The sequence below is a fragment of the Emydura macquarii genome, unplaced genomic scaffold (genome assembly GCF_026122565.2).
Source record: "Emydura macquarii macquarii isolate MOO-44397 ecotype Brisbane River unplaced genomic scaffold, CSIRO-AGI_Emac_v2 contig_3076, whole genome shotgun sequence".
In the NCBI taxonomy this organism is placed as follows: Eukaryota; Metazoa; Chordata; order Testudines; family Chelidae; genus Emydura; species Emydura macquarii.
The window spans coordinates 1,865-70,713 of record NW_027133213.1 but is presented as its reverse complement, the minus strand read 5'-3'; the positions used below and the strand labels follow the sequence as shown (position 1 = coordinate 70,713).

The 68,849-nt window shown below is 44.1% G+C and overlaps 3 pseudogenes; all 3 read left to right on the top strand.

Annotated features, from left to right (window-relative positions):
- Positions 1–9,030: 9,030 nt before the first annotated feature.
- LOC137141498 (vitelline membrane outer layer protein 1-like) lies at positions 9,031–12,554 on the top strand (annotated as a pseudogene).
- Positions 12,555–32,500: 19,946 nt separating this feature from the next.
- Positions 32,501–36,901, top strand: LOC137141496 (vitelline membrane outer layer protein 1-like; annotated as a pseudogene).
- Positions 36,902–66,625: 29,724 nt separating this feature from the next.
- LOC137141497 (vitelline membrane outer layer protein 1-like) overlaps positions 66,626–68,849 on the top strand; it is a 4,082-nt pseudogene continuing 1,858 nt past the window's right edge.

Below are 68,849 nucleotides of genomic sequence, written 5' to 3'. Positions count from 1 at the left end.
TGCAGCACCTCGCCCCACCATAGTGCGGGAGCTGCGCAAGCTCATGGTCCTATTAAATTTCTGTAGGCAATATATCCCATCATTTTCTTCCTTAGCGTAACCTCTTAATGACTTCCTTAAGGGTGCCCTTGCCTCCTCTGACTCCATTCCGTGGATCCCGGAGCATGATGACTGTTTGGCTGAGCTTAAAACAGCCCTTCTCTCTGCTCCGGGGCTTGGTTTCCCCCACCCTTCTTTACCATTTGAACTCTGGACGCACGTACAGAGGGTCATGTTTCTACTGTGCACACACAGGCCCATGGCGATAGGCGTCGTCCTGTAGCCTGTTACTCTACACACTTGGATCCTATGGCCTCTGCACTTAATCTCTGCCTACAAGCCGATGAAGCTGCCTCTTGGACAGTAACAGTTTCATCTCCCTTAGTTTCTGGGGCTCCTCTTACTATTTATGTCCCTCACGTTGTTCATAACTCTGGACGGTGGCCACTTTTCTAAAGTCACCTCGGCACAATGGTCTAAATGGGAATGCACATTTCTTAGTCCCCACATCACCATCACGCACTCTAATCTCCTTAATCCTGCTACTTTGATGCCAACCTCGGGGGACCCCCATTCGTGTTCCCTATCAGAGGATGTCCTTTCCCCCGAACACTCGGTTCTTGAGCAACCTTTACCCTCCTCTGACCTTACCCTTTCTGTTGATGGGTCTCGATATTATGCTATGGGACAGACCTACACTGGCTGGACCGGTGTGACCTCTCGGTATCATGTCTCCTTTCAGGCTCTTTACCCTCCTCCTGCTCCACCCAGGTTGCTGAATTGGTAGCCCTCACTCACGCCTGTCTATTAGCTGAGGGCTATACTGTTACTCTCTATACTGACTGTCGCTATGGCTTTGGTGTTGTGCACGATTACCTGGCTTCATGGACAACTCGGGGATACCTCGCCTCATTCGGTACCCTGCTAAAAAATGGGGAGTATACCAAAAAATTTATTAGAAGCAATCCAAAAACCATCTAAACTGGCTGTAGTAAAAATCAAGGCAAACACCAAAAAGAATCACCCTTTCTCCTGAGCAAATGCAGATACAGATAAGGCCGCTAAAGAGGCTGCAGTAAAACGTCAAAGGGCCTATACAGTGGCAACCACCCAAACCTGTGACCTAAAACAAATGAAATACAGGACCAATGCTCTGGGAAAGAAAAAAGGACGTGGATTGAGAATGCATGCAAAATTGACAGCACCAATCCCTGGGTTACTAAAGGCCGACAATTTTTCGCTCCCAGGGCAATTGCAGCTCACCTCTGTGACCTTTATCATCTGCCAACTCACCCAGGATCAAAAGCTATGCTACATAAATGAAGAGAAAATGGTAGTAGCCTCAAATGTCAACTGGTGTGCATGACTACTGCAGACGGTGCCTTGTATGTGCTAGGTGTAATGAAGGGAAAAAGCTTAAGGTTGCAATGAGACACCAGCCTATGACTAATACAGGCCCAATACAGAATATTCAAATTGATTTCATAGGACCACTTCCACCAACTAAAGGAAAAAAATACTGCCTGGTCATTATTGACCATTTCACCAGGTGGGTTGAAGCCTACCTTACTGCAAATATGGTGCCTTCACCCTAGCTTGAATTATGGCTAATAAATTATGCCCCCGCTGGGGCTTGCCTTGATCAATTGACTCAGACCAAAGTACTCACTTCACAGGACGAGTAATGAAGGATGTTTGCTCTGTCCTAGGTATCAGGCAGAAATTCCACGGCCCATATCACCCCAAAAGCTCAGGGATAGTAGAACGTGCAAATCAGACCTTAAAAAAGAAATTTACTAAGGCTTTAGTAACTCAAGGGACTAACTGGGTGGCACAGTAGACGTCCATGCTCCCCTCAATGAGAGCCACTCCCAGTTCAACAACTGGAGTCTCACCTTTTGAACTCCTTCATGGAATGCTCAAGATCCTCGTGATCCTCCCTCCTGGCCTGATTTACAAAAAGGAGACCAAATTATGGTAAACACCTATAATCCCAGCCTGTTTCAGCCGAAATATTCAGGCCCACATATTGCACTAGCACACACAAATATCTCTGTCAAAGTGCAAGGGATTCCAACTTGGATCCATAAAACCAGAATTAAGTTGTCTAAGTAAGTCTTTTTAATGTGTGTCCTGTACACTAACTTTGTCTTTTCAGGTAAAAGAAGTTGTTCCTTTTAATGATCCTTCTCCTGGGCCTCCATGCCACACACTCCTGGGTCCCACCTGTAGTCCGAATCACGCAAGATACCTGTCTCAAGGTCGGTGAATACATGCAGCTCCCCACCACTGCACCACTGCAACGCATTACAACTACAGCCCACTACAGCATCCTGCCAATTCCTCCATGTGCCTGCAAACCACTGACTCCTTCACCCTTGGTGACGTTCATCTGCCCTGCCTTGTCTTCACTGGAATGACAACACTTCCTTGGTGGTATGGCAATCTATATCCGGACAATACCGCCGTCCAACTAGCAAAGGAGCTGCTGGCTAAAGCAGTCCTTGCTGCTGCCTCTGTGTCTGCCACAGTTCATAAGGACATTGTTAAAAGCCGCATGAAGGTTCAGCTCTCCAACCACATTATAACCTGCTTGGCAAATTCAACTACTGGTCCGTCCTACAACCTCATAACCTAGTGGACCATCTCGCAGATAGCTGCCGCTGCTGTTTCCCTCTTTGTCTTGCTTCTATCTGTGTGTATGTGTTGTTATTTTAAGCATATGCTTCCTAATGCCGCTTCCCTTGCTGTCCTTGTTTCCTCCCCTCACTTTACCCATACCCCTCCCCTGCCTATGACCCTTCCCCGCACCTTCACTCACAAGATTAATCACAAATATAATTACATTTAAAGTATTGACAGTATCTCACTCAAAAGTCTGATATGTCGAACAGGAGGGAATCTGTTGAGGTAAGGCCTCTATGCAGAACACGCCAAGGACTGCAAGCATAGAGAGTACCTAGAAAAGCAGCGAACAAGATATCTTTTGTTTTGATCCTGCATGTTATTACATACTCCTCACTGTGTCCCTGCCCTTCATCACATATATGTGTTCATGCCCCTCACAACGTATCTTCCTTCTTTGTTGAGACCACTTCCCCCTCACCCTCCCTCCCCACCATATCTAGAGTTGTTTTCCTCAGGATCCAAAGAACTGTTTTTGGTGATTAGTTTAAACCGATGTAGTCTATCTTGACGAGTGACATGTATTTAAGAAACTGCTGTAATAGTTGTACTTTGAAACTGCTTGTTGAGCTCTTCACAACGCGTTGCTCAATAAATTTCTTGGTATTATCAGTGTGGCTGGATTCTCTGGAGAAGAATTCCTTTTGCTTAACACAGCACTGTCCATTCTGTGCAGTGAATGATGCATGTCTCCTGTGGAAAACATAGTATGTGATTGTGTAATTAAAGACTGTATCTTAATGAACATGCAGAAGGATGCTGAATAAAGGTTGTACAGACAATCTTAATTTTGGCATCACCTAACTTTCAACGCTTGATTTTGCAATCTTAATAGTGTACTTTTAACATCGTTTGTGTGTGTTTAATTTCCTAGGTCATTAAAAAAGCCAACTGAAAAATAAATTCCATCTTGAGACATGATATTGACACTCCCATGACTCAGAGGTGGGTTGGAATCTTTAGGTCCACCACCCAGACCACTGAAGCTTGAGCTAATGAATAACTGAAAGCAGTAGTAGGCTGTGAACTGGCCTTTTAATTTTTCCCCTGGCCTCTGCATTAGGACTTCAGTGATCATGGGACCCCTGTTTTCAGCCCTGATTCAGGTCTCTCATCTACAGGGTATTGTTATTTAATTCTGTAAAGCATCTAGAGCTACACTTTGCATAAAGGTGTTATATAAAACAAACAAAAAATCTCTGTGGTCTCTCTAGACAGGTAATAATAAACAAAATGTCTATTGTTGCTTTGCAGGCCTTGCTACAAAACATCGCCAAATACGTAATCCCACAAGGTTTTTGTTAATCTTATTTATTATTTCTGACAGCCTGTTGGATGTGGGAAAGTGTTTCTGACTGACAAACGCTTGTCCGTGCTAAAGTTTAACCACCAGCAAAGAACTGCCTACACTAGACAAGATTGCAGACAGTTAGCAATATCCCCCTGAAATGAAGGATGGTTCTCTCTCATCCCCTATGCCCAGTTCTCTAGGTCTGTGGCTTTTGTCTTTTTTAATTTTTTAATTGTAAAAAAAGTAGAACACCTTTTTTTATAAGGGGTCCTCTGCGAAGCACACATTGTTACTGTTGTCTTTCATGTTAAACTTGTATACTTTATTTGCTATCATTACACACCTCTTGCTTTTTCATGTTAGCAAAAGGGTGGTTCAGGAAGACTGCATTCTATAAACAGAGGGGTTGTTATCAGTTTCTTAAGATAAGGATGGGCCCGTGTTCATCTTTCTTTAAATGAGAAAAAAATAACCTCTTTCTTTCTATACGCTGCTTTCTGAGTGTAAAATTGTAAAGCCCTTCTGGATTAAGTCCGTTCAACTAATTAAAATAGTTTGTGTCATGCGGGCTGGCTTGAGTGGGGGGAATTTAGTATATTGGGTGACATCAGTATGGCAGAATCATAATAATCCATGTGGAATATGCCATGTCAGGTACTGTTAGGAAGGTTATAATGTGCTAAGTCAGAAGATAATACGTATGTTCATGTGTGATATTTGAAATGGAAGTTATAGATGTATTTGAGATATCTGTATTTCAAATTGTTCTGCCTGGGCAACACCCCAGATAGGATGGCTGCAGAACAATGGCCTGCTTAATGGCCCATTAAGGCATTTCCAGGTGCAAGGGGCCCTGATGGAGAAGCCAGCATCATCACTGAGTCACCAGAACCTGCTTACCTGACCCTGGACTCTATTGCAGGCAGCCTACCTGATGAAGCATCAGGACTGGACCATGTGACTATGGACTCCATTTTGGGTCTTGTGACTGCCCACAGGCCGCATGGCCGAAGGAGGGGATTTATAAGATCAAGCCAGAGAAACCATTTTGTCTTTGTTCCTGTCCAGTCTGCAGACACACACCTATCTCTGGACCAATTCACCCTGCAACTGAACCAAAGGACTCAGACCCATGCAGATACTGGATGTGAACTAGAGAGAACTACACAAGCCTGCAACTCCACAATTTTTCCAGAAACCTGATGTAAATGGACTTTTAATCGTTTGTATATCTATGTTTCATTTTAACCCTTTAACATTTCTCTCATGGTTTATTTCTTTCTTTTTACAATAAACCTTTAGTTTAGACACTAAAGGAGTGGCTGTTAGTGTGGTATTTTAGGTAAGATCCAAACTTATATTGATCTGGTGCTGTGGCTAACCCCTTGGGGTCAGAGGGAACCTTTTTAGTAAAGAGCAGAGAGTTCTAGTAACTGGTCTCTTTACTGGACCTAGTGCTGATTTGGGAGTCTGGAGCTGAAATGCAGTGAAGGGGGCTGTGGGCATTTGTGGACTGGCTTCTTGATATCCAGTGTGGGGTAATCAGAAGCAGTTTGTGGCTGGTTGGGAAGCCGGGCTTCAGTGTCACCCACCAGCGTGGGGAGAATCTGCTCTCCTTTTGCAGCCTCCCCTGACCTTGGCATTATCAGTTGGCAACCCTGGGCACGGATTGTATCACAGTTTGTAAGTAACATTTACACTTTACAAAGCTAAAGAAACACTTCTTTTTTAGACATGTGGCTTTAATCCTGTCTGGGGTGTTTTTTACTCCTTTAAAAATGATGCTGGTATGGGCTTTTAATAGGATGAAATTTTCATATTATACGATATCTTTACCATTTACATTCCTGTAAACGGGAAATTTCTTACTATGTACGTCCTTTAGACTGGAGCACTTGTTAAAATGTTAAAGTTAGGTATTTCACTACAATTGTCGCAGGGCTGTTCTTTCATGTTCTGCTGTAAATAAAATGCCCCCTTAGCAGTTATGTTATTTCACACATAACCAAAAAAAGGAAAACATCTACAAAGCACCTCTGGTCACTGTTGTTTTTCATGTTAGCAAGAGAATTGAGTAAAGGAGTTGTGTTAATCTTACATTTTCAAACAGTTAAAAGGATGGTACTTGTGGGAAAATACAAAGCTGTTTGGGATAATTTCTATAGGCAAACTTTAAAAGCTAGTATGTATATTATGCTCTGCTCATTTTTACTGTAAATCACCTTTAGTTGGCAAAAAAGTTTATTGTTAGGTGACATTGGTGGAGAATGCATTCAGTATTGTAGTTATAGAACAACTCCTGATTTTTCCAGTGTGGTTTGCTCCCAAGACTCACACCCCAGCTCCAGAACAGCTATCATTTCATATCTTTCTCTCTCTTCTCTAGCATTCTTTAATTACAATATTATTTTTCCTCTATTATTTCATTTTTCTTTAATTTCATTTTTTTTCTGATTCAAAAACTTTCATTACAACACTGTATTCTTTCTTTCAAACTAATCTATTCTTTCTCTCTCTCTCTCAGCTACACCTGTCGAAACACATGAACACAGTACAAATATTTTTTCAAAATGGATGACAGTGAATTTTTCAATTTTTCAATTTTTTCAATTTTTTCTTCTATTTCTTTTTCTCTCACAGTTATAAGGAATTGAAAACAGAATCTAAGAAGGAGAATTGTTGAGGCACTTAAATAAGAGTCGGTGACAGCAGTCCTGTCTATAATAAGAAATGGGCCCTTTCTGACAGGTTTTGTCAGTGGCAACAAGGTTTGGGTTCAGATGTTTAAGAAGTTCCTCTTTAAATTAAAAAACACCAGCAGATTTTGTCCCCACCCAGAAACCAGGAAAAAATGAAAAAACCTCTCCTGCATGCCATTAACAGGCAATACTCCTTCCCTTGCAAGCACTGAGTTTGCCTATAACACAAAGAAAAAATCATAACCGTGCAAGAAGACACAGGATAAACTTGGGAAAACACACCAACTATACTTATAAATGAAGAAATTAGCCACTCTATGGTATCTTTGGCAGAAGCCCTTTAACTCAGTTCCCAACCCCCCAGTGTGAATATCGGATAAGCAACTGCCCCGTTCACACCTCACTTCTCTTCTCTCCACTAAGCCCTATTCATGGTTGGTGTCAATATGTAGTGTAGTGCCAAAGTCTAGGATAGCACTTAGCCAGCCTGCATCCCACCCCTAGAGGAAGTGCTGCCTGGAGTGGTCTTGAGGCTCCACCATCCATTCCGCCTATTTTATTTTAACTTTTTCGGTGCTGGGTAGGAGGCTCCTCAGCAGTGTTCACTCAACTCTGCTGCTGTCCACTGCAGGTTCAGCAAAGAGCTACCTCGCTACTGCCTCTTGTTGCAGAGCAACCTCTGTTTATCTCTTCCCAACATTTTCGGCAAGGCGGGACCAGTAGCACATGGAAACCTGCAGCAGTCTCCTTGCCACAAGGTCGGAACCCCTCCTCCCACCTGCACCTCAGTCCCACTCGCACACCAATCTGGAGTTTGTGCATTGTTCTGGTGACTCCCCAGAGTGTCACTTGGAGGATTTCTGGGTAGAAAACTTACATAAATGAACTGTCGGTAGCTGTACTTTCCCTGTTCACCAGTCAATGGTGGCAGAGACCTCCTTACCCTGTACAGCTTCTGTGTCTCTGGAGCTCTGGGTAAACAGCTTTGAAGCAGCTCTTGGCCACTCTTTCCCCTGTTCATCAACAGATGGGAGTAGCAAGCTCCCTGCCTTGTAGGCGCTTCAACCCACTGGGCTTACACATGCAACTGTTAACAATGACCCGAGCTCTTGCAGCCTTTCCCTGTTTGCCCTTCTCTCCCCAGAAACTGACTTGTTTATTCTTTAAGAACATTTTCTGCAGAAATTGGATTTAACCTAACCAGGTGGGCTTGTCACACAGATTTAAATGGAAAGAGCTAAGAACTGAATAGGCACTTCAGAAGAAACAGGCTTTCTAACTGGCCTTGTTTTCACTTAGGAGACAGAGACTGCAGATGGCCTCTGCTTCCTCTTAAAGGCAAGTGGCAAAATGTGAGTGCCTTAGCTTTAGCCTCTGGGTGTCCCATGTCCTAACTGAGTGGGGAACACCTCCCCCACCAACCCCAGGTGCAGGGTCTGGGTTAGGCAGGACAGCAACAGGCAAGTGTGTTTTCTCTGCCAGAATCACATGTTCAGGGCCCAAGCATAATTTTTTCAAGCCCAGTACAAACTTGTAACATGGGCCCCCTCCCACACACATACCACTATCCGTTATTCCATAAATACAAACTCGTGAGCCATGAACATTCTTTATTTTTTAATGGTAATGGGGGCTGGAGCTTGGGCCAGGCCCACCGGGGCCTCTGGGCCCTGGTAAAGAGTACCCTTCCTCCCCCTCCCTCCCCCCCATGTTGGGGCCCTGCACATGTTTCCAGCCTGGAATGGATAAAATTACCAATTGGCTGGAGCCCAGACTTATGAACGGGAGATGGGGTAGGGAAGAGTGACAGCAGAGAGTGGGGGAGAATCTCACCATTCGGTATGAGGGAGCTGCATGGAACTGAAATGAGACCCTGAGATAAAGCTAAGAAAGAAAAAAAAATCTCTCTCTTTCCCCCTGCCAATGCCAGGACCCTCTGTCCAACACAGTCCCAAGGTCCTCTCCCCTGCTCCTCTTTACCTCTGAACCTTCAGCAGCTGCTCTAAAATCCACAGCCTGCCCTCAGGACACACAGTCCCTCTTTTGCCCACTTAGCCCTTGCCCTGGGCAGCAGTTTCCTTCAACCCCTGAAAGTCTCAGTGGGGAATGATGAGCCCTTTGTGTGCGAGGGGAGGTCAGGTCAGTGTCTAGGTGCAGGGACGTGGCAATGTGTGATTGCTCCCAGATGGATTGGCAGCAGGCCAGGCCAGGAAGGAAACCCAGCCCAACTTTCCTGGGTATAAATATCCCTCGTGTCTGAGGCTGTTAGTCACTCACCAGTTTCTTTGTGAGTAGATCCAGAGCTGATACTGCACCATGCAGCCCCTCACCCATGTAGTGCTCTGCCTGCTCCTCTCCTGCTGCTTCCAGGGTGCAGAGGCATGAAGTTACATCTCCACCCTCACTGTTCCCAATGGAGGCCAGTGGGGTGAATGGGGGGAGAAGGAGTTTTGCCCCAGTGGCTACGCCAATGGATTTTCAGTGAAGGTAAAATTCTTCCCATTCCCTTGCCACTTCCTCCCCCTCTGACCCACACTCACCACTCAGTATCCCAGCAAGAATTTCTCTTGGCTCTAGACTGTTCCTAGTTGTTTTTGTAAAAATCCTCTCTTCCTCACACTCTGGCCAGCCTTCGGCATACAGGGCCAGTCAGTTTACTAAAGGGTGGGGGCAGGGAATATCTGTGACCACAGATCTGGGGCTGAGAATAAAATTAGTGAAGGAAGTTGGCTTGAAACTTACTCTGAGGCCATATCTTCATTTGAAAGCTTTGCTGGCATTGCTGTGCCTGCTAATGCTGTGATTTATTTTCATTTTTTGAAAATATTTCTCTGCTGGCAAAAGTCCTAGTAGGTGTGCCAAAAGTGCTGTTGTCTCACCAAATTGGAATGAGCTATACCGGCATAAGTACTTTTTGGCCATTATGATTGTGGCTGCTGAAGGAGGACATGACAAGTAAGCCTGGAACCGCAAAACTATTCTAGTGTAGAGTAGGCCTTGGGTTTCCCTGCCAGAGAACAACCTGTTAATCTGTAGAGTGAGGGAATAAGTCCCATCACCACTTCATTTAAAACCATCCTGGATATCTCCCCTCTTTAGCAGCTTTCAATGTGTGTTGCTGCAAGAGTGAAAATCTACTGTGGGGGTTGTGGGGAGAGGCAGCTTCCTCATTCTTCCCAGCCTGGATCCAGGGAACATATGGGGCAGGTTGTTTAGCTGTCTCCCAGCTTCCCAGGAGAGTGGCGGTTATAAGGTCTTGGGGTAGCACGTGATGACACGACTTTGAATGGCTTTCGCCTGTACTGCACTGACAGCTCCATCATCGAGTCCACTGTGGGGCCGTGAGTAGCTCTTTTCTTTCTCTCCTTCTTACTCTGCAACCACAGAGAGAATACGTCTTTCATGTTCTTTGAGTAAAATCCTGGCCCTGCTGGAGTGAATGCAGATTTTGCTATTGACATTATCAGTTGTTGGCTGCATGTGTGTTCTCTCTGTGTGCTGCACCTGCTGTGGGCAGGTAGCCGGGACAGCAGACCTTGATTGAACTGCCCAAGAAAACCACTGACTCAGTTCAGAGACAAAGGTGCTCAGCCAAGTGTACAGGTGATAAAGTAAAGTACTAGCACCCCATAGTCTCCACAGGAACACTAATACATGTATGCCTGAGACAATGGATTGGCTCAGTAAGTGGCAGGACTTTCCGCTTCCCTCTAGGCCAGAGACACCTCCTCTGTAACCCCTCTTTTATACACCGATACAAACACGTTACTTATTACACTTCTGACATGGTTAGTTACCAATTCTATCCCTTGGACCTGATGGTTCAAACATAACATTTTTATCAATCATTCTATCCTGTCCTCTTGTCTTTCTTTTACTTGGTTCGGTGTGTTCCTGTTGCATATCCCAGTATTGTGTTTATGCCAGGCTTTTATGTTAGGGCTTACCAGCGTCTTCTGGAATCTGCATAAATGAACACACTGTGCCTTGTACTTCTTGGAAGTGCCTGTGGTTTTTTGCCGAGTTCATGTACCACACAGTGAACTTGTAAGCAAGTGTCTGCTTTGTAACAGTGCCTGACTTTTGCTCATAGCCTGACTCTCGCTAATTTTGCTTTATATCAGCAGGGTACTTTAGTTCAGGCCTCAGGCTTTGTACCAGACTCCGTGTTTCAGGCTCTCTCTTTCTACTACAGACGTGAAGGGAGATAGTATTTCACCCTGTAGGTCCTCTCTACTGTCTAATGAGCACTTGGGAGAAGGATGTCTCGGTACAAGATTCAGCAAAAGTGTCAGAGATCTAGCCAGGTGCCCCCTTTCAGCCACCCTCTGGACTGCTGTGATGGGAAGCCAAGACTCTGTGTGCCTTAATCTCCCTGTGCTTTAAACCTTTCTGGGTCTCAGCAGGCTGCAGCACTGGTTCCTCCTGTGGTTTCTTTGGCATATTTCCTGGACACTGACTCAGTCTGCTACTCCTTCATGGAAGTGGGGATGCTCCCCACACCTACCCTAGGCTCCCAGGAGTGGGGCTGCCCCCCAAGATACATCAATTGTTTAAATATGCCCTCTTCCATATCTCCACCCAATTGAATTTGCTCCAGAGGCACGCAGTAGTTGTGGAGCACAGAACACACACTCAACCACTTTGCCTAGAGCCTAACAGAATTGTTCTTTTATTTAGGCATATGAAGCCCAAAAGAGTACAGATCATACAAAACAATAAACATCCTGACTACAATGTCTCACCCTTCCTTTGGGATGCATCTGTGTCCAAGAGGGCTGGAAGACAGGGTTCCCCTGTCTCATGCAGGGTGTTGCATGCTGGATGGCTTCTCCTTCATGCAGTTCCCTTCCCCAGCTCCTCTGATCTTATTCTCTCCTGCCTTGTGCTTCCTCTTCCTGTCTGGCTCTTTCCCCATCTTCAAATCCAACCTGGTCATCTTGTTGTTTTCTTTCTTCTGTCGTTGGTAACTTTCCACTGCTCCAAAAAACTCCTCCCTTCGGACAGAGGAGGAAGTATCTTTTGCCTTGGGATGCAGTTACTCTTCTGCATAACTCTTGCCTGGTCAAAGCCCTGTCATTAACATTTTGTGGCTCCTCTTGGTCTTCAGTCTGGAGAATACCCGGTGCATGTCCTGTCAGCAGTGGTGGATCTGCCTACAGAGAAGCATTTATGACAGAGCAGTTTTTCTGAGTAACATTTCATAGTAACTCCATAATATCAACCAGAAGTGGTAAGTTTTACACAGACATTCCCAAATTCTCACCCAAGGGCATCTCCTGAGACCCGCAGAGAGTTCTCCAGCAAAACTAGGGCAGACCAGGCTTGACACTTCTGATGTGTCTAAGGCTAAATACAAGCAAGAAAAAACACTACTCAAGAAAAAGAAAACAAAATATCTCAGGCTCCACCAGACCGTTTTTCAGGTCACTGTTGTGTGTCCTATGAATGCTGGGCTTGGTGCACAGTAGCTAGGATGACTGGTGCCCCCTGATGGGTAGCAGACGCTGAATAAGTCTCAGGCAGTTATTTTCTTCTCTGGCAGGTGGGGCCACTAGACTTGGAACCAAAGGTGCCACAAGAGCAACCTGACGTCCTTCTATCTGAGGGTGGAATCGCCCCAGGGAGATGCCGATGACACGGCAGCCAACAACCTCCAGTTCACATGCTCAGATGGGATATGGATGGCAGGCACTTCTATACACTGGTGCAAATTTGGCCCATGGAGCAATCACTGCAGCTCTGGGGCCATTTGTGGGATCCAGACAAAGGTGCAGACAGACCAGGGCAGAGGGGATAACACGGCGCTCAATGATGTGAAGTTCTTCTGTTGCCCCTAAACAAGCACCTGTCCCTGCCCATCCCCTAACACCAGCAACTGCCCATGAAACACCATTAAAGCTTAGCACTGCTCTTAAACAGGAAGGTGTCTGTGTCTTATTGTCCCAAAACAGGCATGTGAGCATGTACCATCCCCACATCTGCAGGGGAATGGGGGAGGCAGGATTGTGGGGAAAACCAAGACAAGATAAGACTGAGAGCAGAGTGGAAGGAGAGTAAAACCTCAGCAGCAGAGATAACCACTGTGATAAGGTGAGAAGGGAGGCATGACAATATTCGGTCGAAAGGGGTATTTCAAGGTTTTGGGTGTTACCTGACAGCTCTGTGTTCTTGGGGAATCAGGGTGCAAAACCCCCTACTCTCTCTGTCTCACCTGAATGCCCCACCCCAGCCCCTGCTTGAACCAGAAACCAAAGGCATCTCAATATGAAAAGGCAGTGGAAGACACACCTAAAATCCTCCCAACAACCCCTATTTTAAGAAATACAGCTATTCCAGTAACGAATTCACCCAGAAAGAGAGTTGGTAGCACCACACAGCAGCCTGCCACCTCTATATCACTTATTTAAATCCACTCCAGGTGGCAGTGACTGTAAATTTGTTACCATTTGGTGCCAGTTTGATGGTCTCAGTCCGTTTCCTAATGGACAGGTGTCCATATAGCTTGTAAAAACCACCATCACAATTGTTATTAAGTGGCTCCTTTATTTGCTGTTCTAGCAGAGAAGTTTAGGACTGAGGCCCAGATTCTGTAAAGACCTATGAATGTGTTGAACGTTACTCATTGGGAGTAATCACATTAGCTTTAATAAGACCCTCCCAACATGCAAATCCTGGAAATGCAGGGCTAGAAGGAACCTGGACAGGTCATCAAATTCAGCTTCCTGTGCTGAGGCAGGACCAAGTCATCCGAGACCATCCCTGACAGGTGCTCTAAAAAACTTTCCCAGTGATGGGAATTCCACAACGTCCCTTGGAAACCAAGTCTGGAGCTTCATACCCTTATGGTCAGGAAGCTTTTCCTAATATCTAACCTAAATCTCACTTGCTGCAGATTAAGACCACTGTTATATTTGTAAAAGAAAAGACTGCAGGATTTTATTTAGGGGACGAGGCAATATGCTATGAGTATTGTAAATATAAACATTTTAGAAAGTTACGGCATTTATATATTTATTTACTTTTGAAAGTTTTGCAAGATGGTATAATATAGTTACTAGTCCTATGCATTGCTCGAGTCAGCCCAGTGGCCAGCTGGCTGAGCACGAGTGGAGGAGCCAGAGCACCATCAGTCGTGATCCAATGCTTTCGATGATGATGATGATGATGATTACAGAACGAACCCAGAAAATCCATAATCTTACCCTGTATTTTACAGTGGTTAGTTTTTATACAATTTTATGTGTTTTGCTGTGTTATGCTGCCTCTGGATTCTGTATGGTAGTTAATTACCAGCCAATTACAAGGAAGCATGACTTTATTTTATTTTGTTTTTAGGGTTGGCTCACACCGTTACTTCTTGTCTTGCTTCTGGTGGACATGGAGAACAATTGAGCATCGACCTTTGTTCTAACAGCCCAAAACATATTTGAAGACTATAAAAAGAAGATTGAGGGACTAACAAGACTAAACATACTCATTTTTTTTTCAGTTTCCTCATTGGTCAGGTTTTCTATACCTCTTATCACTTATGTTGCTCTCTTCTCTTCTGTTTGTCCACATCTTTCTTAAAATGTGGTGCCCAGAACTGGACACAGTACCCCAGCTGAGACCTCACCAATGCCCATAAGAGCTCCCCTGTCTTGCAGATGACATAGATTAGAATAGTAATAATGATAGATTTGATAATATCAATCTCTCTTCCCATGCAGAAATGTCTCACCTGTATATTTACTCATATTCTGTCAAGTCTGGTTTTAAATGTTCTCAAGGGATGGGTGTCCCATCACTTCCCTTTGGAAGCTTTTCCACACTGTAAAAATATCAGTTTCTTTCCCTGACATTCAATTTAATATTTCCCTTTCTTAAATGTTGTCCCACTTAGAAACCCCTTGCTCTCCTAGATCATGAATGAAGACATTTAAGAAGACCACACGGTGACAGGTCTGTGTCACAGATCAACATGATCTGAACTACACCCATCTTTCAAACAGTCTCTTGGAGGAACCCCTGCAGTGTGCTCGCTCTTCCTTAAGGGTAGGCCATGGAGACTCTGGGCTCCAGCACTCCTCCTGCACACCGTGAGCTCTGCCCAGTGAGTCCAGCTGAGAGAGTCTCCTGTTCAGAGACTTTTTGCCATCTTCACGGATCAGTGCACCTCAGTATGTATTTGCGGTGACACCAGGCAGCATGATCAAAACAAAGGAGGCTTTAATAGTCAGGTAGAAGACAGCACTGGGAAGTCCTTAGGTTAGCATAGAGAGGCAAAGGCGAAAGCAGAGCTCAGAGTGCCCAAACTCAGGGCTCTACCGAGCCACGCTGCTGCAGAATCTGTTTTGGCGGGCGCGCACTCTCTTTATGTCAGTTCTAGGTTAGAGCTGCTGTGTTTCTCCGAACGCCAGCTCTTAACCTTGCCTGCTGTTGTTACTTGATCCACTGTCTTCCTCCTGCAGATCCACGTTGAGTTCACATGTTCTGCCTGTTGGAATTTCTTGTGGATTGGTGTCAGTTGTTCAGTTCTTGTGGTTCCCATTGTCATTCTGAGTCCTTCATGGATATGGATCAGTTTCAGTCAGTGCTTTCATACCACTCCAGATAGTTATGAAAACCAACACCTCATGTTGTCTTCCACCCCAAGAGCAGCTTTTTAACCCTTTACACTCCATGCAGAGCAATGCAAAGCACAGAAGGAAACTGAGGCATGTGTAGGAATCCTAAAAATATTACCAAAATTCCCACCAAAATTACAGGCTGCTCTGTAACTTATGAATACTGTGTTTAACCTGGTTATTGGGATTTTACTGTAGGAGTATAGTTGAGTTTAATGGTGGGTTGTAAGGAAAACAAGCAGGAAGAACAGAATGGCTTGAGATAAGCCACCCGGTAGTAAACACTCAAGGGTTGTGAAGAGCCAATACCTGAGATATTTCCTCCAGGTTAGTGAACTGAAGCAGGGCAAAAAGACTGGGAACTCAGAAGACAAAGGAACCCTGGCTGGATAAAAAGTGACTCACCCCTCTCCAGGGAAGTTGTTCTTGGGGAGCTGTTCAGACAGAGAGGCACTGAAGAAGCTAGGCTTGCCTGGCGAACTGTCATAGGATGGAAGGACTTTAGGTAAGAGAGACATGCAGTGTTGTAGCCATGTTGGTCCCAGGACATTAGAGAGACAAGGTGGGTGAGGTAATATCCCCAACAGAAGTTGGTCCAATAGAAGGTATTATGTCGCCCACCTTGGCTCGGTAAGGTAAACATGCATTTAGATTGTTTCTTGTTTGCAAGTCCATTTCCTCACATGCTTTGTTCCCATTGTGGAATATTAAACAATACTTTGGTATACAAAGGCTATTTGATAATATTATTCACTGCTGATCAGATTTTTGAAATGAAGAACTGCAGGTGCCAGTCAGAGTTGGCAGAGTTGCTGGGTAAACACACTTGATACACAGGGTAGTGCAGCCCCGGGCCCAGTCTAAGAATGGGACAACTGTGGAATTCTACCCTACAAGAGGTAAGGGCACAAGACTTAATGCTTGAGGGGCTTCACTCAGAAAGGGCACAAATGTGCAGTTAGCTTGTGACACACACCTAACACACACCCCTTCACTATCCAACAAAACTCCTCCCACAGACTTTATACCATGTAATTTATTACTTTTGCTCATGTTCCTTCAGTCAGCTTTCAATTCACATGAGTGCATGTTACTGGAATAAGTACTAGAGCTCCCCTGAATAGTATGATAAAGTTAAAGAGGTTCTTGTATTGTTCTTCCTGCTTGTTAATAAAGTTAGTTGAAGACTGACTTTGCTCAAGGGCACACATTTCACACTGCAGCTTCTCACTAGTAAACACAAAGATACCCTACAAGGACAGAAATCTTTTCCAAGCTAATTTGGATTAATTTTGAGGGTTAGATCTTGTGAAACTCTAAAGATGGGAGTGTTTATTAATCTCTGCTCTTCAAAGCTGATTTAACTGGACCTTTAACTTCAGTTTTTGTCTCTGGTCTAGCATCTTGAGCACTTTTTGGTTTTGAGCACACTTATTTACTCCACTTGCCAGGACATTAGGGCTGTTAGAGCTGAGGAGCTATGATATGTAGAAATGGATCCTGCCTTCATTAGGATTTAGTTTTTGAACTTCTTCTGCTTTGCAGGAGAAGGAGTGTTTGATGCTTTGGCTGAAATGATACCAGAAACTGATTCTTCTTCTTCTTCTTCTTTTTTTTTTTTCGTATGTTGGTTAATATGCAGATCAGTCCAGTGCTGAGGCTGCTGTTGTTGCTCTTAATTTTTATTTTTATTCAGTTATACTTAGGATCACCCAATCAAACTTCAGAGGCCTGTGGTGCTAGGCACTGTACAAACAAATAAGAAAGATGGTCCAGGCTCAGGGAGCTTACAGTCTAGGCTTCAGACAGGACAGAGACAGTGGATGAGACAGGCAAATGGGACACGAGGACTTTAGAGGATGATATAACAATAAAACAGAAGTCTGAGCTTGCCACTTGACAAACCAGTATAAGATGGTTGTAAGTAATGACAGGATCCCTATTTTATGGTGTACGAAATGTCTATCCATTTGTAAAGGGCCACCACTATAGTATCGGAGTTCCCTGAAAGTGTTGAAGAACTGCTAATGCTTCATTATACCCAGTGGTGTCTATTCCAGGGATTCTTAACAGCTGCAAGTGATGGTGCCTTATTCACCATAAAAGTCCATTTTACTACCTAATTGCTTTTACTTCCACAAACTTCCAAACATTTAAACATTTTCCTTCTTTTAGCTTCAAGCTCTTACTCCTTGTATTAAGACTGTGAATAATCCTCCAGCTACTCCGTCTATGAATAGTTTTTTGGTTTTTTTCCTATCCATATTGTTACCTGGAAGGTATTTATAGACTGAGATTATCTTCCCTTTTTAAGCCCCCCAGTTTGTGTTCTCCTCTACATTAAGTTAGAAGCACACTAGTCAAGTCAAAGATCCCCTGAACTAATGGCTCATCAGGCTGACACAGTTAAGGCTCATCAGTTTCATAACCAGCAGCACACAAGGGAGTGATGTGCACAGCATCATGTCCAACTGCCTTAGATTGCTCTAATCTGATGAATCAGGTACCCATTTTGTAGCAGGGTGAACTGGAGGTTGAGCGAGACACAAACACAAGCCCTTCCGGATTCTAGTTAAGCACCTTTAACCACTCAGCCTCTATGCCTTATTGGTCGTGATTGTTTTCCCTCCTTGCATATCCATAAATGTTCAAATATTTTTCTAAAAAAATAAAGCCTTCTGACTAGCCCTTTGCATGAGTCAATACTTACCTAAAAGCTATTTAGTGATGAGTTATGAATGACCAAATCATGTAAATCCTTCATTAACTAATATAGTTATTAAAGGTGAACATAAATGAAATAATAATGGTTTAAAATTTGGGTGCCAGCTCCCTGACTAATCTAAATTGACATAGTTGCATTAGTCAACAGAGTTGTGCTGAAACTAAAGGACCTAAATTTAGCTCACTTTGCCATTTTGATCTGTTTGGAAATGTGAACAGGGTGTGAGTAGAAAACTAAAACAATCCAGACAAAAATCTTCAACTGATCCAATTGTAACTGTAGAAGTTGTTTCATTGCTCTGAAGTGAATGAAACAGGAACACCCATAAACTGCAGTGCACTGTGGGCAATTATTCCACTGCGCAACTCACACCTTGTGCCACTAGGAGTTCTGGGAAAGCAGAGAGGATCGCAATGCATCATGGGTGCAGGCTCAACATCCCATGATGCAGTGATTTGCATCCCATCATTCCAAGGGTTTCCAACTGTGTTTTGTGGCATTTTATCAACAGCCTCAGTTTCCTGTGTGCCTGCCATCTCTATCTGAAAGGATGGATCCTGCACTACTCTCCACTGTTGTCAGTGTTCTGAACACATCGTGGCTGGTCATGCAGTATATCATGAGCTCCCACTCGGAACAGGAATCCGAGGGACCTGACTTGCTGTGTGCCATGCAAACGAACCATGCTGGATTATTGTTTGCATTCACGGAGCGTCTGCACAAAGTGCACCACCACTTATGAGTGCATGAAACAAGCACAGAGTGGTGGAATCGCATTGTGATGCAGGTCTGGGATGACGAGCAGTAGCTACAGAACTTCTGAATGTGCAAAGCCACCTTCATGGAACTCTGTGTGGAGCTCGCTTCTGCCCTGTGGTACCAGGACACCAGAATGAGAGCTGCTCTCTCAGTGAATAAGCATATGGTGATCGCCATGTGGAAGCTGGCAACTCCTGACTGCTATCAGTCAGTCACTAATCAGATTGAAGTTGGGCAGTCCACTGTTGGTACTGTGTTATCACAAGTGTGCAGGGCCATTAATCACATTCTGCTACAAAGCACTGTGAGTCTGGGAAATGTGCATGAAATAGTGGATGGCTTCGCAGCAATGGGATTCCCTAACTGTGGCAGGATGATAGATGCCATGCATATTCCAATTTTGGCACCGGACCATCTTGTGCCAGAGTACATCAATAGAAAGGGGTATTTCTCTATGGTACTGGAAGTGCTTTTTGACCAGCGTGGGCGTTTCACTGACCTGAACGCAGGTTGGTGAGGGAAGGTGCATGACATACACATCTTCAGGAACACAGGCCAGTGCAGAAAGCTGCAAGCAGGGACTTTCTTTCCAGACCAGAAGATTCCAATGGGGAATGTTGAAATGCCCATAGTGAACCTCTGAGACCCAGCCTACCCCTTACTGCCATGGCTCATGAAGCCTTATACAGGTAACCTGGATAGCAGCAAGGAGTGCTTCAGTAACAGGTTGAGCAGGTGCCGAATGGCCATTGAATGTGTGCTTGGCATATTAAAAGCTCGCTGGCAATGCCTTTATGGCAGATTAGACCTAACTGAGGAAAGTATTCCCATGGTGTGCTGTATAATATTTGTGAAACTAAGGCTGAAAAGTATTTCCCTTGGGAGGAGTGAAGAGGGAAACACAAGAGACCAAGATTGCTTCTTTTTCACAGAGTATGTCTTGATTAAAAGCAATTGTTCACAGCACACAGCAATCTGGGTAGGAGCAGAGAAAGCAGTGAGGGGCAGTGTGAGCTATGACAGCTGGTGTAAGTCCAGTGATTGTTCTGGAAACTGTCTGAAAAAGGTGGAGTGAATTGAGTACTGAAACAGGCCAGGGGTTTGGTAGGAATGTGTGGGTGGAGTTTGAGGAGGGCATGGATAGCAGTTCTGTATTGCCTGCAAGGCGGGGGAGCATGCAGGAATTCAATCTGCAGCATTATTATTGACTTTAGCAGCTCCTCTTCCTCCTCCATGGCTTTTATCATATGCTCATGACATGCTATCCCTAATTGAACAATGATGAGAACACAAAATATTGAATAGCTGCTTCTTGTTGGGATAAGGCCTCTATGCGGAACACACCAAGGACTGCAAGCAGAGAGATTACCTAGATAAGCAGCAAACAAGATATTTTTTGTACCGTTCCTCATGTTATCACATACTCCTCCCTTTGACCCTGCCCTCCATCACGAATACGTGTTCATGCCCCTCACAACGTATCTTCCTTATTTGTTGAGACCAATTCCCTCTCACCCTCTCGTCCCCACAATATGGAGTTGTTTTCCTGACGATACAGAGAACTGTTTTTGGTGATTAGTTTAAACCGATTTAGTCTATCTCAATGAGTGAAGTGTATTTAAGAAACTGCTGTAATAATTGTACTTTGAAGCTGCTGGTTGAGCTCTTCCCAATGCGTTGCTAAATAAATTGCTTAGTATTATCGGTGTGACTGGATTCTCTGGAGTAGAATTCCTTTTGTTTAACAATTCTGGCGCAGCTAGCATGGGGCGGTCAGTGACTCTCGGGAACCCTTGTAACTGAGAACTTGTAACTCATCCGTGCACCGCATAGGTGCAATCATGATCGAGATCCTGAAAATGAAAAGAATAAAAGCTTGGGTGAAATTAACTCAGGGGAATCTTATCTGGGAATGGGAACTCGCAAGATCTGAGGGTGACCAGCATAGTTGGCCTCCCCCTTTTAACCAAAGTTCTAATGCCAGTGCTCCCCTGGCCCCCCTCCAAGTAACTAGAATCATAGAATATTAGAGTTGGAAAGGACCTCAGGAGGTCATCTAGTCCAACCCACTGATCAAAGCAGGACTCATCTTAGCTAAATCATCCCAGCCAGGGCTTTGTCAAGCCACATCTTAAAAACCTCTTAAGATGGAGATTCCACCATCTCCCTAGGTAACCCATTCCAGTGCTTCACCACCCTCCTAGTGAAAAATATTTTCCTAATATCTAATCTAGACCTCCCCCACTGCAATTTGAGACCATTGCTCCTCGTTCTGTCATCATCTACCATGGAGAACAGCCTAGCTCCAGTCTCCCTGAAACCCCCTTTCAGGTAGTTAAAGGCTATCATATCTCCCCTCGTTCTTCTCTTTTGCAGACTAAACAAACCTAATTCCCTCAGTCTCTCCTCATAAGAGTCTCTCCTCCTTGTGCTCCATCCCCTAATAGTTTTTGTTGCCCTCCGCTGGACTCTCTCCAACTTGTCCACATCCTTTTTGTAATGGGGGGCCCAAAACTGGACACAATGCAAATGCGACCTCACCAATGCCAAATAGAGGGGAATAATCACTTCCCTTGATCTGCTGGCAAAGCTCTTACTAATGCAGCCCAATATGCTATTAGCCTTCTTGGCAACCAGGGCACACTGCTGACTCATATCCAGAGTCTTTTCCACTGTAACCCCTAGGTTCTTTTCTGCAGAACTGCTGCCTAGCCCCTCAATCCCCAGTCTGTAGCTGTGCATGGGATTCTTCCATCCTAAGTGGAGGACTCAGCCCTTGTCCTTGTTGAACCTCAACAGATTTCTTTTGGCCCAATCCTCCAATTTGTGTAGGTCACTCTGAATCCTATCCCTACCTTCCCCCTAGCTTAGTGTCATCTGCAAACTTGCTGAGGGTGCAATCTACCCCATTCTCCAGATCATTAGTGAAGATGTTGAACAAAGCAGGCTCCATGATCGAACCCAGAGGAACTCCGCTTGTGACCATCTGCCAGCTAGACATCGAGCCATTGATCATTACCCATTGAGCCCAATGATCTAGCTAGCTCAATATCCATTTTATAGTCCATTCATCCAACCCATAGGTCTTTAACTTCCTGATTAGAATACAGTGGGAGACTGTATCAAAAGTTTTGCTAAAGTCAAGGTATATCACCTCCATCACTTTCCCCACATCCACAGAGCCAGTCACCTCTTCATAGAAGACAATCGGGTTGATCAGGCATGACTTGTCCTTGGTGAATCCATGTTGACAGTTCCTGATCACCTTCCTCTCTTCCAAGTGCCTTAACATGGATTCCTTGAGGACCTGCTCCATGATTTTTCCAGGACTGAGGTGAGGCTGACCGGTCTGTAGTTCCCTGGATCCTCTTTCTTCTCTTTCTTGAAGATGGAAACTATATTTGCCTTTTTCCAATCATCAGGGACCTCTCCCAATTGCCATGAGCTTTCAAAGATAATAGCCAATGGCTCTGCAATCACATCAGCCAACTCCCTCAGCACCCTCGGATGCATTGCATTCAGACACATGGACTTGTGTATGTCCTCTTTGTAAATAGTCCTGAATCTGCTCCTTCATCACTGAGGGATTGTCAGTGGGCTGGCTTGAGAGGGGGGCAGTTAGTATATTGTGTGACATCTGGATAGCGGAATCATAATAATGCATGTGGGATATGCCATGTCAGGTACTGTTAGGAAGGTTATGATATGCTAAGTAAGAGAATAATACTTATGTTCATGTGTAATATGTGAAATGGAAGTTGTCATGCTGTCTGGATAAGGGGGGCCCCTGAGGTGTATTCAGGAGCTCTGATTACTTCTTTCTACACCAGTCTCACATTGGGGGTGTCATGCGGGCTGGCTTGAGTGGGTGGGCATTTAGTATATTGGGTGACATCAGTATGGCAGAATCATAATAATCCATGTGGGATATGCCGTGTCAGGTACTGTTAGGAAGGTTATAATGTGCTAAGTAAGATAATAATACTTATGTTCATGCATAATATTTGAAATGGAAGTTATAGATGTATTTGAGATATCTGTATTTCAAATTGTTCTGCCTGGGCAACACCCCAGATAGGAAGGCTGCAGAACAATGGCCTGCTTAATGGCCCATTAAGGCATTCCCAGGTGCAAGAGGCCCTGAGGGAGAGGCCAGCATCACCAGTGAGTCATCAGAACCTGCTTACATGAATCAGGACTCCATGGCAGGCAGCCTACCTGATGAAGCATCAGGATTGGCCCATGTGACTATGGACTCCATTTTGGGTCTTGTGACTGCCCACAGGCCGCATGGCCAGAGGAGGGGGCTTATAAGATCAAGCCAGATCTTGTCTTTGTTCCTGTCATGTCTGCAGACATACACCTATCTCTGGACCAATTCATCTTGCAACTGAACCGAAGGACTTAGACCCATCCAGGTACTGGATGTGAACCAGAGAGAAACTATACAAGCCTGAAAATCCACATTTCTTCCAGAAACCTGAAGTATATGGACTTTTAATCATTTGTATATCTGTGATTTACTTTAACCCTTTAACATTTCTCTCATGGTTTCTTTCTTTCTTTCACAATAAACCTTTAGCTTTAGATACTAAAGGATTGGCTGGCAGCGTGATATTTTAGGTAAGATCCAAACTTATATTGATCTGGTGCTGTGGCTGACCTCTTGGGGTCAGAGGGAACCTTTTTAGCAAAGAGCAGAGAGTTTAAGTAATTGGTCTCTTTGCTGGACCTAGTGCTGATTTGGGAGCCTGGAGCTGAAATGCAGTGAAGGCGGCTGTGGGCATTTGTGGACTGGCCTCTTGATATCCAGTGTGGGGTAATCAGAAGCAGTTTGTGGCTGGTTGGGATGCCGGGCTTCAGTGTCACCCACCAGCGTAGGGAGAATCTGCTCTCCTTTTGCATCCTGCCCTGACTTTGGCATTATCAGTTGGCTACCCTGGGCACAGGTCGTATCACACCTTACAAAATATATGTTTTGATCTCCCTAATTCTGTACAACAGGTACAAAAACAGGTAAAGCTATTAATGCACCAGTATGCTGTTCATGCCCATGCAATAAAAAGATGAAAGCGAGGCATCCTAGGTGACCCTGGGGGGAAGCACAAACACCATGATAAACTCGCTTAATGCTAAAGCGGATAGGTCATACAATGCCTGGGTCAAGAGCCAGACTACCCAGGCCCTAAAATGCACGAATGCTGGCTTATTATATGCCCTCACTGCCATTGATGCAGCCATGGGTGGGTTCTATGAAGTAATTAAAAAATCCTCCAATATTATCATTAATCTGACTAAATCCCAATCTAAAGGATGCGCTTGTGCTATGTTAGCTTGTGATTTATTTAATATATTAAAAGAAGATGCGCTATATATGTGCCTTGGTTTCCCCCTTCTCGCACCCTCTCCTCCTCTGCCCTTGCACACCTGGCAAATGTATCTGTCCAATTAATTGTTGCATATTCCCTTACCTTTGAAGTCTTCTCCACGCCCTCTCTTAATTTTTTTTTGTATACTTTTTAGCCATCCCCGCCTATGTTTTTCCTTCTTTTTATTTAAAATCTGTTGGTTATGTGTCTAACAGTATTGTTTATCGAGTAGGATACAATGGCTATATGTCTCCCTCCCCCAGTGGCGGCATGCTCATGACGACTTCAGATTGCTGTACAAAGTCTGCTGATTATATTATCTGTTCTTGTTCTACTCTTTGCTCTTTGAACATTTCTTCCCCTGTGGTTATTAACATCCTTCCCCTATCGGATGCTGAGGCTGCTCTCCAAGTATCTGCCACTCAGTGGTGCTTTATCACCACTGCAACGCATTACATCTATGGCCCACTACTTTGTCCTGCCAATTCTTCCATGTGCCTGGAAACCACAGACTCCTTCACCCTCAGTGACGTTCATCTGCCTGGCAGTGTCATCACTGGAATGACAACACTTCCTTGGTGGTATGGCGGTCAATACCACCGTCCAACTAGCAAACGAGCTGCTGGCTAAAGCAATCGTCGCTGCTGCCTCTGTGTCTGCCACCGTTCATAAGGACATTGTTAAAAGCCGTGTGAAGGTTCAGCTCTCCAACCACATGATAACCCGCTTGGAAAATTCAACTTCTGGTCTGTCCTACAATCTCATCACCTAGTGGACCATCTCACAGATAGGTGCTGCTGCTGTTTCCCTCCTTGTCTTGTTTCTATCTGTGTGTATGTGTTGTTATTTTAAGTATATGCTTCCTAATGCCACTTCCCTCACTGTCCTTGTTTCTTCCCCTCGCTTTACCCATACTCCTCCCCCTGCCTATGACCCTTCCCCGCACTCTCACTCACAAGATAAATCACAAATATAATTATATTGAAAGTATTGACAGTATCTCACTCACAAATTTGATATGTCAAACAGGAAGGAATCTGTTGGGTTAAGGCCTCTATGCAGAACACACCAATGACTGCAAGCACAGAGTACCTTGATAAGCAATGACTAAGATATATTTTGTACTGTTCCTCCATGTTATCACATATTCTTCCTATGACCCTTCCCTCCTTCATGTATGTGTGTTCATGCCCCTCACAACGTATCTTCCTTTTTGGTTGAGACCACTTCGCCCTCTCCATCTCCTCCCCACCATGTATGGAGTTGTTTCCCCCAAGATCCAGAGAACTGTTTTTGGTGATTAGTTTAAACCAGTGTAGTCTATCTTGATGAGTGAAATGTATTTAAGAAACTGCTGTAATAGTTGTACTTTGAAGCTGCTTGTTGAGCTCTTCCCAACGCATTGTTAAATAAATTGTTTAATGGCTGGATTCTCTGGAGAAGAATTCCTTTTGCTTAACACAGCACTGTCCATCCTGTGCAGTGATTGATGCATGTGTCCTGTGGAAAACATAGTATGTGATCATGTAATCAAAGACTCTGTCATAATGAACATGCAGAAGTAGGTTGAATTAAGCTTGTAGAGACATCCGTAATTCTGTCATTACCTAACTTTGAGTGCTTCACTTTGCAATCTTAATAGGGTTCTTTTAACATCGTTTGTGTTTGTTTAATTTCTAGGTTATTAAAAAAAGCAAACAGAAAAAATAAATTCCATCTTGAAACATCATATTGACAGCCCTATTGCTCATCAGATGGGTTAGAATCTTTAGGTCCACCACCCAAACCCCTGCAGCTTGAGCTAATGAGTAACTGATAGCAGTAGTAGGCTGTCATCCTTTCTGTGGACCAGCACTAGAGAGGGATGAGAGACCCAACTTGCCAGAGGGTTTCATAGATCTTTGCTGACAGCAGATGAATGGTGAGGCTCAGGAATTATGGGTTCCATTCCAGGTTGTCAGGGGAATATTTTGTAGTGAGCATAAAATCTGCTGCTGGTTCCTCCCTAGGTGAATTCTTTCTGCCCTGTCCAAACTGTCCATGTCCTAGTTCTGTCTCTTCTTCACTCCTGGATCTTTGTCTCTAATCTCATTCTCCTCACTTAGCCAGTTCCAGTGTCCAATCCTCACGCTTGGTCTACACTTACCTCGGCGATTCAGCGGCAGTCGACTGGAGTTATGCAAAGTACGCAATGAACTTGCGTATCTCCCGTCGACTTCTGTGCTTCTCTTCTGCGCGCTGTCTTCCCTGCACTTAGCCGATGGGAATCATGTTCCCGTTGACACCGTGGTACGCCACTTGAGGAGGTGGTTTTAGTACGTCGACTTCTGGATCAACTGAGAGGGTCTTCACTGACAGTTCATCGCTCTGTTCCTCCCACCCCAGCTCTGAGTCACAGTTTCCCTTCTACCAGGCTCCAGAAGATACTGGGAGATACAACGGGAACACACCAACCCCAAAAAAAACAAGAACGGAAGGACAGGATAGGATGATGGATTAAAATGTTTTGTTCAAACCAGCAGGTACAAGGGGAAGGACTGGTAACTAACCATTTCAGAAGGGTAATAAGTAAGGCATGACGGCTTTATGGTAATGAACTTGCACGGGTTCAATACCATATTTTACCCTCAAGTAGCAGATCGGATCCAAACTGTTTGCCCCTTCAGAGCTATCAGTGTCCAGAATCTCCAAGTTCTCTGAAGAACCAGCATTCAGCTGCTGAAAAATTTATAGTTAGAAATAAGTGTTAGACAGTTTTGTACTTTTTCATAATGTGCTTTAAAAGGCATTTACATAGGGTGTCAATAGATCACTTCAGACTGCTGCCTAAAAGAAGCAAAAAACCAAAATAAATTCATACATACAACGTACCTGTGTATGAGTTACTGTGTACGGAATCATCAAGCAATGCCTGAGAGAGAAACAATTTGAGGATTGCTTGGAGTGCATCATAAGGAGAGTGCATCAGAGGAGTCACGACTGCTTGGCTGGTCTGAAGATGATGTGAACTGTAAAATTAAAGACACGAGGAGTAGTTTGTGTATGGAGAGCATTTTAATGTCACCGTCACATTGGGATATGCGCTGCGGTGCCTCTGTTTAACCCAGGAACATCTAGCTCTAGAAACAGCACTGGTGGACAAAGTGACGGAGGCAGAGGACCCAGACGGAGTGTTAAATGAAATAATCAAACCAACAGATAAATGTTTATTGTGAAATGTTGGACATCTCCTTGGTTCAACAAATTACAAAATCTGCTGAGAAAAATCACTAAAAGTTAGAACGTGTTTGGGGGTATCCTAAAAATAATAGAAAAATGTGTGTTTTAGTGGAAAAGGCCTGTGTGAAGCATGTTTTTATGGGATTCAAGGGGTGGGGGTTGTCAAAAGGGAAGTAGGGTACCCCTGTAGTACACTTGTAGTTATGTTACTGTTTGTCAACAACAACAAGAGAGGTGTGGATGGCCTGATGCTCTAACAGGGACCCCCTGTTCCTTGTGCACAAATTATGCAGGCTCTTTGGGGCATCTGAGTCACTGCAAAGCAGCCCCAGAACCCCTCTAAAATCGTACCACCTTCCGCTTCAGCTGGCCTTTTAGTTTTTCCCCAGGCCTCTGCATTAGGACTTTAGTGATGATGAGAACCCTGTTTTCTACCGTGAATCAGGTGTCTCATCTACAGGGTCATATTATTTAATTCTGTAAAGCCTCTAGGACTACACTTTGCTTAAAAGTGTTATATAAAAACAAACAAAAAATCTCTATGGTCTCTCTAGACAAGGTAATAATACGTAATCCCACAAGGTTTTTGTTAATCTTATTTATTATTTCTCACAGCCCTTTGGATGTGGGAAAGTGTTTCTGACTGACAAACACTTGTCCGTGCTAAAGCTTAACCACCAACAAAGAACTTTAGCTGCCTAGACTAAAAAAGATTGCAGACAGTTAGCACTATCCCCCTGAAACTCAGGATGGTTCTCTCTCAGCCACAATACTCTGTTCTCTAGGTCTGTGGCTTTTGTCTTTTTTAATTTTTTAATTGTAAAAAAAATAGAACATCTCTTGTTAAAAGGGGTCCGCTACAAAGCACACATTGTTACTGTTGTTTTTCTTGTTAAACTTGTAAACTTTATTTGCTATGATTTAACATCTCTTGCTTTTTCATGTTAGCAAAAGGGTGGTTCAGGAAGAATTCATTCTATAAACAGAGGGGTTGTTATTAGTTTCTTTAGAAAAGGATGGGCCTGTGTTCATCTCACATTATATGAGAAAAAAATAACCTCTTTCTTTCTATATGCTGCTTTCTGAGTGCAGAATTGTAAAGCCCTTCTAGATTAAGTTCTTTTAATTAATTAAAATATTTTTAAGTAATATTTACACTTTACAAAGCTAAAATAACACTTCTTTTTTAGACGTGTGGCTTTAATTCTCGCTGGGCCTTTTTTCTTCTTTAAAAAGCATGCTGGTGTGGGGTTTTAATAGGTTGAAATGTTCATATTATACATTTCTTTACCATTTACATCCCTGTACACAGGAAATGTCTTACTATGTACGTCCTTTAGACTAAAATCTTTAAAAACTGGTGCACTTGTTCAAACTTTAAAAAGTTAGGTATTTGACTACAGTTGTCACAGGGCTGATTGTTCATGTTCTATTGTAAACAAAATGTCCCCTTAGGAGTTATGTTATTTCACGCCTAACCAAAAAAAGGAAAACATCTACAATGCACCCCTGGTAACTGTTGTTTTTCATGTTAGTAAAAGAATTGAGTAAAGGGATTGTGTTTATTTTACATTTTCAAACAGCTGAAAGGATGGTTCTTGTGGAAAAATACAAAGCTGTTTGGCATCATTTCTATAGGCAAACTTTAAAAGCTAGTCTGTGTATTATGCTCTGTTCATTTTTACTGTAAATCAGCTTTTGTTGGCAAAAGGGTTTATTGTTAGGTGAGAGGGGGTGGCTCTTGTCAAAAATAATGCGTTTTGTGATGTAGTCATAGAGCAACTCCTGATTGGTCCAGTGTGCTTCGCTCTGAAGACTCGCACCCCAGCTCTAGAACAGCTATCGTTTCATGTCTTATTCTCTCTTCTCTAGCATTCTTTAATCACAACGTTATTTTTCCTCTTATTTAATTTATTTTATATATTTTTTAAAAATTTTCTTCAATTTTTTTTCTCTCTGCTTCAGAGAATTTAATTACATTATTTTCCTCTTTTATTTCATTTTTCTTTAATTTCATTTTTTAAAACATTTTCTTTAATACTTTTTGTATCTGCTTTAAAATCTTTCACTACAACATTATTTTCTTTTTTTCCACCTAACCTATTCTTTCTCTCTTTGTCAGCTACACATGCCCAAACACAAGGACATAGCACAATTTTGTTTTTTAATGGCCGATGGAACCTTTTTTCTATTTTTTCTTGCATTTCTTTTTCTCTCACACACACAACCTCAGCTATCTAACCACAAGCATGACACCGACGACCCAACACACACACACACAATTTTCAAAATGTCTGGCAACGCCAAACGTGTAGAAGACCAGAAATGGGATATGGTTGGCGGGTTATAGTGTGCTAAGGGCATGCAACCTGTAAAAAAATTATATGATGTTGAATGTTATCGAGATATTTACTATTCATGTGCCCAGTGGATAAAATAGCCTGGTAACTTAATTGTGAACTTCTTGCAAGTTTCTACTCAGCATATGCAAACTGCAATTTTTTAAAGCCTATACCTTGGCCAAATTTGGGCAGATTTTCATGGGGACTGCAAAAGAAACATTCCTGATATAATGGCCACTCCTCTTTCAAATTTCAAGCCCATACTCTGAGCCATGATGGCACTAGGACTTGAAGAAAAGTTCTCCAGAGGTTTTATAATATGGGTAACAAAAAATATATTCCTTAGCCTTATTCTTGGAAAGAGCTGAAGCATTTTGACTGAAAAATTTGCAGCAAAACTCAGCAGACACAGGGTATGAAAAAATTTCAGTGCAATTGGTTTTAGTTTGGCAAAATTATAAGCAATTGAAAACAGAATCTAAAAGGAGAATTGTTGAAGCACTTAAATAAGAGTCGGTGCCAACAGTCCTGTCTATAATAATAAATGGGCCCTTTCTGACAGGTTTTGTCAGTGGCAACAAGGTTTGGGTTGAGATATTTAAGAGGTTCCTCTTTAAATTAAAAACACCGGCAGAATCAATCCCCACCCAGAAACCAGGGAAAAAAGAAAAGCCCTCCCCTGCATGCCATTAACAGGCAACATTTCTTCTCTTGCAAGCACTGAGTTTGCCTATAACACAAGGAAAGCTTCCTTAGGGTGCAAGGGGACACAGGATTAACTTGGGAAAACGCACCAACTATACATATAAATGAATAAATTAGCCACGCTATGGTATCTTTGGCAGAAGCCCTTTAACTCAGTTCCCCAACCTCCAGTGTGAATGTTGGATAAGCAACTGCCCCTTTCACACCTCACTTCCCCTTTCTGCACTAAGCCCCATTCATGGTTGGTGTCAATAGATAGTGTAGTCCCAAAGTCTAGGATAGCACTTAGCCAGCCTGCATCCTACCGCTAGAGGAAGTGCTGCCTGGGGTGGTCTTGAGACTCCACCATCCATTCCGCCTACAGTGATTTCAGCTTTTTTGGTGCTGGGTAGGAGGGTCCTCACCAGTGTTCACTCAACTCTGCAGCTGTCCACTGAAGGTTCAGCAAAGAGCTACCTCGCTACTGCCTCTTGTTGTAGAGCAGCCTCTCTTCCCAACATTTTCGACATGGCGGGACCAATAGCACATGGAACACCGCATCATGATCCTTGCCACAAGGTCGGATCCCCTCCTCCCACCTGCACCTCGGTCCCTCTCCCACACCAATCTGGAGTTTGTGCATTGTTCTGGTGACTCCCCAGAGTGTCACTTGGAGGATTTCTGGGTAGCTGTACTTTCCTGGTTCACCAATCAATGGTGGCAGAGACCTCCTTACCCTGTACAGCTTCTGTGTCTCTGGAGCTCTGGGTAAACAGCTTTGAAGCAGCTCTTGGCCACTCGTTCCCTTGTTCATCAACAGATGGTAGTAGCAAGCTCCCTGCTTTCCAGGCACTTCAACCCACTGGGCTTACACATGCAACTGTTAACAATGACCTTAGCTCTTGCAGCCTTTCCCTGTTGGCCCTTCTCTCCCCAGAAGCTGACTTGTTTATTCTTTAAGAACATTTTCTGCAGAAACTGGATGTAACCTAACCAGGTGGGCTTGTCACACAGATTTAAATGGAAAGAGCTAAGCATTGGGTAGGCATTTCAGAAGAAAGAGGCTCTCTAACTGGCCTTGTTTTCACTTAGGAGACAGAGACTGCAGATGGCCTCTGCTTCCTCATAAAGGTAAGTGGCCAAGGGTGAGTGCCTTAGCTTTAGCCTCTGAGTGAGCCATGCCATAACTGAGCTGGGAACTCCTTCCCCACCAACAACAGGGCAGGGTCTGGGTTAGGAAAGACAGCAAAAGGCAGGTGTGTTTTCTCATCCACGACGACATGGTGAGGGCCCAAGCATAATTTTTTCAGGTCCAGTACAAACACACACATACCACAATTCTGCATCCCATACCTACAATCTCATGAGCCATGACATTTTTTTTTCCTCGTGTTAATGGGGGTTGCAGCCTGGACTGGCCCCCCAGAGTGTGCAGGCGCTGGTAACGTGTAGCTATTTAACCCCGCCGCCCCATGTGGGGGCCTTGCACATGGTTTCAGCCTGGAATGGATAAAATTACCATTTGGCTGCAGCCCCAACTTATGAGCAGGAAGATGGGGTAGGGCAGAGTGACAGCAGAGGGTGGGGGGGAATCTCACCACTTAGTGTGAGGGAGCTGCAGAGAGCTGAAATGAGACCCTGAGAAAAAGCTATAAAAGAAAAAATCTTTCTCTTTTCTCCTGCCAATGCCAGGACCCTCTGTCCAATACAGCCCCAAGGTCCTCTCCCCTGCTCCTATTTACCTCTGAACCTTCAGCAGCTGCTCTAAAATCCACAGCCTGCCCTCAGGACTCACAGTCCATCTTTTGCCCACTTAGCCCTTGCCCTGCGCAGCAGTTTCCTTCAGTCTCTGAAAGTCTCAGTGGGGAATGATGAGCCCTTTGTGTGCGAGGGGAGGTCAGGTCAGTGTCTAGGTGCAGGGACGTGGCAATGAGTGATTGCTCCAAAATGGATTTGACAGCAGGCCAGGCCAGCAAGGAAACCCAGCCCAATTTTCCTGGGTATAAATATCCCTCGTGTCTGAGGCTGTTAGTCACTCACCAGTTTCTTTGTGGGTAGATCCAGAGCTGATACAGCACCATGCAGCCCCTCACCCATGTAGATGCTCTGCCTGCTCCTCTCCTGCTGCTTCCAGGATGCAGAGGCACGAAGTTACATCTCCACCCTCACTGTCCCCAATGGAGGCCAGTGGGGTGAATGGGGGGAGAAGAAGTTTTGCCCCAGTGGCTATGCCAATGGATTTTCATTGAAGGTAAAATTCTTCCCATTCACTTGCCACTTCCTCACCCTCTGACCCACACTCATCACTCAGTATCCTAGTAAGAATTTCTCTTGGCTCTAGACTGTTTCTAGGTTTTTTTGTACAAATACTCTCTTCCTCACACTCTGGCCAGCCATCGACATACAGGGCCAGTCAGTTTACTAAAGGGTGCGGGCAGGAAATATCTGTGACCACAGATCTGTGGCTGAAAGGAGATGAGAACACAATTATCTGTCCAGGTGGGTTTATGGGTCTTTGCTTTTGGCACAACCGGAAACATCTGTTGAAGGAGAAGGGGGTATCGGGCAGAGTTAGGGTGTGATATTAAAGTTGTTAAATCTGTCTGGCTTGGGTAAGCCACAAGTAAGAGGGTGAGGATGTGACCACTGTCTGTAAGTATCTGAAAGGTGTTAACATGAAAGGAGATAGAGGGAATATTTGGGGGTAAAAGAAAGAGAAAGGGAATAAAATTAATGATGGAAGTTGGCTTGAAACTTATTCTGAGGGCAGATCTTCTTTTGAACGTTTTGCTGGCATTGTTATGCCTGCTAAGGGTGTGATTTATTTTCATTTTTGTAACTATTTCTCTGCTGGCAAAAGTCCTAGTGGGTGTGCCAAAAGTGTGGTTGCCAGGATAGTGTATTTTGCTCACCAAACTGGAATAAGGTATTCCGGGAAAAGTACATTTTGGCCACTACCGTTGTCGCTACACAAGAAGGACATAATGAGTAAGGCTAGGACAGCAAAACTTTTCTAGTGTAGAGCAGGCCTCAGGTTTCCTGGCCAGAGAGGAACCTGTTAATCTGTAGAGTAAGGGAATGCATGTGAGTCCCATCACCACTTCATTTAAAGCCAGCCTGGATATCTCCTCTCTCTAGCGGCTTTGAATCTCTGTTGCTGCAAGAGTGAAAATCCAGTGTGGGGTTGTGAGGCGGGGCAGTTTCCTCATTCTTTCCAGCTTGGATCCAGAGCTCTGCTTTCCAGGGTGGATGGCAAAGGGGTGGGAAACATAAAGAGTAACATATGGGGCAGGTGGTTTAACTGTCTCCCAGCTTCGCAGCGCAGTGGCTGTTATAAGTGTCAGGAACCTCCTGGCTCTAATTACTACTGGACATTTTTCTTTCTCTTAAGAAATGCAGTTAATTTAATAATATGAAGTTGGGAAGATTTATTGGATTGGGGAGTGGAGTTTCCAACCCTTCTCCTCTCAATCTGTACCTGTGTCTTCATTACTTGTACCTCTCTCCCAGGTGGAGGGCTTCCAAGGTCCTGGGGTAAAATATGATGACACAACTTTGAATGGCATTCGCCTGTACTGCACTGACGGTTCCTTCATCGAGTCCACCGTGGGGCCGTGAGTAGCTCTTTTGTTTCTCTCCCTCTTACTCTGCAACCACAGAGAGAATAAATAACCATGAACAATGCCATTTGCACAGTGTCTCTTCTCTGACTTTTCCCTCTGTTTGGAGATAATCTATAAAAGAAAATTAAAAGAGGTCAATGGCTGTTCTGTTTCCGCTTTTTATAAGAGACAGAGATGGCCATTTAATTTTAAAATTCAGATCTTGCGTGCCCTGGAAGTTACTGTCGAGGACGGGAGACAAGCATGGAAATGATACCAGACCCAGAGCACAGTGTGAAAACTGTAGAAATTGGCATGTGGATAGGGATTTTTAGCTACGTCCTTCATGTTCTTTGAGTAAAATCCTGGCCCTGCTGGAGTGAATGGGGATTTTGATATTGACATTATCAGATGTTGGCTACATGTGTGTTCCCTCTGTGTGCTACACCTGCTGTGGGCAGGTAGCCAGTACAGCAGACCTTGATTGAACTGCCCAGGAAGATCACATTGACTCAGTTCAGAGACAAAGGCGCACAGCCAGGTTTACTGCTAATAAAGTACAGTACTAGCACCCCATAGACTCTACAGGAACACTAATACATGCATGCCTGAGACAATGGACTGGCTCAGTAAATGGCAGGACTTTCCGCTTCTCTCTAGGCCAGAGACACCTCCTCTGTAACCCCTCTTTTATACACTGATACAAACAAGTTACTAATTACCCTTCTGACATGGTTAGTTACCAATCCTATCCCTTGTACTTGTTGGTTCAAACATAACATTTTTATCAATCATTCTATCCTGTCCTCTTGTCTTCGTTTTATTTGGTTCAGTGTGTTCCTGTTGCATATCACAGTATTGTGTTTATGCCAGGCCTTTATGTTGGGGCTTACCAGTGTCTTCTGGAATCTGCATAAATAAACACACTGTGCCTTGTACTTCTTGGAAGTGCCTGTGGTTTTTTGCCGAGTTCATGTACCACACAGTGAACTTGTAAGCAAGTGTCTGCTTTGTAACAGTGCCTGACTTTTGCTCATAGCCTGACTCTCGCTAATTTTGCTTTATATCAGCAGGGTCTAACTTTTGCTCACTTTAGTTCAGGCCTCAGGCTTTGTAGCAGACTCCATATTTCAAGCTTTGTCTTTCTTCTACAGACATCAATGGAGACAGGATTTCACCCGGGAGGTTCTCTCTACTCTCTAATGAGCACTTGGGAGAAGGATGTCTGGGTTCAAGTTTCAGCACCAAGTGTCACAGATCCAGTCAGGTGCCCCCTTTCAATCACCCTCTGGACTGCTGTGAGGGGAAGCCAAGCCTGTGTGTGCCTGGATCTCCATGTGCTTTAAACCTTCCTGGGTCTCAGCAGGCTGTAGCACTGGTTCCTCCTGTGGTTTATCTGGCACATTTCCTGGACACTGACTCAGTCTACTAGTCCTTCACAGAAGTGGAACTGCTCCCCTCACCTGCCCTGGGCTCCCAGGACTGGCACTGTCTCCCAACATACCCTAATTGTTTAAATAAACCCTCTCCCAGATCTCCACCCCATTGAATTCCCTCCAGCGGCACACAGTAGTTGTAAAGCACAGAAGACACACTCAACCACTTTGAACCAGAGCCTAACAAAATTGTTCTTTTATTTAAGCATACGAAGCCCAAAAGAGTACAGATCATACAAAACAATAAACATCTTGACTACAATGTCTCTCACTTCCCGGTTCACCCTTCCTTTGGGATGCATTTGTGTCCAGGAAGGCTGGCAGAACGGTTCCCCTGTCTTATGTAGGGTGATGCATGCTGGATGGCTTCTCCCTCGTGCAGTTCCCTTCCCCAGCTCCTGTGATCTTATTCTCTCCTGCTTAAAGCTTCCTCTTCCTGTCTGGCTCTTTCCCCATCTTCAAATCCCACTTGGTCACCTTGCTGTTTTCTTTCTTCTGTCTTTGGTAACTTTCCACTGCTCCAAAAAATTCCTCCTCTCTGACAGAGTAGGAAGTATCTTTTGCCTTGGGATGCAGTTACTCTTCTGCATATCTCTTGCCTGCTCAAAGCCCTGTCATTAACTTTATGTGGCTTCTCTTGGTCTTCAGTCTGGAGAAAATCTGGTGCATGTCCTGTCAGCAGTGGTGGATCTGCATACAGAGAAGCATTTATGACAGAGCAGGTTTTCTGAGTAACATTTCATAGTAACTCCATAATATCAACCAGAAGTGGTAAGTTCTACACAGACATTCCCAAATTTTCATCCAAGGGCGTCTCCTGAGACCCCCAGGGAGTTCTCCAGCAAAACCAGGACAGACCAGGCTTGACACTTCTGATGTTTCTAAGGCTAAATACAAGCAAGAAAAAAAGACTATTCAAGAAAAAGAAAACAAAATACCTCAGGCTCCACCAGGCCTTTTTTTAGGTCACTATTGTGTGTCCTATGAATGCTGGACTCGGTGCACAGTAGCTAGGATGACTGGTGCCCCTTGATGGGTAGCAGATGCTGAATAAGTCTCAGGCAGTTATTTTCTTCTCTGGCAGGTGGGGCCAATGGACTTCGAACCAAAGGTGCCAGAAAAGCAACCTGAGTTTCTTCAGTCTGATGGTGGAACCACCACAGGGAGATGATGATGACACAGCAGCCAACAACATCCACTTCAGATGCTCAGATGGCACATGGATGTTTGGTGGTGGACCAAACTGGCCTTCTGCTGTCCCACAGACAAATTGGTGCAGCTCTGCGGCCATTTGTGGGATCCAGACAAAGGTGCAGACATACCAGGGCAGAGGGGATGACACAGCGCTCAATGATGTGAAGTTTTTCTGCTGCAACTAAACAAGCACCTGTCCGTGCCCATCCCCTAACACCAGCAGCTGCCCATGAAACACCATTAAAGCTTAGCACTGCTCTTAAACAGGAAGGTGTCTGTGTCTTATTGACCCAAATCAGGCATGAGAACATGTACCATCCCCACAGCTGCAGGGAAAGTGGGGAGGCAGGATTGTGGGGAGAACCAAGAGAAGAGAAGACTGAGAGCAGAGTGGAAGGAGAGTAAAACCCCAGCTTCTGAGATAACCACTATGAAAAGGCGAGAACGGAGGCATGATAATATTCAGTTGAAAGGTGTGTTTCAAGGTTTTGGGTGTTACCTGACAGCTCTGTATTCTTGGGGAACCAGGGCACAAAACCCCTACTCTCTCTGGCTCACCTGAATGCCCCCCCAGCCCATGCTTGAACCAGAAACCAAAGGCTGCTTGAACCAGAAACCAAAGGCATCTCAATGTGAAAAGGCAGTGGAAGACACACCTAAAACCCTCCCAACAACCCCTCGCCTCATCTACATCAAAGATGTAAAAAGGAGGCGTCTCCATTAGCACATCGAATGGAGAAAAGAAGCTTCATCTACACTGAAGACGGAACAAGAATTAGCATAGCGTATGGAGAAGTAACCTCCCAATCAGGGACCGCACTGAACTCTGGCATTGCCAAAGCAGGGACGCACTGCATGATGGGAGATCTCTGCATCTGATGTAAGTGAACCCACACCTGCACACATCCAGCTCTGCAGTTATCAGACCATTTTAGTTATTGCTATGCAAAACACTGAATCTCCCTGGTTGCATTGTGAGCTCCCTCAAGGAACACTGCCCATAGCCAGGAATGATCAGCTCCTTTTGTCCAGCATAAAGAAAACCACTCTGGGATACTTCCTTGAGGCATTGTTTACCCATAACCACACCTGGTGTCTACAAAAACCCCTATCAAAGTTCAAACCCCTGTTCTGATGCCTGAATCCAAATTCTGCATCAGTCCCACTGGAACTTCCCCTCTTCCTGAATGATCATGTTGGGGGCTTTGCCTGTCTTAAGCACTCCAGACCCTAAGCTGAACAGCCTGTCTCCTGGGAACCTTTGAGGTGCACGGAGTGGTGAGACCGCCCCCACTTTATTTCCCCAACACACTCTCTCTCTCTCCCTCTTTCTCTCTTAGTCCAGGTATAACTTCCTACTTTTGTAATCAAACCTGGGCTAGCTTTCTCCAATACCCCAACTGTAACTGTTTAGTATTGTAAGCATTTGATTGTTTTTCTCCCCTTGTATGGTATTACAATTAGTATCATAAGTTTTATATACCTGGCAATAGAATAACTGCTATAATGAAGCTGGTTGCCTCTCTCTCTCTCTCTCTCTCCAAACTGCATTTATACCTTTGTGTTCTGGGCTTTTCTATCTTGCTTTGCAGCAATGCTTCTTTTACCTAAGTCAAAGATCCATGGAGTGTCCAAAAATCCCATGGGGTTTGCTCATCAAGGGGGTTACTGCTAGAATAATTGTACAGTGAGGGGGAGGCAGCTGAGAAGTGCTGCTCTGCCTAGCCTACGGAGTCCAGGGGCATATAAGGGGAACAGCTGAAAGTGCTGTTTGGACCCAGTCTGTTCAGAAGTGCACTCTATTCTGGTGTGGTGTAAAGGAGCATTGTGACCGGGCCAGCCCTGACGGCTATAGGAGGGTGCTGGAAGGCATATATATCAGCCCCAGGCTTAGCAAATCTTTGTTCCCTGGGTGATCCAGCTGCAGCCACTCCAGGACAATTTGGCCAATTAGGCCAATCAGGCCAGCTGGGGCCAATCAAGGAACTTGCCCCAGCAGTTAAAAGCCTCCCAGTCAGGCAGATGAGGGGAGCTGAGCTGAGCTGAGCTGAGCTGAGCTGAGCTGAGCTGAGCTGAGTGCAGCTGCAAGCTGAGCTGTGAGCTGAGCTGAGCTGAGCTGAGCTGAGCTGAGCTGAGCTGAGGAGCTGAGCCACAAGGTGGGAGTCAGTAGAGGAGCGGAGTGGAGCAGCTGCTGCAAGGTGTGGAGACTGGAGGAGAGCCTGAAGGAGAGCCACAAGCTGGGGGGGGGCTACAGAAGAGTGACCCAGGGAAGGTAGTAGCCCCTTGGACTAAGCTGTTTGAGGCTACTCCTCGCAGGGTCCCTGGGTTGGGGCCTGGGGTAGAGGGCGGGACCGTGTCTCCCCCCCTTCCCCGCTCCCACCCAGCTGCACCACCGGCATAGCCGTAAGGAGTGCAGACTGAAGGAAAATAATTGTTTGCTTGACCACAGTTACTCCATTTTAGTTGTTTTTAGTGTTCTGCTTTCTGTTGAAATCACCCACCCCCTCCTCTTTTCTTTGTTTATGGTGCTTATCTCTGCCAAGGTCAGAGAGAAAGATGAACAGGAGAAATGAGGAGTCAGTCAGTAGTAGTTTTTGCTTTCTCTTCAGTCTTGGGAAATAGACCAGACAATTTTGATAGATAAGTTGAAATCTTCTGCCCTTATCTTTTATGTTATGCATATGTTTATAGTTAGAAGATGTAGAAAGTGTAAAGCCAATAGCAATAATAATAATAATAATTTGAGTGTACCAATAAGCATTAATAATTTATGCATATGTAATTTATTTGTTTGTGTTTGTATAAATATGCAAGAGAGCATGCCTTTGGGGTCTCACACTGACCACTTGCTGGGAAGTGTCTGACCTCTGCAGAAATAAAACTTGGAAACTGCCCAAATACCTGCTTAGATTTTTTTTTTTTTTTTTTTTATCTGGTGCAGGGTAAATGAACCTCATTTGGAATCTTTTTCCAACAATTCTGGCACCCCAGATGGGATGTGCCTTGCTTGCCAACCCCGAGTTCCTGTGCCAGCCAATGCCTCAGCCAGCAATAGGGTGAGTTCACCCAGAGGGCTTTTGGACAGGGTTTAGAACTCGAGGGAAGGCTGTAAAGCAGTTGAGACCCTTTGCAGTCTCACAGTCTCCAAGGGATTCAGGTACCTGTATGTTTTATGTTATGTCTGTCAGGTTTTCTTAGGAGATTCCAAAACGGGCACCCTAGCACTGTCCTTGACAGTGGCCATGCACTGGGCCTAAGGGCTATTAAGTGTGAAATTCCTGGGTGGCGCAAGGTTTTTCGTGCACGGAATCTCCTCAGCTTTTCTATCTGCTTTGTCTAGGACCAATTATTAGGTCCCTTTCTGGTCTCTTTGAACACTGGGCACACAGGCTGACCTATCTGCAGGCAGTCCAGCTGGTCTGAGGCAAGTCCTCTAAGGCCAGAAACGCTGTGTGGCAGACTTTCTTTTCCCGCAAAGAGACCATAGCTTATTCTATTCTGTCACTCTGTTTTTGATTTTGCAAACTCCTCCGGAGGTGTGTGGTGTGTGGTTTTTTTTTTTTTTTTTAAAAGAGATAAGCACATCCCCAATTGTTTAGTGCACAGATCGTCCACGAGGTATGAACGGGAGAAATAAGTGCTAGTTTAAGTACTAGGATAAGGCTCGGATCAGGTTCACTGACCTGTGCTTAAGAGGACAAAAGCCGAGGCTGTGTTGACACAGAGAGTGTGTGGAGTGATAGTGTTGTGGATGGGAAATGGGGCTCGGAGGAAGTGAAATCCCTGAGGACAGTCCTTTAGGGACGGTGTTAGCAGCATGGGCTGTGAGAAACCTACTGGTACTAAAAGGAATGAAGAAAACTCGAGTTCTAGAACTAAATATAGAATGGCAGAAATACTACTACAAGGATACCCAAATTTGGCCCACCTATGGTACCTTTGATTATTGCAAGCTACAACAACTAAGACTTAAGTTAAAAGAAAAAGCCCCGAGGCAGATGGATTATTGGTATTGCTGGGCGCATCTCTCTACTGAAGCTTGCCCTGTAACGACAATGCCTGCAATTAAGGGGGAAACTCCACCCCCTTATATTCCAAGCTCTTTGCTATTGAAAAGCCGACAAGAGGAACCACCTGAGCCTTTGTATCCCCTTCTACGCCCTATTGCCTCCCTACCAGCTATTGTTCTACCAACCCCTGCCTCACAAGTTAGCAGACCTGCCGCAGGAGGGACAGCCACCCCCTCCCTTTTTGTCTCCTCTCCGCTTCAGGCAGATGAGTGTAGAGACTTAGGCAAGAAAAGCAGCCGTGGGAGAAAGCGAGATTTAGATAAGGATGACAGCAGCTGCAGCAATATTAGTGAAGATGAAGCGGGGGGGGGGGGGGAAGAGAAGGCTGGGAGGAAAAAACGAAGCAGTATGAGGAATTGTGACTCCCCTCCCCTGCCAAGCCTTGGCTATACCCGCACAGGATGCAAGTTCAGGGCTGAGAAACCTGGAGAGCACACCACCACCACCACCGTTGCCCCATTGCGCCTGCAATATATACCCGACGGGCAAACACAGCGCTCACTGAGGGTACACACCCCCTTTTCACCTGGGGATTTGATTATTTGGCAAAAAAACCACCCCCTCCTTTCAACAAGACCCTGTTACAGTCATCAGAAAATTCCGGACTATTGTCCTAACGCATAATCCGTCCTGGGCAGATATAGGACAATTAATGGAAGCCTTATTTACCGCTGACGAGCGGGCAACTATTGTGGATGAAACTATTAAGCTTGAAGGAGAGGACAATACAACCAATGCCAATTGGCCAAAGATAGACCCTGGGTGGGATTATAATGATAATGCCAACTGGAATTTATTTATCCATGTTCGTGAAACCTTGTTTAAAGCTATGGAGAAAGCAGGGCAGAAACCTATAAATTGGGGAAAAATTTCATGAAATTGTTCAAGCCCCTGATGAAAACCCAGATGCCTTTTATGTGCGGCTTTGTGAAGGGGCAACTTGATATGCCCAGCTTAAACCTGATGATGCAAGGGATTGTAAGGCTATTGCTGCAGCATTTGTAAATCAGTCAGCTAGTGTTATATGAAATTATTTTCACAAATCTTCTCCAGGATGGAACGGAAAAAGCATATCAGAAATTAGGGGGATTGCCACATATATGTTTGAAGGACGAAAGGTAAAGGAACAATTGAAAGAAGGGAAAAGAAAACAAGATGAGCTCAATCTGTTAGCTGTGACCATGCAAAATGCAATGTTGACCCAGAGAGGGAGAGGAGGATATTTCCTTAGAGGCAGAGCAAGAGGAAGAGTGGGGGGGGCAAGCTGCAAATACAAGAGAAACGCCAGTATGTTTTTGGTGCAAGCTGCCAGGACATTTTAAGCGAGATTGCCCAACTCGCCTAGCTTCGGAAGCTAATGCCTACACTGCCATGCCAGCTCCATACAGCTCATCATACCAGCAAGGGGTACCCCCACCTCCTCCTCCACCTCCCTCTGGAGGGCAATTGACTATGCCTGACCAGGGATACTCTTATTCACAATGACTTTTAAAGGGAAATCTCAAGTTCCAGGATGCTGAGAGTGCATGTGATAATTTGTGGTGTTTAAATATACCTGTGTGTTATAAAAAGGGGGGGGGACCATATGTAACCATAACCATGGGGAATGTAAACTATGAATGTTTAATTGATACAGGGGCAACAAAGTCGGTTCTGGTGGTAGATGCAAATGTAGCAGGGTACAAACTTGATGGGAATGAAGCTATAGTGGGGGTGGGGGGAACAATTATGCAAGTTCCTAAGACTGCACCAGCGTTGGTTACTGTGGGACTTTTAACTGTGGAACATCAGTTTTTGTTGACCGAATCCTCTCCAGTTAATTTGTTGGGGAGGGATCTGCTGTGTAAACTGAAGGCCACTTTGCATTGTGATTCCTCTGGTGCTGTGAAATTAAATATGCCCCTAGACGAGTTGGAGAACTTTGTGATGGTATGTAGTGCTGAAGACAGGAAACTAACTTTGCCTAAAGAATTGCAGAGCCTCTCCCACACTCCAAGAAACAGGTAAGGGCTATTTTGGGGGCCACAGGTTTCTGCAGACCCTGGATTCCTGCTTTTGGGGAACTTGTGAAACCTTTAGTTGAGTTAACTAAAACCTCTGTCCCAGAGCCTCTTGAAGAGACTGCTGAGTTGAAATTAACTATTCATGAGCTAAAGCATGTGTTAAGTGAAGCTCCAGCCTTGGGACTCCCTGATTATAGAAAGCCATTCCAGCTGTTTGTGCACGAACGAAGGGGGGTGGCCTCCGGAGTCCTAACCCAGAATTTTGGACCCAGAAGACGACCTGTAGCTTACTACTCTGCCCAGCTAGATCCAGTAGCCAAGGGGACTGTGGGTTGTTTAAGAGCTGTTGCAGCCACAGCTGAGCTGATTACAAAGAGTAAAGATCTTGTGTTGGGCTATCCTTTGACTGTATTTGTGCCTCACGAGGTGGAAGCCCTTATGACACGAGAGAAGACCCAAGCTTTCTCCCACCAATGAATTGCCCAGTATGAAGTGATTTTACTGGCAGCAGAAAACATCACCCTTCATTTATGCGGGAGGGTCACCGATATACAGGAGCAGCAGTGACCTCTGTAGTGCTGTGGGCGGAACCACTACCAACATCACTCAGCGCCCAGGCAGCAGAGCTAGTAGCACTAGCTAAGGCATGTGAGTTAAGCAAGGATTTAGCTGTCAATATTTATACTGACTCTAAATATGCCTTTGGAATTTGCCATGCTGTAGGAGCCTTATGGAAGCAGTGAGGGTTTCTCACTTCTACGGGGAGCATGCCTTCGGGGTCTCACACTGACCACTTGCTGGGAAGTGTCCAACCTCTGCAGAAATAAAACTTGGAGACTGCCCAAATACCTGCTTAGATCTCTTTTTTTTTTTTTTTTTTTTTTTTTTTGTGATGCAGGGTAAACAAACCTCATTTGGAATCTTTTTCCAACAAGACCCACGGGGCAAAACAGGCCCACCTTGCCACAGCATATAAAGTGGACAGCTGAGAAGAGCTGATCTGCCTAGCCTACGGAGTCTAGGGGCATATAAGGGAGGCAGCTGACAGTGCTATTTGGACTCAGCCTGCTCAAGAAGTGTGCTCTATTTTGATGCGTTTCAGCAGCCACCTTTATATGGCCCTTTGCAAGTGCTGTCTCACCCAGCCTGCTGAGTTCAGGGACTTATAAAGGATCAGCTGAGAGTGCTGATAGCCCTGTCTGCTCAGATACACTAGATTAATGTGGAATGTGTGTGTATCTGTGGGGTGTTTATTTGAATCTGGGGCTGGAGGAACCCAGCCCTGAAAACCTTAGGTCCTACAGGATAGCTCCATTGAGAGGGGACTTGTAGCCATATAAACACACAAGTAACACAAGCAATACGTTAATAGAACACACACCCCAAATAACAGAAGCAGTATGTTAAGAGAACACACACTCCTAGAATCACACCCCCCTTTCAGGAAGGTAACCCTAATAAATGAGTATACCTCAAGGTGTTGGGCAAGTCTGGTAACACAGGACTGGAGAGTCACCCTCCCCTTGGCATCTGGTTGTGATGGGGCTGAAAGGTAAAAATCACCACATCCCAGCAACCCCTTGGGAGGCTGATGACTGGGGTCCTGTATTCAATGCTCTCTTCTCCCTCCAACAGCCCTAGTTGCAGCTGGGGAGTGGGGTAGAACATAGGACTTGAGTAACCTCCACAACTCCAGCAGAGGAGAGAGGGTAAGGACCCAACTATGTCCTTTGTGCTGTTTAATAGAAGCTACTTGCTTCCTTGTGAAGATGTATGGCAACTGACCCAGGAGAAGAAGCAGGTCTCCCCTACTCCTTCATTCTCTTTTGCACCAGGCTTAGGGGATACCAGGAGGATGACATTTCAGCATCTCATGTTTGAATAAAGTCATCTTCTAGTATGAGCAGTTAACGGGGAAAAAATGACTTGATAGAGATCATCAAGGGCCAGATCATGTCCTCCCTGGGTCAAACCTCCAGAAGAGACACTTGCAAAATTTCCACCATCTTATTTTCTTACTGGAGGGGTGTCCCTTGTGGAGTTTATCTGCATGAACCTGCTGATTCATGAAAGGGTCCCTACTGAACTCAAGGGAAGCAGAAGGGATGGACTAGCCCAACATTATTTTCATTTATTCACAGTTCCTGCAGGAGGCTATATGGTCAAAACCACCTTGCTTACTTTATTTTCCATTCTCTGCAGTATTCCCCCGTTAGCTGGGTCTACAGCTCACACATTGATGCAGAGGAAGCATCGCTCTGGTTTCCATATTTTACAGAGATCTGAAAACAATCCTAGATATAGATTTGATAAGTCATTTCTTATTTCTTTGAATAATTGAAAGCCAAGTGGAATTAACAAACAGACAAGAACCCGATTTTGCTTTTGGTGATAAAAAATGATACCTGCCTTAGGGCTCCTGTTCGCTCTTTGGTTCATCTCTCCTGTACTTTCCTCTGGAGCAAAACAATCTGGGCCGAATTCTGGTCTGTTATACCTGAATAATAATTGTTTCTGTATTTGACTGGCCGTGGATTACCATGGAAACAATTAATCTATTCTAAGAAATATAGCTATTCTAGTAACGAATTCACCCAGACAGAGAGTTGGTAGCACCACACAGCAGCCTGCCACCTCTACATCACTTATTTAAATCCACTCCAGGTGGCAGTGACTGTAAATTTGTAACCATTTGGTGCCAGTTTGATGGTCTCAGTCCATTTCCTAATGGACACGTGTCCATATAGCTTGTAAAAACCACCATCACAATTGGTATTAAGTGGCTCCTTTATTTGCTGTTCTAGCAGAGAAGTTTAGGACTGTGGCCCAGATTCTGTAAAGATCTATGAATGTGTTTAACATTACTCATTGGGAGTAATCATATTAACTTTAATAAGACCCTCCCAGCATGCAAATCTGGAAATGCAGGGCTAGAAGGAACCTGGACAAGTCATCAAATTCAGCTTCCTGTGCTGAGGCAGGACCAAGTCAACCGAGACCATCTCTGACAGGTGCTCTAAAAAACTTTCCCAGTGATGGGAATTCCACAACCTCCCTTGGAAACCAAGTCTGGAGCTTAATATCCATATGGTTAGGAAGCTTTTCCTAATATCTAACTTAAATCTCACTTGCTACAGATTAAGACCACTGTTGTATCTGTAAAAGAAAAGACTGCAGGATTTTATTTTGGGGATGAGGCAATATGCTATGTCTATTGTAAATATAAACATTTTAGAAAGTTATGGCATTTATATATTTATTTACTTTGAAAAGTTTTGCAAGATGGTATAATATAGTTACTAGTCCTATGCATTGCTTGAGTCAGCCCAGTGGCCAGTTAGGCTGAGCACGAGTGGAGGGGCCAGTGCACCATCAGTCGCGATCCAATGCTTTCGATGATGACGATGATGATTACAGAACGAACCTAGAGAATCCATAATCTTACCCTATATTTTATAGTGGTTAGTTTTTATACAATTTTGTGAGTTTTGCTGTGTTATGCTGCCTCTGGATTCTGTATGGTAGTTAATTACCAGCCAATTACAAGGAAGCATGACTTTATTTTATTTTGTTTTTAGGGTGGATTTTTTTGTGTGTGCACTTTCGGGCCGTTTATGTGCATTCTTTACCCTTCAGAGTCAGTATGATAGCTGTAGCTGACATTTTTACTTTCCTCTTTGTTGTCTGAATGATTTGGGCTGGCACCTCCTTTTTTTTATTTGCATTTTACACCTCTAATTTTTTACTTGTATTTAAAAAAGCAATGTTTAATAATGTTAATGTTTAAAGGTTTAATAATTCAAGGTTTAGAAAAACAGCCACATGGTGGAAACACAACAAAATGGAATTCACTTATGCTAAGCTGTAAAAAATGTATTAAACAATATTATATTTTAAGCAATAACCATTATTATATTAATTTTAAAAGTATAAAGAAAAAATGGAGTTGCAATTCTTTCTATTTTACTTAAACAATTAAACAGGAAACTTAATTTGCTTATACAATTCTTAGGGTTGGCTCACACCATGACTTCTTGTCCTGCTTCTGGTGGACATGGAGAACAATTGAGCATCGTCTTTTGTTCTAATAGCTCTAAACATATTTGAAGACTGTAAAAAGAAGATTGAGGGAATAACAAGACTAAACATACTCTTTTTTTTAGTTTCCTCGTTGGTCAGGTTTTCTATACCTCTTATCACTTCTGTTTCTCTCTTCTCTTCTGTTTGTCCACAACTTTCTTAAATTGCGGTGCCCAGAACTGGACACAGTACTGCAGCTGAGGCCTCACCAGTGCCCGTAAGATCTCCCCTGTTTTGCAGATGACATAGATTAAAATAGTAATAATGATAGATTTGATAAAATCAATCTCTCTTCCCATGCAGAAATGTATCACCTGTATATTTATTCATATTCTGTCAAGTCTGGTTTTAAATGTTCTCAAGAGATGGGTCTCCCATCACTTCCCTTGGGAAGCTTTTCCACATTGTAAAAATATCAGTGTTTTCCCCTGACATTCAATTTAATATTTACCCTTCTGTTCTCCTACTTAGAAACCCCTTGCTCTCCTAGATCATGAATGAAGACATTTAAGAAGACCACATGGTGCCAGATCAGTGTTACAGTTCAACATGATCTGATCTACACTCATTTTTCAAACAATCTCTTGGAGGAACTCCTGCAGTGTGCTTGCTCTTCCTTAAGGGTAGGCCATGGAGACTCTGGGCTCCAGCACTCCTCCTACACACTATGAGCTCTGCCCAGCGAGTCCAGCTGAGAGAGTCTCCTGTTCAGAGACTTTTTGCCATCTTCACGGATCAGTGCACCTCAATATGTATTTGTGGTGATACCAGGCAGCCTGATCAAAACAAAGGAGGCTTTATTAGTCAGCTAGAATACAGCACTGGGAAGTCCTTAGGTTAGCATAGAGAGGCAAAGGTGAAAGCAGAGCTCAGACTGCCCAAACTCAGGGCTCTACCCTGCCACGCTGCTGCAGAATCTGTTTTGGCGGGCGCTCACTCTCTCTATGTCAGTTCTAGATTAGAGCTGCTGTGTTTCTCCGAACGCCAGCTCTTAACCTTGCCTGCTGTTACTACTTGATCCATTGTCTTCCTCCTGCAGACCCACGTTGAGTTCACATGTTCTGCCTGTTGGAATTTCTTTTGGCTCGGTGTCAGTTGTTCTGTTCTTGTGCTTCCCATTGTCATTCTGAGTCCTTCATGGATATGGATCCGTTTCAATCAGTGCTTTCATACCACTCCAGATAGTTATGAAAACCAACACCTCATGTTGTCTTCCACCCCAAGAGCAGCTTTTTAACCCTTTACACTCCATGCAGAGCAATGCAAAGCACAGAAGGAAACTGCATAATGTGTAGGAATCCTAAAAATATTACCAAAATTCCCACCTCATCACAGGCTGCTCTGTAACTTATGAATACTGTGTTTAACCTTGTTATTGGGATTTTACTGTAGCAATATAATTGAGTTTAATGGTGGGTTGTAAGGAAAACAAGCAGGAAGAACAAAGAATAGCTTGAGATAAGCCTCCCGGTAGTAAACACTCAAGGGTTGTGAAGAGCCAATGCCTGAGCTGTTTCCTCCAGGTTAGTGAACTGAAGCAGGGCAAAAAGACTGGGAACTCAGAATACAAAGGAACCCTGGTTGGATATAAAGTGACTCTACCCCCTCCAGGGAAGTTGTTCTTGGGGAGCTGTTCAGACAGAGAGGCACTGAAGAAGCTAGGCCTGCCTGGCGAACTGTCACAGGATGGAAGGACTTTAAGTAAGAGAGACATGCAGTGTTACAGCCATGTTGGTCCCAGGACATTAGAAAGACAAGGTGGGTGAGGTAATATCCCCAACAGAAGTTGGTCCAATAAAAGGTATTATGTCGCCCACCTTGGCTCGGTAAGGTAGACATGCATTTAGATTGCTTCTTCTTTGCAAGTCCATTTCCTCACATGCTTTGTTCCCATTGTGGAATATTAAACAATACTTTGGTATACAAAGGCTATTTGATAATGTTATTCACTGCTGATCAGACTTTTGAATAGAAGAACTGCAGGTGCCAGTCAGAGTTGGCAGAGTTGCTGGGTAAACAGACTTGATATACAGGTTAGTGCAGCCCCGCGCCCAGTCTAAGAATGGGAGAACTGTGGAATTCTACCCTACAAGAGGTAAAGGCACAAAACTTAATGCTTGAGGGGCTGTACTCAGAAAGGGCACAAATGTGCAGTTAGCTTGTGACACACACAACACACACCCCTTCACTATCCAACAAAGCTCCTCCCACAGATTTTATACCATGTTATTTATTATTTTTGCTCATGTTCCTTCAGTCAGCTTTCAATTCACATGAGTGCATGTTATTGGAATAAGTACTAGAGCTCCCTGAATGGTATGTTGAAGTTAAAGTGATTCTTGTATTGTTCTTCCTGCTTGTTAATAAAGTTAGTTGAAGACTGACTTTGCCCAAGTGCACACATTTCACACTGTAGCTTCTCACTAGTAAACACAGAGATACCCTACAAAGACAGAAATCTTTTCTAAGCTAATTTGAATTAATTTCAAGGGTTAGATCTTGTGAAACTCTAAATATGGGAGTGTTTATTAATCTCTGTTCTTCAAAGCTGATTTAACTGGACCTTTAACTTCAATTTTTGTCTCTGGTCTAGCATCTTGAGCACTTTTTGGTTTTGAGTACAGTTATTTACTCTACTTCCCAAGACATGAGTGCTCTTAGAGCTGAGGAGCTATGATATGTAGAAATGGATCATGCCTTCATTAGGATTTAGTTTTTGGACTTCTTCTGCTTTGCAGGAAAAGGAGTGTTTGATGCTTGGTTGAAATGATACCAGAAATCGATTCTTCTTCTTTTTTTTTTTTTTGATATGTTGGTTAATATGCTGATCAGTTCAGTGCTGAGGCTGCTGTTGTTGCTCATAATTTTTATTTTTATTCAGTTACACTGATTCCTGATCAGTTAATCACCAGATCAGTCCAATGCTGTTGTTGCTCTTCATTTTTATTTTTATTCAGTTATACAGAGGCCTGTGGTGCTAGGCACTGTACAAAGAAATAAGAAAGATGGTCCCAGCCCCAGGGAGCTTACAGTCTAGGCATCAGACAGGACAGAGACAACAGATGAGACAGGAAAATGGGACACGCGGACTTTAGAGGATGATATAACGATAAAACAGTAGTGTGAGCTTGCCACTTGCCAAACCAGTATAAGATGGTTGTAAGCAATGACAGGATCCCTATTTTATGGTGTACGAAATGTCTATCCATTTTTAGTGGGCCAACACTATAGTATCGGAGTTCCATGAAAGTGTTGAAGAACTGCTAATGCTTCATTATACCCAGTGGTGTCTATTCCATGGATTCTTAACACCTGCAAGTGATGGTGCCTTATTCACCATAAAAGTCCATTTTACTACCTAATTGCTTTTACTTCCACAAACTTCCAAACATCTAACCAACTTTTCCTGCTTTTAGCTTCAAGCTCTTGCTCCTTGTATTAAGACTGTGAATAATCCTCCAGCTATTCAGTCTATGAATAGTTTTTGGGTTTTTTTTCCCATCCATATTGTTACCTGGAAGGTATTTATAGACTGAGATTATCTTCCCTTTTTAAACCCCCAGTTTGTGTTCTAGAAGCATACTAGTCAAGTCAAAGATCCCCTGAGCCAATGGCTCATCAGGCTGACACAATTAAGGCTCATCGATTTCATAACCAGCAGCACACAAGGGAGTGATGTGCACAGCATCATATCCAACTGCCTTAGACTGCTCTAATTTGATGGATCAGGTACCCATTTTGTAGCAGGGTGAACTGGAGGTTGAGCGAGACACAAACACAGGCCCTTCAGGATTCTAGTTAAGCACCTTTAACCACCCAGCCATTGATCCTGATTGTTCTCCCTCCTTGTATATCCATAAATTTTCAAATATTTTTCTAAAAAAATAAAGCCTTCTGACTAGCCCTTTGAATGAGTCAATACTTACCTAAAAGCTATTTAGTGACGAGTTATGAATGAAAAAACATGTAAATCCTTCATTAACTATTATAGTTATTAAAGATGTACATAAATGAAATAATAATGATTTAAAATTTGGGTGCCAGATCCCTGACTAATCTAAATCAACATAGATGCATTAGTTAACAGAGTTGTGCTGATTTTACACTAGCTGAGGTTCTGGTTCTTGGAGTTCAGAACAGTTTTAGAACCCAGCTGTCATGGGGATAATTACTGGAGCACAGAAGTAGACTGCTAGAGTATGAATGATGTTAGGATGCAGGAAGTATCTCTAGCAGCCAATTGCGGATTGATAGAGATAACATGGGGTGAACGTGCAAAGCCAGGCTGAGATGGAGAGAGGAACTAAAGGACTTAAATTTAGCTCATTTTGCCATTTTGATTTGTTTGGAAATGTGAACAGGGTGTGAGTAGAAAACTAAAACAATCCAGACAAAAATCTTCAACTGATCCAATTGTAACTCTAGAAGTTGTTTTATTGCTCTGAAGTGAATGAAACAGGAACACCCATAAACTGCAGTGCACTGTGGGCAGCTATCCCGCTGCGCAACTCACACCTTGTGCCACTAGGAGTTCTGGGAAAGCAGAGAGGATCGCAATGCATCATGGGCACAGGCTCAACATCCCATGATGCAGTGATTTGCATCCCATCATTCCAAGGGTTTCCAACTGTGTTTTGTGGCATTTTATCAACAGCCCCAGTTTCCTGTGTGCCTGCCATCTCTATCTGAAAGGATGGATCCTGCACTACTCTCCACTGTTGTCAGTGCTCTGAACACATCGTGGCTGGTCATGCAGTATATCATGAGCTTCCAGTCGGAACAGGAATCGGAGGGACCTGACTTGCTGTGTGCCATGCAAACTAACCATGCTGGATTATTGTTTGCATTCACGGAGCGTCTGCACAAAGTGCACCACCACTTATGAGTGCATGAAACAAGCACAGAGTGGTGGAATCGCATTGTGATGCAGGTCTGGGATGATGAGCAGTAGCTACAGAACTTCTGAATGTGCAAAGCTACCTTCATGGTACTCTGTATGGAGCTCACTCCTGCCCTGTGGTGCCAGGACACCAGAATGAGAGCTGCTCTCTCAGTGAATAAGCATATGGTGATCGCCATGTGGAAGCTGGCAACTCCTGACTGCTATCGGTCAGTCACTAATCAGTTTGAAGTTGGGCTGTCCACTGTTGGTACTGTGTTATCACAAGTGTGCAGGGCCATTAATCACATTCTGCTACAAAGCACTGTGAGTCTGGGAAATGTGCATGAAATAGTGGATGGCTTTGCAGTAATGGGATTCCCTAACTGTGGCAAGATGATAGTTGCCATGCATATTCCAATTTTGGCACCGGACCATCTTGTGCCAGAGTACATCAATAGAAAGCGGCACTTCTCTATGGTACTAGAAGTGCTTGTTGATCAGCATGGGCATTTCACTGACCTGAACGCAGGTTGGTGAGGAAGGTGCATGACACACGCAATTTCAGGAACACTGGCCAGTGCAGAAAGCTGCAAGCAGGGACTTTCTTTCCAGACCAGAAGATTCCAATGGGGAATTTTGAAATGCCCATAGTGAACGTCTGAGACCCAGCCTACCCCTTACTGCCATGGCTCATGAAGCCTTCTACAGGCAACCTGGATAGCAGCAAGGAGTGCTTCAGTAACAGATTGAGCAGATGCTGAATGACCACTGAATGTGCACTTGGCATATTAAAAGCTCGCTGGCAATGCCTTTATGGCAGGTTAGACCTAAATGAGGAAAGTATTCCCATGGTGTGCTCCATAATATTTGTGAACCTAAGGCTGAAAAGTATTTCCCTTGGGAGGAGTGAAGAGGGAAACACAAGAGACCAAGATTGCTTCTTTTTCACAGAGTATGTCTTTATTAAAAGCAATTGTTCACAGCACACAGCAATCTGGGTAGGAGCAGAGAAAGCAGTGAGGGGCAGTGTGAGCTATGACAGCTGGTGTAAGTCCAGTGATTGTTCTGGAAGCTGTCTGAAAAAGGTGGAGTGAATTGAGTACTGAAACAGGCCAGGGGTTTGGTAGGAATGTGTGGGTGGAGTTTGAGGAGGGCATGGATAGCAGTTCTGTATTGCCTGCAAGGCGGGGGAGCATGCAGGAATTCAATCTGCAGCATTATTATTGACTTTAGCAGCTCCTTTTCCTCCGCCATGGCTTTTATCATACGCTCATGACCTGCTATCCCTAATTGAACAATGATGAGAACACAAAATATTGAATAGCTGCTTCTTGTTGGGGTAAGGCCTCTATGCGGAACACACCAAGGACTGCAAGCAGAGAGATTACCTAGATAAGCAGCAAACAAGATATTTTTTGTACCATTCCGCATGTTATCACATAATCCTCCCTGTGTCCCTGCCCTCCATCACATCTATGTGTTCATGCCCCTCACAACGTATCTTCCTTTTTTGTTGAAACCATTTCCCCCTCACTCTCCTCTCCCCACCATATATGGAGTTGTTTTCCCCAAGATCCATAGAACTGGTTTTGGTGATTAGTTTAAATCGGTGTAGTCTATCTTGATGAGTGAAGTGTATTTAAAAAACTTCTGTAATAATTGTACTTTGAAGTTGCTTGTTGAATTCTTCCCAACGTGTTGTTAAATAAATTGCTTAGTATTATCGGTGTGATTGGATTCTCTGGAGAAGAATTCCTTTTGTTTAACAATTCTGGCGCAGCTACACTGGTGCGGTAGGTGACTCTTGAGAACCTCCGTGAATGAGAATAAAAGTTTGTACAATTTATCTTTCCATCTGTAGCGCGCACCTCGGTTGGGGCGTTCCCAGAAGCATCCTACGCACCCCTTTTTGGTCCGGACTATCTATATAAGCAGACAGATAAAAGGACTAAGCAATATTGTAGTCTAAACAGTCAGGAGGACTGGTGTGACGAATTGCAGGAGAGACTGCAGTGAATGCATGGAAAGAGTACTGCAAGAAGTTGTCCCTGGTAAGAACGGTGATGGATGCAAAAATCACACCACAGCTACAATGAGTACAAAGATTGCTATAGGTAGAAATTGTGTTACAGGACACTGAGCACAAAGACTGCTAAAGGCAGAGATTGTGTTGCAGAACACTGGGTATAGGTGCTATACCGCAGGAATCAGCTAGCTGTGTTGTTAAAGGAATTCCAATGGCGTTCCCACAGAGGGGGCAGATTCAACATTTTGATTAGGAAACTTGAGAAAGTGCAGAAGGGAATGGTTAAAGACAGATGGAAGGAGGCTGTGAAGGAGAGTTTGCTGTGGTGGTCTAGTCAGATGAAAGGAAAGCTAGTAAATGGAGTTGTGATTTTATGCTATGACTATGGAAAAAAAGTAGAAGAAACCTGTTGATTCGGAAAAATCCCAAAAGGATGCCTTAAACTGTAAAGTAAATAATTTAAAGAATTTAAAGAAGGAAACAGACACCATAAAAAAGAAGCTAGATGCTTGTAACTCCTCCACGCACGGAAAGCTAAAATAATAAAAACTCGGGTGAAGTTAACTTGGAGGATCTTGTCTGGGAATGGGAACTCACAGGAGCTGAGGGTGACCAGCATTGCTGGCCTCCCCCTTATAACCAGAGTTCTAATTCCAGTGCTCCCCTGGCCCCCTCCAAGTAACTAGAATCATAGATTCATAGAACATTTGAGTTGGAAGGAACCTCAGGAGGTCATCTAGCCCAACCGCCTGCTCAAAGCAGGACTAACCTCAGCTAAATCATCCCAGCAAGGGTTTTGTCAAGCTGCAGCTTAAAAACCTCTAAAGATGGAGATTCCACCATCTCCCTAGGTAACCCATTCCAGTGCTTCACCACCCTCCTAGTGAAAAACTTTTTCCTAATATCCAACCTAGACCTCCCCCACTGCAACTTGAGACCATTGCTCCTTGTTCTGTCATCTACTACCATTGAGAACAGCCTAGCTTCATCCTCCCTTAAACCCCCTTTCAGGTAGTTAAAGGCTGCTATCAAATCTCCCCTCATTCTTCTCTTTTGCAGACTAAACAACCCTAGTTCCCTCAGCCTCTCCTCATAAGTCTTGTTCTGCAGCCCCCTAATCATTTTTGGTGCCCTCCGCTGGACTCTCTCCAACTTGTCCACATCCTTTTTGTAGTGGGGGGCCCAAAACTGGACACAATGCTCCAAATGCTGCCTCACCAATGCTGAATATAGGGGAATAATCACTTCCCGCGATCTGCTGGCAATGCTCCTACTAATGCAGCCCAATATGCTATTAGCCTTCTTGGCAACCAGGGCAAACTGCTGACTCATATCCAGGTGCGGAGGGACTGCACAATCAGAGGGCAAGGTCGTGGTTGTGGGCACAGTCATGGGCATTCTGGTCTCATAATAATACTCCTCTGTACCGCCCTGGGCCTGCAACCCACACCCCTTCTACAGACCCCCCCCCAATGCTATACTTGTGGGGCGGGTTGGACACTGGGCTGCTGGCTGCCCAAGCCACCCAGTTCTTTCTTCCACTGCACCTCACCCTAATGGTTACTCTGCTAGCACTTTTCCCATCTGAGTAAAGAAGAAATGGTCAGACTGCTTGATTCAATGAATCGCTGGGATATTTTGGCCCACTTGCCTGTCAGTTCTGCAGACCCAAACAAAAACCTCCTTTCATCACACCTCCAAGGATGGATGGGGGGCTGGCCATGCACAGCTCTTGTGCACAGGGGGGCTTCTGTCTCCATTGTTGATCTCCCTCTCCCTACCACCAAACATCATGTCACCGTTTCGTGGGTGGGTGACGTGCATATCACTGCATATAAAAGACACGCAATTCTTGCTGAAACTCTTTTTTTTGGGTGAAATCTTTTATGTTGCTCCAAATGCTGAATGGACCGTATTGGACATCGATGCCCTCTCTGATCTTTCTGCTACTTTAAACCTCGATAAAAGTACTCTTACATTCACAGATAAGCTCTGCGCACGTATACAATACCCTGGCACAACGAACGGTCACTCTCCTCTGTTGCTGCTAATAAACCTGCACCTTCCACTTGGAATGTTTTTAACTCTTTTCACAAGCTTTGTTGCAGGTCTCTCGCTATATGGGCTGAGGACAAGCTGTCCTGAAGTTTGGTACCTGAGCACCTCTGTCCTCCCATCCAAGTTACCGGTCAACTTCCTTGGCCTACCAAACATTATCTCCTCATGCCTGAGGCCGGGGATGTGGTAGATGATATTATACATTCCTTACAACAGCATATTAGTGCCCTGTTCTTCCCCCACCACCTCCTCCACCTGGCCTGTGAGGAAGTAGAATGGTTCTTGGCATCTTACTATTGACAACCATACGGTTAATCAGTATGCTGATAAACTTGTTCCCATTGTTGTTAATCCTTCCGTTGCCCTTTTGGGCTTTGACCCTTCTAATTGTATTTTCACTGTCTTAGATATTGCTAATGGCTTCTGGAGCCTCCCCGTTCATCCGGACTCAAACCCTTGGTTTGCATTTACCTTTGTCCCGACCCAGTTCACCTAGGCCCGACTTCCCCACCGTCATCATAACAGTCCCACCCCTTTCCATTGGGTTATGGCCAAAGCCTTGTTTGGGATTAACTGGTCCTCTGTTATTTCCACCTGTCTACAATATGTTGACGATCTGCTACTTGCTTCCAGCACCCCCTCTGAACACCTGGTAGCACTCCAGATGCTTATGCAATTCTTACCAACTGCAGGTTAAAAAGCCAGTCTTCGTAAGGCTGAACTATCTTTGCCTTCCATCCAATATCTAGGTTTTAACATCTCACAGGACTCCAAGGCCCTTGCCTCTGATTGACGGATTACTGTTGCTGCGGCCCCAAACCCCACCATGGTGCGGAAGCTGCGCAAGCTCATGTGTCTTTTAAAATTCTGTAGGCAATATATCCCATCATTTCTTCCTTAGCGTAACCTCTTCATGAACTCCTTAGTGGTGCCTTTGCCTACTCTGAGGCCATTCCTTGGATTCCGGACCATGATGATTGTTTGGCTGAGTTTAAAACAGCCCTTCTCTCCGCTCCGGGAGTTGGTTTCCTCTGCCCTTCTTTACCATTTGAACTCTGGACGCACATACAGGGGGGTCGTGTTTCTACTGTGCTCACACAGGCCCATGGCAATAGGCGTCGTCCTATAGCTGTTACTCTACACACTTGGATCCTATGGCCTCTGCACTTAATCTCTGCTACAAGTCGGTGAAGCTGCCTCCTGGACTGTAAAAGTTGTATCCCCGCTGGTTTCTGGGGCTCCTTTTACTATTTATGTCCCTCACGCTGTTCGTAACATTTTGGACGGTGGCCACTTTACTAAAGTCACCTCGGCACAATGGTCTAAATGGGAATGCACACTTCTTAGCCCCCACATCACCATCACGCATTCTAATCTCCTTAATCCTGTTACTTTAATGCCAACCTCTAGGGACCCTCATTCGTGTCCCCTATCAGAGGACACCTTTTCCCCTGAACACTCTGTTCTTCAGCAACCTTTACCCTCCTCTTACCTTACCCTTTCTGTTGATGGGTCTCGATATTATGCTATGGGACAGCCCTACACTGGCTGGCCATGTGTGACCTCTCGGGGTCATGTCTCCTTTCAGGCTCTTTATCCCCCTCCTGCTCCGCCCAGGTTTTTGAATTGGTAGCCCTCACTCATGCCTGTCTATTAGCTGAGGGCTATAGCGTTCTTGTCTATACTGACCATCGCTTTGGTATTGTGCATGACTACTTGGCTTCCTGGACAGCTCGGGGATATCTCACCTCATTCGGTACCCCGCTAAAAATGGGGAGTATATCAAAAATTTACTAGAAGCAATCCAAAAACCATCCAAACTGGCAGTAGTAAAAATCAATTTAAACACCAAAAAGAATCACCCCTTCTCCCGAGAAATGCAGATGCAAATAAGACCAATAAAGAGGCTGCAGTAAAACCCCAAAGGCCTGTACGATGGCAGCTACCCAAACCTGTCACCTAAAACAAATGATGTTATCTGAAATATAGGACCAATGCTCTGAAAAAGAAAAATGGACATGGATTGAGAATGCATGAAAAATTAACAGCACCAATCCCTGGGTTACTAAAGGCCAACAATTTGTGGCCCCCAGGACAATCGCGGCTCACCACGTGACCTTTGCCATCTGCCAACTCACCCAGGATCAAAAGCTATGCTACATTACATGAAGAGAAAATGGTGGTGGCCTCAGTCAGCTGACGTGCATGACTACTGCAGATGGTGCCTTATATGTGCTAGGTGTAATGAAGGGAAAAAGCTTAAGGTTGCAATGAGACACCAGCCTAGGCCTACTGGCCCAATGCAGAATATTCAAATTGATTTCATAGGACCACTTCCACCAACTAAAGGAAAAAAATACTGCCTGGTCATGATTGACCATTTCACCAGGTGGGTTGAAGCCTACCTTACTGCAAATATGATGCCCTCACCCTAGCTTGAATTATGGCTAATAAATTCTGCCCCCCGCTGGGGCCTGCCTTGATCAATTGACTCAGACCAAAGTACTCATTTCACAGGACAAGTAATGAAGGATGTTTGCTCTGCCCTAGGTATCAGGCAGAAATTCCACAGCCCATATCACCCCCAAAGCTCAGGGATAGTAGAACGTGCAAATCAGACCTTAAAACAGACATTTACTAAGGCTTTAGTAACTCAAGGGTCTAACTGGGTGGCGCAGCAGCCGGCCACGCTCCCCTCGATGAGAGCCACTCCCAGTTCAACAACTGGAGTCTCACCTTTTGAACTCCTTAATAGAATGATCATGTCCTTAGGAGAAGGCTCTGTAGTTCCAGTTCATCTCCACCTGGTGTCTGACACCGCATGAGAATATATCAAATGATTAAATGAGACCCTGCAATCCCTCAGGATGACGGTTAAAGACAGACAAGCCAATCAAGAGCCTCATGATCCTCCCTCCAGGACTGATGTACAAAAAGGCGACCAAATTATAGTAAAAACCTATAATCCCAGCCTGTTTCAGCCGAAATATTCAGGCCCACACATTGCACTAGCACACACACATATCTCTATCAAAGTGCAAGGGATTCCAACTTGGATCCATAGAACTAGAATTAAGTTGTCTAAGTAATCTGTTTAATGTGTGTCCTGTACACTAACTTTGTCTCTTCAGGTAAAAGATGTTTTCTTCCTAATGATCCTTCTCCTGGGCCTCTGTGCCACATACTCCTGGGACCCACCTGTAGTCCGAATCACGCAAGATACCTGTCTCAAAGTTGGTGAATACATTTAGCTCCTGAAGGGGAGGAGGTGGCGAGTGGGTAAGGAAACCACATCTGTGGCTTACTGCCCCACCTTCCGGGAAGGGACTCATCGTCATTTCTGGGCCCATACACCCCTCATATTACCACGATAACACAGCTTCATCCCTACTGCCCACCCCCAGAAGTGGAAAATGACTGCCTGCGTGCAAATATGCCAGATACAACTGTACTTGGAGCTTCAACCCATAGGATTGTCCGCCCATCCACGCTAGAGAGTATCCACCAGGCCCAGCTGAATGTGCTCGATTTTCAGAAAATAATACAAAGAAACAACACTTCAGAGCCCTTTCCCTTGAGAGGACCAATCTCACTTTTTCCGTAGCCTTGGATGGTACCACTGATGTCCAAAATATTTAGTTACTCCACCGACTTGGGAAATTTTACCTGTAATTGTAGCAACAGGTTTGAAAACATTACACAACTCATTTTGGGGAAAGAAGTAATTCTAGGAGCAGAATGGACAGACTTCCACCTTTGCTATGGCAGCCTGGAATGGAAAGACGGTATTGCCGTGAACATTGTTCAAACCTTGTCATATACCTGGGATGCTCGGATATAAGATGCTATAATTTACTACCTGTGGTTATAGCCTCTCTATCACCTGTCCTACACTCTACCCCATCTCTCCTGATGGTACTATCCGTTTCGGATCCAATAAGAGACATTTACATAATGTAATTATGGTTTCTGTTCAGGTTAATATGATTTGTCTAATTTTACTGTACCCTTACAAAATGTATGTTTTGATCACCTTAATTCTGTCAAATGGTTACAAAAACAATTAAAGCTATCAATCCACCAATATGCTGTCTGCGCCCATTCAATAAAAAGACAAAAGCGAGGCACCCTAAGTGACCCTGGGGGGCTCTTTGAAAGCACAAACTACATGATAAACTCGCTTAATGCCAAAGCAGATAGGTTATATGATGTCTGTGTCAAGAGCCAGACTACCAAGGCCCTAAAATACACCAATGCTGGCTTATGATATGCCCTCACTGCCATTGATGCAGACATGGATGGGTTCTATGCAATAATTAAAAAATCTTCCAATATTACCGTTAATATGACTAAATCCCAATCTAAAGGACGTGCTTGTGACATGTTTGTTCGTGATTTATTTAATGTATTAAAAGAAGATATGCTAGATATATGCCTTGGTTTCCCCCCTTCTCACAACCTCTCCTCCTCTGTTCTTGCACACTTGGCAAATGTATCTATCCAATTAATTGTTGCTTCTCCTCTTCCCCCTGAAGTCTCCCCCACCCCCTCTCTTATTTTTTTGTACTCTTCCTGCATGTTATTACATACTCCTCACTGTGCCCCTGCCCTCCATCACGTATACGTGTTCATGCCCCTCACAACGTATCTTCCTTATTGGTTGAGACCACTTCCCCCTCACTCTCTCCTCCCAACCATATCTGGAGTTGTTTTTCCAAAGATCCAGAGAACTGTTTTTGTTGATTAGTTTAAACCGGTGTAGTCTATCTTGATGAGTGAAATGTATTTAAGAAACTGCTGTAATAGTTGTACTGTGAAGCTACTTGTTGAGCTCTTCCCAACGCGTTGCTAAATAAATTGCTTGGTATTATCGGTGTGGCTGGATTCTCTGGAGAAGAATTCCTTTTGCTTAACACAGCACTGTCCATTCTGTGCCGTGAATGATGCATGTGTCCTGTGGAAAACATAGTATGTGATCATGTAATTAAAGAATGTATTATAATGAACATGCAGAAGGGTGCTGAATAAAGGTTGTACAGACAATCTTAATTTTGGCATCACCTAACTTTCAATGCTTGAGTTTGCAATCTTAATAGTGTACTTTTAACATTGTTTGTGTGTGTTTAATTTCCTAGGTCATTAAAAAAAGCCAACTGAAAAAATAAATTTTCATCTTGAGACATCATATTGACACCCCCCTGACTCATCAGATGGGTTAGAATCTTTAGGTCCACCACCCAGACCCCTGCAGCTTGAGCTAATGAGTAATTGATAGCAGTAGTAGGCTGTCATCCTTTCTGTGGACCAGCACTAGAGAGAGATGAGAGAACCACATTGCCAGAGAGTTTCACAGGTATTTGCCGACAGCAGATGAATGGTGAGGCTCAGGAATCATGGGTTCCATTCCAGGTTGTCTGGGAAATATTTTGTAGTGAGCATAGAACCTGCTGCCAGGTCCTCCTTATCTGAATTCTTGTTGCCCTATCCAACCTGTCCATGTCCTAGTTCTGTCTCTTCCTCATCCCTGGATCTTTGTCTCAGTCTCATTCTCCTCACCTAGCCAGTTCTGGTCTCCAATCCTCAGATATCTTATCCGTGTCTTTCCCCTACCAGCTCATCTGAGCTCAGTCTTTAAATCACCCGCTGGCTCCCAGGCTCCCAGTCCCAGACAATCTCTTTGTCCAGCCACTCCCATTCTCCCAAGCCCAGTTCCCAGGCTCAGTCTTCTCGCCCCTGTCTCCTTGCTCAGTTCATCCCTGTGTTCCTCCCACCACAGCTCTGAGTCACAGTTTCCCTTCTACCAGGCTCCAGAAGATACTGGGAGATACAACAGGAACACACCACAACCCCAAGAAAAATGAGAACGGGAGGACAGGATAGGATGATGGATTAAAATGTTTTGTTCGAACCAGCAGGTACAAGGTACAGCTAACCATGTCAGAAGGGTAATAAGTCAGGCATGACAGTTTTACAGTTATAAACTAGCACGGGTTCAATACCATATTTTGCCCTCAAGTAGCAGATCGGATCCAAGCTGTTTACCCCTTCAGAGCTATCAGTGTCCAGAATCTCCAAATTCTCTGAAGAACCAACACTCAGCTACTGAAAAATGTACAATAAGAAAAAAGTGTTAGACAGTTTTGTACTTTTTCATAATGTGCTTTTAAAGGCATTTCCATAGAGCGTTAATAGGTCACTTCAGACTGCAGCCTAAAAGAAGCAAAAAGCCAAAATAAATTCATACATAGAACATACCTGTGTATGAGTTACTGTGTACGGAATAATCAAGCAATGCCTGAGAGAGAAACAATCTGAGGATTGCTTGGAGTGCATCATAAATCATCTATGGCTATACTTTGCATAAAAGTGTTATATAAAAACAAACAAAAAATCTCTACGGAATCTCTAGACAAGGTAATAATACACATAATGTTTATTGTTGCTTTGCAGGCTCTGCTACAAAACATCGCCAAATACATAATCCCACAAGGTTTTTGTTCATCTTATTTATTATTTCTGACAGCCCGTTGGGTGTGGGAAAGTGTTTCTGACTGACAAACGCTTGTCCGTGCTAAAGCTTAACCACCAACAAAGAACTTTAGCTTCCTACACTAAAAAGATTGCAGACAGTTAGCAATATCCCCCTGAAACTCAAGATGGTTCTCTCTCACCCCCTATACCCTGTTTTCTAGGTCTGTGGCTTTTGTCTTTTTTAATTTTTTAATTGTAAAAAGAGTAGAACATCTTTTTTTTAAAGGGGTCCTCCACAAAGCACACATTGTTACTGTTGTTTTTCATGTTAAACTTGTAAACTTTATTTGCTATGATTAAACACCTCTTGCTTTTTCATGTTAGCAAAAGGGTGGTTCAGGAAGACTGCATTCTATAAACAGAGGGGTTGTTATCAGTTTCTTAAGATAAGGATGGGCTTGTGTTCATCTTTCTTTAAATGAGAAAAAAATAACCCCTTTCTTTCTATACGCTGCTTTCTGAGTGTAAAATTGTAAAGCCCTTCTGGATTAAGTCCGTTCAACTAATTCAAATAGTTTGTAAGTAACATTTACACTTTACAAAGCTAAAAAAACACTTCTTTTTTAGATGTGTGGCTTTCATCCTGGCTGGGGTGTTTTTTCTCCTTTAAAAAGGATGCTGGCATGGGCTTATAATAGGATGAAATTTTCATATGATACGATATCTTTACCATTTACATTCCTGTAAAAGGAAATTTCTTACTATATATCTCCTTTAGACTAATATCTTTAAAGACTGGAGCACTTGTTAAAACATTAAAAAGTTAGGTATTTCACTACAATTCCCCCTTAGCAGTTATGTTATTTAACACATAACCAAAAAAAGGAAAACATATACAAAGCGCCTTTGGTCACTGTTGTTTTTCATGTTAGCAAGAGAATTGAGTAAAGGGGTTGTGTTAATCTTACATTTTCAAACAGTTAAAAAGATGGTACTTGTCGGAAAATACAAAGCTGTTTGGGTAATTTCTGTAGGCAAACTTTAAAAGCTAGTATGTGTATTATGCTTTGTTCATTTTTACTGTAAATCAGCTTTTCTTGGAAAATGGTTTATTGTTAGGTGAGAGTGGGTGGAGAATGTGTTGGGTGTTGTAGTTATAGAGCAACTCCTGATTTTTCCAGTATGGTTTGCTCCCAAGACACATGCCCCAGCTCCAGAACAGCTATCGTTTCATATATTTCTCTCTCTCCTCTAGTATTCTTTAATTACAACATTCTTTTTCCTCTCATTAAATTTTTTAATTTATTTTTTTAAATTTTTCTTTAATTTCTTTTTCTATCTACTTTAAAAACTTTAATTACAACATTATTTTTCCTCTTCTATTTAATTTTTCTTTAATTTCAATTTTTAAGAAGTTTTCTTTAATTTCATTTTCTTTCTGCTTTAAAATCTTTTATTACAACACTGTACTCTTTCTTTCATACTCATCTATTCTTTCTCTCTCTTTCAGCTACACATGTCGAAACACAAGGACACAGCACAAATTTTTTTTCAAAATGGCCAACAGACTTTTTTCAATTTTTTAATTTTTTCTTCTATTTCTTTTTCCCTCTAAGTTATAAACAATTGAAAACAGAATCTAAGAAGGAGAATTGTTGAGGCACTTAAATAAGAGTCGGTGCCAACAGTCCTGTCTATGATAATAAATGGGCCCTTTCGGACAGGTTTTGTCAGCGGCAAGAAGGTTGGGGTTCAGATGTTGAAGAGGTTCCTCTTGAAATTGAAAAAAACAAGCAGATTGTGTCCCCACCCAGAAATCAGGAAAAAATGAAAAACCCTCCCCTGCATGCCATTAACAGGCAATACTCCTTCCCTTGCAAGCACTGAGTTTGCCTATAACACAAAGAAAAAATCATTACGGTGCAAGAAGACACAGGATAAACTTGGGAAAACACACCAACTATACCTATAAATGAAGAAATTAGCCACTCTATGGTATTTTTGGCAGAGGTCCCTTAACTCAGTTCCCCATCCTCCAGTGTGAATCTCGGATAAGCAACTGCCCCTTTCACACCTCACTTCCCCTCTCTCCACTAAGCCCCATTCATGATTGTTGTCAATAGGTAGTGTAGTCCCAAAGTCTAGGATAGCACTCAGCCAGCCTGCATCCCACCCCTAGAGGAAGTGCTGCCTGGGGTGGTCTTGAGGCTCCACCATCCAATCCGCCTGCAGTGATTTCAGCTTTTTTGGTGCTGAGTAGGAGGCTCCTCATCAGTGTTCACTCAACTCTGCTGCTGTCCACTGCAGGTTCAGCAAAGAGCTACCTCGCTACTCCGTCTTGTTGCAAATCAGCCTCTGTGTTATCTCTTCCCAACATTTTCGGCAAGGCGGGACCAGTAGCACATGGAAACCTGCAGCAGACTCCTTGCCACAAGGTCGGATCCCCTCCTCCCACCTGCACCTCGGTCCCACTCACACACCAATCTGCAGTTTGTGCATTGTTCTGGTGACTCCCCAGAGTGTCACTTGGAGGATTTCTGGGTAGAAAACTTACATAAATGAACTGTCGGTAGCTGTACTTTCCCTGTTCACCAATCAATGGTGGCAGAGACCTCCTTACCCTGTACAGCTTCTGTGTCTCTGGAGCTCTGGGTAAACAGCTTTGAAGCAGCTCTTGGCCACTCTTTCCCTTGTTCATCAACAGACGGTAGTAGCAAGCTCCCTGCCTTGTAGGCGCTTCAACCCACTGGGCTTTGTAAGCTGATTTTTAGTTGCTTGACTATAGTTACTCCATTTTTTGCAGCTTCTTTGTTTATAAGGCAAGGCCATTTCACTCTGTGCACTGATCATGGAAAGTTCTTAGGAATGCAGAAGGAGATAAGCTTTGGCTGAATTCAGCAAGCTCTGCAACCTTGATAGATAAGTTGTAGTTAGCTGCAAAACATCTGTAAAAGTATCTTATGAATAATAATATAGACCAATAGTTATAGAGAAAATAGGTTTGTGCCCTTGTAAGGGGGATATGTATGGTCTTGTCATGAATGTTTAAGTAGCAATAAGGTATAAAACTGTCTGTAATCCTTTGTTCGGGGTCTTTTTCCATTGTCCACTTGTGGGCTTGGGAATTGACCTTCTGCAGAATAAACTCTTTTGGAGACTGTCCAGCCTGAAATCCTGTGTGGGTCTCTTATCGGTGCAGGGTAATGAACCACACTTGGAATCTTTTTCCAACAGCTTACACATGCAACTGTTAACAATGACCCTAGCTCTTGCAGCCTTTCCCTGTTGGCCCTTCTCTCCCCAGAAGCTGACTTGTTTATTCTTTAAGAACATTTTTTGTAGAAACTGGATGTAACCTAACCAGGTGGGCTTGTCACACAGATTTAAATGGAAAGGGCTAAGAATTGAATAGGCACTTCAGAAGAAACAGGCTTTCTAACTGGCCTTGTTTTCACTTAGGAGACAGAGACTGCAGATGGCCTCTGCTTCCTCATAAAGGCAAGTGGCAAAATGTGAGTGCCTTAGCTTTAGCCTCTGGGTGTCCCATGTCCTAATTGAGTGGGGAACACCTCCCCCACCAACCTCTGGGGCAGGGTCTGGGTTAGGCAGGACAGCAACAGGCAAGTGTGTTTTCTCTGCCAGAATCACATGTTCAGGGCCCAAGCATAATTTTTTCAGGCCCAATACAAACTTGTAACATGGGCCCCCTCCCACACACATATCCCGTATCCCATATCCACACATCCCCACATATCCCATACATATAAACTCATGAGTCATGAAAATTCTTTATTTTTTAATGGTAATGGGGGTTGGAGCTTGGGCCGGGCCCACTGGGGCCTCTGGGCCCCGGTAAAGAGTATGTTGGGGCACTGCAAATGGTTCCAGCCTGGAATGGATAAAATTATCATTTGGCTGGAGCCCAGACTTAGAATGGGAGATGGGGTAGGGCAGAGTGACAGCAGATGAGACAATCACATCATGGTATGAGGGAGTTGCAGGGAGCAGAAATGAGACCCTGAGATAAAGTTATGAAAGGAAAAATCTCTCTCTTTCCTCCTGCCAGTGCCAGGACGCTCTGTCCAACACAGCCCCAAGGGCCTCTCCCCTGCTTCTTTACCTCTGAACCTTCAGCAGCTGCTCTAAAATCCAGCCTGCCCTCAGGACACAGTCCATCTTTTGCCCATTTGAGCAGCAGAAAGTCTCAGTGGGGAATGATGAGCCCTTTGTGTGTAGGGGGGTCAGGTCAGTGTCTAGGTGCAGGGACGTGGCAATGGTGATTGCTCCCAGATGGATACAGCAGGCCAAGCAAGAATTAAAATATCCCTGTGTCTGTCACTCACCAGCTTCTTTGTGGGTAGATCCAGAGCTGATTCTGCACCATGCAGTCCTTCATCCATGCAGTGCTCTGCCTGCTCCTCTCCTGCTGCTTCCAGGGTGCAGAGGCACAAAGATACTTTTCCACCCTCACTGTTCCCAATGGAGGCAAGTGGGGTGAATGGCAGAGGATGGAGTCTGGCCATGCCATTGGATTTTCATTGAAGGTAACATTTTTCCCATCCCCTTGCCGCTTAACCCTCTGAACACTCATCACTCAGTATCCCAGCAAGAACTTCTTTTGGCTCTAGACTGTTCCTAGGGGTTTTTTGGAGGCCAGCCATCAATATAGGGCCACTCAGTTTATTAAAGGTTGGGGAAGGCAATATCTGACCACAGATCTGGGGCTGAAAGGAGATGAGAACACAATGGTCTGCACAGCTGGCTTTATAGGGCTTTGCTTTTGGCAAAACCAGAGACATCTGTTGAAGCAGAAAGGGGGTGTATGGGCAGACTTAAGAGGTGATACTAAAATAATTAAATCTGTCTGGCTCGGATAAACCACTGTCTGTAAGTATCTGAAAGGTGTTCTATCAAAGGTGATAGAGGTCGCATTTGGAGGTAAAAGTAGGAGAAAGAGAATAAAATTAGGAAGGAAGTTTGATTGAAACTTATTCTGAAAGTTTCATTTGAAAGTTTTGCTGGCGTTGCTATGCCTGCTAAAGGTGTGATTTATTTTCATTTTTTGAAAATATTTCTCTGCTGGCAAAAGTCCTAGTAGGTTTGCCAAAAGTGCTGTTGTCGGGATAGTGTATTTTGCTCACCAAACTGGAATGAGCTATACTAGCAAAAGTACTTTTTGGCCACTATGGTTGTGGCAACACAAGGAGGACATGATGAGTAAGGCTAGAATAGCAAAACTATTTTAGTGTAGAGTAGGTCTCGGGTTTCCCAGCCAAAGAGGAACTGTTAATATGTACAGTAAGGGAATGCATGTGAGCCCCATCGGCACTTCATTTAAAGCCAGCCTGGATATCTCCCCCCTCTAGTGGCTTTGAATCTGTGTTGCTGCAAGAGTGAAAAGCCAGTGTGGGGGTTGTGAGTAGGGGCAGCCTCCTCATTCTTCCCGGCTTGGATCCAGGGCTCTGCTTTCCAGGGTGGATGGAAAAGGGGTGGGAAATATAAAGGGGAACATATGGGACAGGTTGTTTAGCTGTCTGTCAGCTTCCCAGGGCCATGGCTGTTATAAGTGTCAGGAGCCTCCTGGCTCTAATTATTACTGGACATTTTTCTTTCTCTTAAGAAATGCAGTTAATTTAATAATAGAAAGTTGGGAAGATTTATTGGCTTGGGGGGTGGAGTTTCTAACCCTTCTCCTCCCAATCAGTACCTGTGTCTCCATTACTTGTACTTCTCTCCCAGGTGGACCAATTCCAAGGTCCTGGGGTAGAACGTGATGACACAGCTTTGAATGGCATTCGCCTGTACTGCACTGACGGCTCCAGCATCGAGTCCACTGTGGGGCTGTGAGTATCTCTTTTGTTTCTTTCCCTGCAACCATCTTACTCTGCAACCACAGAGAGAATAACCATGAACAATGCCATTTGCACAGTGTCTCTTCTCTAACTATTTCCTCTTTTTGGACATAATCTATAAAGGAAAATTAAAATAGGACAATGGCTGTTCTCTTTCTGCTTCTTTATGATAGACACAGATGGCCATTTCATGTTAAAATTCAGATCTTGTGTGCCCTGGGAGTTACTGTGGAGGACTGGAGAGAACCAGTAAAATGATACCAGACCCAGAGCACAGTTTGAAAGCTTCAGCAATTGGTGTAGGGAAAGGGATTTTTAGCTATGTCCTTCATGTTCTTTGAGTACCTTGAATTATCTTGGCCCTGCTGGAGTGAATGCAGATTTTGTTATTGACATTATCAGATGTTGGCTGCATGTGTGTTCCCTCTGTGTGCTGCACCTGCTGTGGGCAGGTAGCCAGGACAGCAGACCTTGATTGAGCTGCCCAAGAAGACCACTGACTCAGTTGAGTGGCAAATGTGCTCAGCCAAGTTTACTGCTGATAAAGTACAGTACTAGCACCCCATAGACTCTACAGGAACACTAATACATGTATGCCTGAGACAATGGACTGGCTCAGTAAATGGCAGGACTTTCCGCTTCCCTCTAGGCCAGAGATACCTCCTCTGTAACCCCTCTTTTAAACACCGATACAAACAAGTTACTTATTATCCTTCTGACATTTCTAGTTACCAATTCTATCCCTTGGACCTGC